The following is a 72,089-nucleotide window of genomic DNA, read 5'->3' as shown; positions in this document are numbered from 1 at the left end:
GGTTTTTAGTTTGATCTGTGAGTAGATCTATCTGTGTGCATTGTTACTGAACTGTGTTGTTGAGTTATTTACCTCGCAAAACTTCTTCAAGGTGCTGCTGGTTTGTTGCTGGGGTAGGGACGTGGCGATGGCCGCCTGCCGAGAGCTTCAGCCAGACTGGACACAACTGTGACGCGCTATTGGCAAGTGATGAGACCAACTGACCGTAGCTAGCTACTTGTCATGCAAACTTCAGTGGAAGCAAACAAGCGGTGGAACTAGAAGGAAACCGTTGGTGTTGCTCTCCACAAATCGAGTCAGCTTTTTGCAGGTAAATGAATGACGGTTGCAGTTGCGACATAGCCTTACCAACTGCTATCTGTCGGATACTGTCGAGCATATGTCCGGAAGCAACAAGGTACAGTATGTACAAAGCTTCTGACATAAAATCAAAGACACTAATGACACCAATTGATAGCAGTAGATGATGGTGGTGGTGGTATGTCACCTCATGTCTGGAGAAAGGGCCACCAACTGAGACGCTGCAGATCAGCAGAGGTTCAACTCCTTTACCTACACCAAGCTGGGTTTACCAAACAGACTCAATGGTTTGTTTTGTTTACTTTTACTGCCAACTAAAATATAATTGCTCTCTTCATTTAATCCGCCTTATGATGAATAAGATCATTTATTATTGCTCGAGACCAAAATCTAACACAACTACCCTGGGTTCCAATGTTTTCAGTCATAGTAATCAGACTTGACATGCTGACTTGACATAAGTGGACTGGTGCGGGTTCGCACTAAGATGATGATTTTGTGTGTGTTGCCAGAGCGATTGAGAGCCATTAGGCGCCTGTTGTACATGGCCTCCTGTTCTCTTCACTACTTCCACTCAAATAAGAAAGGGAAAGAAATACCACCACTGGTGGCAGAGGCCACTGTAGGTGCTGCTCAGCAAAAGTTACATAGTCTTGCTTAAACTATCTTAATTGTGTTTTTATTCATGCATTATTTGTTTATTAAGCGGTTGGAAATGTCTACCAGAGGTTGCCCTGACACATGTAGCGCTGAGCGTAGTTCACATTTTGTGGGACCTGAAGGTCTGTAAAGGTGTCAGTGGCTCTGTTCTATGAAATGTACTGTACAAATAATTATTAAAATAATTTTTCAGACCACATCGTTTGTGATTGCAACACATTGGTGATGCCCAGAGCTTCAGAGGTGTCCATGCACACAAGCCATCTAACCCTAACTTTAGCCATCTGCTCATGGATTTACATTGACATCATCATCTCAGCAGAAATGGTCACGTCAACTTATCACAAAATCGGGAACATGGACCACAACCACAATTGACAGTTTTCAGTAAAGCAAACAGTAAAGATTATTAACTTCTTGTAAGCTTCATAGAGTCAGGGCTGGTCCTGCAGAAACAGATCTGCCAGTGATTCGTTGTTCTTCCCTTTGTTGTTGTAAAACCAAAACTCTTAATTTAGCTCCGTGCAGTTGGATGGAAGCTGGTAAGGTTGCAGAAGTGTGTGTGTGTGTGTGTGTGTGTGTGTGTGTGTGTGCATTTTGCAGGGGGTTGGTGGAACAATGAAATCAGCAGTTCTTCAAAGAAATAATTTCAGATCGTGAAACTCAATTTCTAAATGGAGCATATTTGAATAGCGCTTTTCTAGTCTTATTGACCAGTCAAAGCGCTGCTATGTACCGCACTGTTTTTTTTACAATTTAAATAAACCTAGAATTCAATATTATGGTCATAATATGCTTCCACACCAACGGTAGTCAAATATTCAACCATAAGTTTGACAGCTTTATGGATGTAAACCTGATACTTCAGCACAGCCACTGCTGTGTTTGGATCTTTTCCAAAAAGAGCACTGCCATCTACAATTGTTTCTGTATATTCCCTTCTAACATTTTTAGGACAGTGTTATATTAAATATCGTCAAATGTAGGCCAAATCAAAGTCTTTATGCACAAAAAAAAATAACATTCAGACAGGGCGGTGATTTTGGTTTTACTGAGAAGTGCCTGCACAGTCTGTGCACAGCCCAAAAAGCTCTATCAATTAGCTGGTCAAAGTCTGAAAGTCAAAAGCCCAGGGCAATTTAATTCCATGTAACACTTGAACAGCAACTCAGAACTTCTCTCGAATGGATTTTGGTCGCTGGCCTGTAAGATGATGTTATTTAGAACAACTGATGTGTGACTGAAACTGTGCAATGTATTCAATACGATTATTGGAGAAGCCAGTATCTAAATTGACATGAGTAATGTGATTACTATAACCATTTATTCCTTTGGTATGGGAATATTTGGGACAGGATGGTCCACGTGGGTTAAGTTTTAGCAGCAGGAGGCCTGTCACCTACACTGATTGACAAACTGTCATTACACCACTTAAATATAAATTTATAATTTATGACATCCAGGAATGGAAAGAGAGAGAGTAGAAAGAAAAAATAAGGAGAGTTTAAAGGCCTTCGCTGGTGGCGTTGGCTTGAGATTTGAGCGTTTAAAATTGCATGTGGTGGATTTTTTTTCTTCTCTTTTTTGTGCAATTGACCAACATGACATGCCTAACTGTATAAATGGGCTGCTTTATGATGATAAGATCACTGGCTAATAAGATATTTATGTGACACGCTGACGGATCCATCTCCTCCCTTCCCCGTCCTTCCATCTTCACGCCTCGCCGAACCGGTGAGGATCAAACGCAAATTCTCCAAATGGGGTCGTTAAATGGAGAGGAAATTTAATAAATTAATACTCTTCTTTTTCTTGGAGACGGAGCCAAAAAAGAAAGGAAGAGAGAGAAAAGAGAGAGAGAGAGAGAGAGAGAGAGAGAGAGAGAGACAGGGAGGGAAATAAGTTTAAGTGTTTATTTCCCCTTTTTTTCTCTCTCTTTTTATTAACTTTGTCATCCATTTTGCCTTTTGTCTTACCCTTAGCTCCCTTCCTCAAGTCCTCACTGGGTATTTACACGTGGTATTCACTTGGGAAAGGTGCCACATGCATCATTTTGAAGCTCAAATGAGGATCTCGTATAGTTTTTATCATTTTAACAAGGAGCAGAAAGAATATCATCAAAAGGGATTTTTGAAAGCTGAAAATCATACAAGAGAATCATTCATGGCCACCGGTCCTATACGCTGATTGCTCAGTGACCTGGTATATGTCTGATAATGTGATCAAACGACACATTCGTCAGCTCATGCTCTAATTTTGTCACTGGAAATGTTGTTGGTTGAAGCCGCTGGGAGGTTTTCCCGTGGCAAATGATGTCACAGGCAACAGTTGTATAGTATAAAGTGAAGTGAATTCATGGTACTGAACTGCAAACTCTAGGTCGGCTCATAAAGAGAAAGGTCCTCGAGCAGGTTTTTTGAATACAGTGTACACAATGGTCTGTTAATGCTCCCAATCGCTGCCACACATCACCGTATACGCTCGCATACAAACATCCACTGGAGTGGAGATATCCAGAGGGCCCAATTAGCCAGTGACATGGAGAGTGAGTGAGAGAGAGAGAGAGAGAAATGAGAGAGAAAGAGAGAGAGAGAGAGAGAGAGAGAGAGAGAGAGAGAGAGAGAGGAAGCGTGTACCACTGTGACAGACTGTGTTCTTTGTCAACTGCCAGCCTCCATGTTTGAGTACAGGCCGCCTGTCAGCTCCTGCATGGCATCCGGAACAACTCATGTGACATACAGTAGACATGAGCAAACACACACACACACACACACACACACGTGCCTGTGCGCGCGCACAGTCACACTCTGAGTCAACATGGCCATGCTAATTAGCCTAATGCTGCTAATGAAGAGGCCTGACATGCTCGCGTCTGCCGAGTGATGGTTCGCGAGCAGTGTAAACACAAGTGTGACCCCTTCCACACGCACGCACGCACACACACACACACACACACACATTCAAGACACACGTCTTGCCAGAATTTAGACAAGCAATCCCCATTCCCCCCAATCCAACACACTAATACCCCCACACACTATCGCTCCCTGTTTATCGGCCTGGCATTTAGAACATCTGTCCGAATGGCCAACCAAAGGGATTCAAACGCTTGCAGATACTGTACGTGCATCTCTGCACAAATCAAGGCTCTACAGTGAAATGCACGTTCTTGAGTAGTGGTACACATTAAAAGCAATTACCGTGGTGTGTTTTAACTGCGAATTTGCTAATATTTGAGCTTTTTTTGGGGGGTGGGGGGGTGGGGGTGTTATCCAGGTGTGAACCAATAAGCCCATACTCAATACCACTGATGCCAGGTGGTGGAAGGTCGACCAGACTTGTCGGATTGAAAACAGTTGGTCCTTCTCAATTACATCAATCACATGATTGCTGCCACATCATTTTGAATCGCTCTGGTTCGTAATCGAAAAATATCTTCCCACACCAGCTAATCTCTATAATCAAACCTTTCCCCTCTCTTCACTCTTTGTTATGAGGACCGGGCAGAGTAGAAAGCCTGTCAGGTAGCCTGAGTCTGATTTGCAGCCCCCGCTGACCATTATGTTTGCGGTTGACATGATTATATCAGCTACAGCTAATTGCATTAATTATGCAACAGCTAAAATGCCACACTTGATGTAGTCCGAGCTCTGCGAGCAAAAATGGTATGAATATCCTCACCATACAGGCGTCAGCTGCCTTTCCACTCCTCCTCCCCTGAGCCACAGTTCTCTCATCACAGGTCAGTCTATACGCCGACTGAGGATGCACTGTTGGGCAGAGCTTTGCTCAGGGTCACTCCAGCCTTTTGATATGGGTCAGCTGCCCCTGTCTTCAGTAAGTGGCTCTCTCTCCACCGCTGCTTCTCCATAGGCCGTGCTCTCGAAGGAAAATGACTGATCAAGGAACCTCCACGAAGAAAGACCCCAAGGAAAAAATTTCAAAAAATGTCAACATGTTAGTTTACACCAGACTTGACCTAGACAGGAAGAGACGGCGCCAATAACCAGGTTGTTGTCACGCACGCTGACCGTCAAATTTTACACGTGAAGGTTTCATGGAATCCGAACGTGAAGTTGTTCAAGAGCAGAGGAAGGTAGTTCATCAGGGCAAAGGCACCTGTTCCAGTTTTTTTCTCCGCAGCACACATGTACAAGCGCACTCAAACAAACACACACGCGCGCACGCGCGCACTCCTTCACACACCCTCTCTTTAAATCTCGGAGGAGCTGCCTGTGTACTCTATATTTATTATCCAGGGTGGCACTGTTGATAGATGAGATACCTACTCAATTACAAGGGCACAACATTGCCTTTCCAAGCTGATAGGGTGAAAGTCTGGCTCCTTTCTTCCCCCCCCCCCCCACTTCATCCAGAAGGGTGATGTACAACAATGTTGGGGGGGGATACATCACCAACACACTGAAGTGCCCTGCACCCTGAGAGCCATTCACCATACAAAGGGACAGACGTGAACGGGTCAAACGGGTGAAGCAGGGACTTCCTTCTCCGCTGTATCCATGGCTGGTGGGCTCTCCCGCTGCCTCATACCTCCCTGCGGCATGGTATAAGAACAAACACGGGATACACACATGCACACGCACACACAGAGACAAGGATGGACAGAGTGCTGCTGCAGCCAGAGGGTCCACGGGGGCATCAATCTCCATCCAGCTGAGATTTGTGAAGCCGCGAGATTGAGAGGAGGCAGATGATGCCGGCTGTTTCGAGGCGGACATCATGGACGCGTGATGTTGAGCTATGTTCCTGCAGCCGGCCGGGGTTGGTGGGGGTGGGTGGGCATCGACATATAAAATGGTTGTAAATTTGCATTAGGCTCAATCCATCATGGGTGAGCAGGGAGGGGTGGGGGGGTGTTGGGCAGACTGGGACAGAGGCAAAGAGAGAGCCCGTGGAGAAAGCAGGAGGAGAAGGAAGGAGGAGGAGGAGGAGGGCATGGCAGCTGCGGGGCGGCTGTTGAGGAGGTGGTGCAACAGTGAGCGGGCTGCCCTGCTGTACGCTGAGATGAGGCCGGCCTGCTCCTCCTCTCTGACAGATTCCTATTTAAGTGACTGTGAATGCAACAATTCCACAAATAATTTGTCAAGCCCTGCGCAGCTGAACTGGCTCTGAACCCGACTCTCTCTCTCTCTCTCTCTCCCTTTCCTCCTACACTCTTGCTCGCTATTCAGCTAAACACACACACACACACACACACACACACACACACACACACACACACAAGAAAAGATCTATATAAAACTTACATAGCTGCATATGAAAATAAAGAACTTTGTCCCTAATTGTCTCTTTCCTCTGTTCAAATGTGGTTATTTTTTACTGGTCTAATGTAATACGAGTAATGCAATTATTGGAATATATATTTGCCTAAATTCAAGGGGATTGGGCCACATATAATTTGTGGTTATTTTTGTTTCTTTTATTTATTTACTAGGTCACATATTAAATGAAAAATCAAGCAATAAATTAAAAAAAGATGCATGTTCTCCTATACAGTGTCAACACCTTGGCCTTCACTATCACCACATTGTAACCCAGTTGAACATCAAGACGAGCTGTGTTGGGGCCACAAAACGCGCGGTCCCGAGGGTCCATGTGACAAGAACATCATAATTTACTGCAAGTGCAACAAATGCCTAATCAAACAGCTCAATAATGTCGTGTTTACTATGAGTGAATATTGTACCTATCGACTGGATATCATACAGAGTACAAAAATCTAAATGATGGCTTCAAGTTTCATGCGGCATTTATCTACTGGGGAGTCCCCGTCACAGAGAGTGAGTTGTATTGCAAATGTTCAAATGATTGTATGTCAACAAGGGCGTGAGTTTATTAAAATGTCACCATATCTATACCAGACAACTGTGTTTTTTCAAAGACTGAACAGATACTTGTTTATCAATCCATACAAATGTGTTTATCAGCTTTCATATATAATATGATTATTACTACAACATAAAACATACTGGACTGATTTCATATGTTTAGAGGAACGGAGAAAAGCAGAGGTGAATGAGGGTAATAATATTGTTTTATTTGTACATCGAGTCTCGGCGGTGCTCTTCCGTCAGAGCTGTGATCCATCAGGAACGGGCAGCTGAAGCATGTCCGTTATCCGTTTTACCCCGTTACACCCGGGGAAGTTTTTTTTTTGCGAGGGGTCGGGATAGAGAGGCAGGGGGGTTGTCCAATGATGTCAGGCGAAATTGGTGATCAATCACCAATTCAACCCATCCCCCAATCCCCCCACTAATTACATGCATAACAACAGAGCAGGGGAAAGTAAAATAAAGATTGAAGGTGAAATTTTGGGATATAAAAGGGGAGAGAGAAGTGAAAAAAAACAAAAAACAGAGCGTGAGGGATGGTCCCGGACTTTTCTGACGATGGTCATTCAATTGATGTTTTACACTACGTGTTTTCTGGGAAAGGTGGGATATGAAGAGGAGAGAGAAAGCTGACGGGAAATGGAGGAAAAAGGCCTTAAGCAATGACTTCAGAGGGCATAGCAGAAGAAAAAGGGGGGGGGGGGCAGTGTTCATTCATCATTATTGTCATGGGCTTTGGCAAATGATAACAATTTGTCTTCATCCCTATTTTTAGACAATGAGCCACAATAGCCATTTTGGCCAGATGGGAAAGCGGGCCTCTGTGAGCAATACGCTGCATTTTGTTTGATGTCCTTCATATGGAATTTCTTTATTAGGACTCTGCCACCAGTGTCTGTCTCTGGACTATATTATATATTGATATATATATATATATATATATATATAGGGTATGCAAATTCCCCTTTTCCTTTGCAGCATGTCTATATATATTATGTGCATGCTTGATTTCTCACCTAAATCTAAATGTGGATTTTAACTTGTGCTTTGCAGGAGCAAAAAACGAAACGACTGCGCTGTGAGCAGATGCATCAGTGTTGAATGAATTAGTGAGTAAATTAATGGATAGGAACAATTGTTCGAATGACAGTTACAGCAGTACACACACAAAAAAATAAAAACTATGAATGCCTATAGTAATTGAGTCCCTGGAGCAAACTGATTTCCCAAAAGCATAAAGCATACCTATAAACAAACAGCTATGACAGACAGGAGAAAAATGTTGACATGGGACATGTAAGCATTATTAAAAGTCAGGAAGTGTGTTTTGTGTGGGTGTGTGCGTGTGTGTATGTGTGTGTGTTTGTGTGTGTGTTACATGAAAGCCTGATGTGTTTGTCCCTGCTGGGCCTGTAGGGAGGTCACTGTGTGAACTAGGAGGAATGAAGATGAATAGGTGTAGTGCAGGACATATGGAGGAGTTATAATTGACATCTAACATGCATGGTGACCCTGTGACTTGCAGGTTACTGCCAGGCCACAGCACACACACACACACACACACACACGCATGCACACACAAACACATTAGTTGACCCAACTATGAATGCTTTGTCAACACAGCAATTAAATCACAAATTTCTCACGACTGCTGGTATAGCACCATTATAAGGAATCCATGTTCCACTGATAAAAAATGCGTCATTTTAAAATGCAGGGTTAATACATAAACAATAATGATAAAGTGAACACATATGTGTATGTTGTTTGTATATTGTCTTTGTATAAAATTTGCATTATTACAACATGAAAAAATAGCATTGGGGAACAGAGAATATACTGAGACAGAATTGTAAAATTCTGCAAAATTTTAACAAGACATAAAAAAAGCACAAATCAACAGATGCCAAATTGTAACTAAATTGAAAGATAAAGAACAAAACACTTAAAGATTTAAAAACTAATTTGAATATGGTAATCTAAGTGGTAAAACCTACAGTGTACATTCTACAATCAGTGTAGGCGGTTTATCCCAGATGGCGGTGACGGAGAAATATTAACAATTCTTATTTTTGGTGACCTAAAACTCATGAGTCTACTGGCGTTTTTCACGAGAAGACAGATCATATTGGCTCTTCACAAGAAGAGAAGGGACCCCGGCCAGTTCAGACAAACATTCATTGTAAGAGGTTGGGTTGAGGTCCTCTCGAGACCATCCTCCACCAAAGGAGCGTATTACGACGTCTGTGGTAATAGACCGCAGACCTGTAGTGGTAGTAATGTACACGGCTGCTAGAGGTCAGTGGTGGACCTGTAAGTCCGTCAAATTTGTATTTTAATGAACTTATATTATGTAAAGTAATCTTGCTGATTCTCTGCCATGTCACCCTAACCCTAAACTTTAAAAGCTCATTAACCATGCGTTGGTAAAGCAAATAAGGCCATACAACGCTCTGAGGTGAAAAAAAATACCCTCTGTCACCAGTAGAGGCGCTATTTCCACATGACGTAGTTCGTCATCTGAGTTCGAGGTCTTGTTGGTCTTCTTGCACTGCTTATAGAGCAGAGTGGTTTGAGCGTGTTTTCCCTTGATAAAGCATAACATTGCATGAGAGCATTTCGTTTTCAGTTTGTCTGTGTTCAATCTTTATCTCGGTCTTAAGTCTTGGGCCTTTTCAGATTAAGTCCAGCTGTTCCTGGCGTCCTTTTTGGATTCTGAATCTTTTATTTTAACATCAATTTAGGCCCAATGGGTTCAGGTTTTCCATGAGTGATTCCAAGATTTTGAATGGGGTCCACTATTGTGGACCTTAAAGAGATCAAGGAATCGAGCAAAGGCGGTGGCGCTTTCTGTCCAACAGAATAAATGAAATAAACTGTTTACGGACTGTTTGCCTGCGCAGCTTAGCAAAAATATGCAGTTTTCAAGTGAGCAGAGATGTGAACTTAGAGGTGAACCTCCTGTGTAGTCACAGCGATGAGTTCAGAAGCTGTCACCTGCATATTATGATGTGGAGCATGCATGTCAATCACAAACCCATAGTCCAGCATAGACAAGATTGCTGACAGTTCATCACTGTCAACACTCATTTCAAAAAGTGTTGTGTTTTTTTTTGTTCTAAACTGGAAAAATAATATAGATCAACAATACACAATACAATTTCTCTCTACTCCTCAACAGTGGTTAATTCCTCATGCTAGAATTGAAACACCAAGGCCAATCGTTCCCCACTGAAGACAAATCCATCCTCCCTCCACGCAACAGGAGTGACATATCCTCTGCATCCCTCCCCTCTCTCTGCCTCTCTCTGTCTCTGTCCATTTCTCTCTCCTCCAACATTATCCTATCGGCTGTATCGCTCCGATCAGTAATTTATAACACCTCCACTGTAGTCCCACATTCCAGGGATGTACCAAGGGCTCTTAAGACGCTATTGATTTTTATTTGATTAAATGTCTTGCTGGTTTGCAGCAAATTAGCAAGAGTTTAATCAAATCACAATCAATATCTACTTAATAATCCCCCAACACACACCTCACACAAACTAAGGTAAAATTCACGAGTGAATAATAGGGACAAAAGAGTCACGATGAAATGGTCGTGTTTGCATGGATTTAAGATGTTTGCATGTTAAATAGTGGAGCCTTGTGCAGATCTATGTTTGATTAAATCACAGTTTTTGCTATTGATTCATAACAATAATAATAAAAATGAGTACACATCAGCTCATGTTTATTTTTAGGGTCAGGAATCATTTCCTTTTAACAGCAGAAATGAAATCAAGATCAACCAAAAATCTATATATAGGTTAAAGATATACATTTTAAAGAGGGACAATTCCTTTCATCACTTGTGATAACATATAGGGAGACTAATAGGGGCAAAGCCACCCTATAACCTACTATATTAATCCCCAAATTTAACTAATAATACAAGCGCTGACAGTTTTGCCAAACCTAATTAAATTGCATTTGTCATCATTTGGAAAAAAGAATACCTGACATTGTTATTGAATCTCATAACAATACAATAAATATTGTACTAACTTTTGGTAAATAAGAACTCCTTGTATGATCTGCCATTGATGTGATCAAGTTATTAAATTTTTTCGGGGTTCCTATTGTGGTTTTTGCTCAGGCACACTTGACTCAATCTCTGGGTAAATAAAATGTCAGTAAAATGTAAAAAAAAAAAAAAAGAAGCTATATCACAGATAGAGTCCAAGGTCTTGCCGTCAGATGTCTTGTTTTATCCAACTTTCAATCGAAAACCCAAAGATATTCATATATACAATAATAAAAAGATTAATAAAACAGCCCACATTCATACTGAAGGAGTTGGAAAGAGAACACTGATATTCTTTATTTGAATAATACTGAAACTAAATTAGCAGTTAACGGAGTTCCATCCATCCATTATCAATACCGCTTTATCCATCAAGGGTCGCGGGGGAGCTGGAGCCAATCCCAGCTGGCGAGAGGCGGGGTTCCCCCTGGACAGGTCGCCAGCGTATCACAGTTCCAACATAGAGAGACACAACACCATTCACTCTCACATTCACAACTACAGTCAATCTAGACTTTCAAAATCAAACTAACATCAATTTGCATGTCTTTGCGCTGTGGGAGGAAGCCGGAGTATACGGAGAGAACCCGCACATACACGGGAGGGACATGCAACATGAGAACCTTCTTGCTGTGAGGCGACAGCGCTAACCGCTACACCACCGTGCAGCCCCAGTTAACAGAATGGTTGAAGATACATTTCCTATCGTTCCAATTATCGATTAATCAACCCCTCTTTTTAGGTCTCGATACAATAGTTCTCGGAAGTGTTACTGTATCGCTATGAGATACGATGCAAAAATTTATTTTTCAACTTATACACTTAAACACCTTTAAGACACCTCACATGTCCTCCTGATAGAAGTCATACGTGGAAACCATACACATACACAAACAAACCCCAGAGCAGAACCCTCTGGAAACGTAGATGTGTATTACCCCCACCCCAACCCCCACCATGAAACCCCTGCTAGGCATCAATCATTTTTATTGGCTATCTGTGAGAAGACCTTTTTCGAAACAGTGAAGTATCACTTTCGACATCACTACCAAAATAGTACAGGGTGAGAGGCAGTGACTGATGTTTGGGTGTCGGCTGATATGTGCCAATGCTCTCTACAAAAGCCATGTAGTCTTGTATTCTTTCACTGTAGCAAATACCAAATGTTACAAATGTTATCAACCCTCGACTGTACATACAAGGTGAGATGTGCCTTTCTCTCTACTGCAAGGTGAAATACTGACAGTGGAATATTCCACACGACCTGTCAGCAGGAGTTCAGTAACTTGACTACGCTGTTGGTAACATAACCTACTTTGGAGGTAGGTGATAACCTACTTTATAAAATCCAAGTAGAACTGAACACCAACCCTCTGTGTGTGTGCGTGTGTGTGTGTGTGTGTTTGTGAGTGTGTGTGTGTGTGTGTGTGTGTGTCGGAGTGTGGGAAAGTCCAAGATCTCGGAAACTTGAGATTGTGTTGATGCCCACAATCCAGAAAGGGGACTTTCATGTAACAGAACAACAGTATTCAAGGGCACGAGCATTAGGAAATGCATTTTCAGGCTTAAGAAATTACATTGCTGTCTTTATATAATAATTATATGTGCTTCTTTATTATTCTTACAATACCATTATCACTTTCCTTTTAAACACTCAGCATCAGAGAACTTTTATTTTCTGCCTTTTTCCTTCCGCCCTCACACCAGTTCATTGGCCCATCTTTGTCTATTGTAGCTTGTAAACACCATTTATCATAATCCCTGAGAATTCAACAAAGGCTGTCTTCAAGGTAATGAAGGTTCAATGTAGTTAATTAAACATGTTTTGCCCATCCCAGGCGCTCTAACTGGAAATATAGAATATTGATATTGCGATCGACAGATATAATAATGCGTTTGAAATTTGATTTCAGCCCTTGTTTTTTGTAATTACGGTGCAATCATGTGGTATAATGTGCATTATTGGCTCCTATTAGCCACATTTGTAGGCCTGATACTTCACCCCTCACCCCAACTCCTTGTCCCTGAATGTGAATCCCAATTTCGATGGGAATGTTTGTCAAGTGCAAGCTACAAATGCACAGAGATTGGTGATGAAGCGGAGACAAAACGTTAATCTACTTGAAATGTCTTTGCAGAAGTTCACAGTTTAAGAGTTTTAAAATGAAGAGTTCCATGACATGCATAAAGAAATGTTGTCTGCAATATATTAATTTGAAGGGATAATATTTCTTTTCCATTCTTTTGGGTGGATATAAAACAGCTCATGTGTTGTATATAAATGTTACTTTTTTAAAAGAACATTTACACATTTAAACTTTGGTCAAAAATCCAACCCTGTCTCCTGGGAATTGAGCTTAATCTGATTTATTTTCAACACAGGTGACACAGAGTCATGTCCGGGGTGGATGATGGGCGTACAAAGTGATTCACCTTGACACCAGAGTCCTGCATCTATTTGGAATTAGAAACAAAGGTGTTTTGTCTAAAGTTAGGGAAAGATTGTAATTTTGTTGTAAAAAATGTTAACATTTAGTGTCTCATGATAGAAGTCACCGTTTTAGTGTCTTGGTTGGTCTTTCACTAACCTTTACCGAGAGCTGCGGGTGCCTAAACATGCATACAAAAGTTGAACAAAGCAGTAGTTGCTGCCAGCAGATATTGTATTGCGAAATCTGACATTCTGGCAGAAAAGAAATGAAACTACACTGTCAGTGATAAATTGAGTATGAATGTTGACCACACAGGCATGACACACATACTGAATAACCTGAGAGACTTACATTGTTTGATGTCCATTGTGGATAAACGTGCATAAATCACAGAAGAAACGATGTGGTTACATCTTATATTGTAAGATCTTTCCTGATAATCAGCAGGTTTGAAAGTTTTCTTCAGATTTAAAGTAATCCAGTGATAGTTACTCTACATACAGTAACTAACAAAATGGCACTTCACAAAAATATTTTTTCTGTCCTTAAATAACATTACAACATTATTTACTTTCACCTTCTTCTTATTGAAGTAAGATATATGGCGTGCCTTGCTGAGACATTTAATGACGCTTTTCACGTCAAATATTTTTAATTATCACTCTTGTACAGATGTGTGTTTACTGGCAATAACTCAACACAATCTGGTGTAATTTTCTAACTAGAACCACCTGAACAAAATCAATTGTACAAGTCCATTTGTGTCTTGATGAAGTACATTTGGTCATGCATGGAAATAATCACAATATATACTATAAATATGTCTCAAAACTATACCAACTGTTCCCTTCTTCTCTCACATCAGGCTAACAGTCAGCCTTAAGAGCAAACACAAAGTAAGATAAAGAAGAAAGTGTCAGAAGGAAAGTGAAAGATTTTCTTGGCTATATTTCGCCTCTCTCATTTTTTCCTTCCTCGCCAACAGAAAAAAGCCAACCTCAATTTGTGTCAAGTGCCGTTTTAAGACCTTGGGATTAAAGCTATAAAGTGGCGTCTGTCAGGGTCTTTGACGCCCTGGGGCCCCCCGGTAACATCTGAGAGCCAACGTGCCGTTGTTCAGTATCATCTCCCATCACATTATGTCAGTGGTGAGGAGACGGGCCTATAAGACAGGCAGCCGTCACAGGAGCTGACAGGGCTGATTCACGTCAAGAGCGCTTCATCCACAGCTGGGGCCAATCGAAGCTGACTTCACGCCTCTCTCAGTCAAAAGTGGATATCCCTCCGTATGTGCATCACACAAGCGTTGTGGGAGGCAGCGAGACCGCCGCTTGGCTGTTTATGATGGAGACGGGATGATGTTGCAGAGTCTCAGTGATGGGGATGAGATGAGAAGTGAAATGGGAAAGGAAAAACTAGAAAGGAAGAGGTTCACTACCAATCTGATCTGGTAAGGCCAGGCTATGGGCTGAAATTCCAGACACTTAATGGTAAAGCGTGTAGGACATAACATATCAACCCCTTGTTGTCAAAGTGCATATAGTGGAAAGATCCATGTGAGGTGACATCAAGAAGCAGCTTTGGATGACCACAGACGTCAACTTAAAATAAGCAACTAAACGATGCTGTTTAAGCATTAGTTAATTTACTTAATATTCACACAAAGACAAACTAATCATTATTGTATTCTTTATTTTTGCTCTGTCACCACTTCTTTTTTAAGATTCCAAAGGCATTGGCCAGGTTTATGGGCTTATCACAGTGAATTGATGATCATTATCATGAGTTCATCTAACTCTCTTCTCAATGCAGTCTAGTTTCAGGCTAGAACGACGGTCATTGGCTATATAATTACTGACAAAACAATGCAGAGGACCGTGTCTATGTTCCCTCAGCCCTATGTTCCCTCAACCCTGGGTTCCCTCAGCCCTATGTTCCCTCAGCCCTATGTTCCCTCAGCCCTATGTTCCCTCAACCCTGGGTTCCCTCAGCCCTGTGTTCCCTCAGCCCTATGTTCCCTCAGCCCTATGTTTCCTCAACCCTGGGTTCCCTCAGCCCTATGTTCCCTCACCCTAACCCTAACATAGGGCCTTATATGGTTCGGGTAAAATTTCATAGAAATGAGGGAACATAGGGCTAATGCAGTTGCTCTCTAACTGTGGAGTGACACGTCAAATTTAAGTTCAGTGACTATAGTAGAAGATCAATGGTGATGTTTATGAAGCATGGAGTGCTTGTCACAGGGGAATCAAAGGTTTTATTTTCCTATGAGCCTTGCTAAGGCTGGACCATGTGGCAACCCACCATGACATCACCCGTTAGTTTGTGAACTGCCATTTTGAAAGCGCCCGGTTGATTTTTTTGCAACCAGATGGAAAATTTGGGGTGGATTTGACTCAGAGCTTGTCGACTGCGCGCTCACTTACACCTGCAACCATGCAAGATTGTACAGACCAGCTGTCAATCGTGCTGGATCCACACTTCGGTGATTTACCATCTATTTTACCAGACATGAGACCACAATTGACTAAATGAACATCATGTTGTATTGAAGAAGACTGGAAAATTAGCGATTGAGCCCATAAACTCCTCAGGGAAAGCTTACTGACTTCATAAATCAAGTGAGTAGTAGAGTCCTTTTCTCATAGACTTCAATAGAAACAGACGTGTTTTTGCAACCAGTGAGTTGCCCTCTCTGCTAGTGATGCCAGAGAATACAGGCTTCAGGCACTTCCGCATCATTATCCGGACCCCACGACTACATCTATTTTATATACAGTCTATTGGCTGGAGTGAAGAACGGGATGGAGTCCCAAAATGAAACAATCAAGAATTAGCAGGATTTTTGAGGCTGAATTGTGAGTCTTTAATTTGGAAGAGGATGGAAGCTAAAAGACGACAGATGTTACATGAAATTACCACTATAATGTTTTTGTATCACATCATTCACGTAAATTTGACAGATGAACTGTTTGGGTAGCCTGTGTTTACCAGAATGTACCTCTTATACAGAAAATATATTAGCTGCAGCTAACTAGCCACATGCATGCCAACTGTGTGCATGAGCATGTGGAGTGCTTCTGAACTGTAAAAGGATGTTGAATCAGGAGCAACTGGACTTGGTTGTAGTTTCTTGAAGACGTCTCACCTCTTATCCAAGAGGTTTACCAAGAGGATTCTTCAGAATCTATAACCAAGTCCATTTGCTCCTGATTCAACAGGCTTTTGACAACTATGACTAGGATACATGATAATCTCCACAGACTTCTGAGATGTACTTGTCCAACATCTCAGCCTCTGACTGATCTCAAAGCTTATCAGGAAATTTAGTCATTTTAAAAATTTCATAGTTATTACCCCACATTTTAAAACATTTTCAACTCACACTTCATCTCTTGATCATGTGAAGCCCAGTCTAAATTTCCATGCTTTTGCTTTAGGTCATTTGTGCACATCAACATTTTATGTAATCACACCACCTCGTAAGATTGCTTTGCCTTCAATCTGGACGCAGCTGAATAGCCCCCAAGACCTACACAAGTGTTACTTTGGTTGATTAGACCTCTAGTGCCCCTTGGACTAACACAATGTCACAAAACTCTAGGGGCCAATAGGAATGATAACAGGCCCTAACAGATGCAATACATCTACCAAGAAAATAGGGATGCAGTCAGTCAAATCCAGTTTATAGGCTATGCATGTGCATGTGAGGCTTTAAAGGCTCTTGTGAATGGAGCCTTGGTTGGACAGAGGGAAAGACTGACATGTGACAACAGCCACTACGGCGGCAGTCGCCACATCACTTCCTCCTCCTGATCCCCCTCCACTCCTATCTCCTGTCTTTTCTCTCAGCATGTCAGTTGCCCTGCCTCTCCTTATCACTCGAGGGTCTGCTAATTTCACCAGCAAGGTTGCACTGATAAGCCTCCCTCCCTCTTTTCTCTGTATCTCTCTTTCTGGAGATGGGCAGGTCCCAGTGTCCCCTAACATGTGTCTGTCTGGATGTGACGGTGACACGGGGACCTGAGGGCGACAGCCCAGCTTGGCCTTGAATTAAGGAGCATTACAGATACGCTGATAAAGTGACACTGTCGGTGGAGAAGGGGAAATGAATAAAAGAGGAGAGACATGGGCTGGGGAAGTGGGCAGCCTGTTGGAGGAGGGAAAGGAAGCGAGGTACATCAATGGAAGAAAAAAAAAAAAGGGAAACAATTCAATACTGATCTGCCGCATAGGCTACATGGAGTATGCTCAATCAAAGTTCTTTCTCTGACATATCCCCAATATTTTCCTCTTTTCTAGAAAGCTGAGTAAAGGACCAACTGCAGAGGGTTCTGTGTGTGTTTTACTGTGTGGGCTTGCAAGAGAGCGAGCCTCCATGTGTTTGTAGATGCCTGGGAGCATGTCTGTGTCTGTGACAACAGCCCCGGGCATTTTGTGTGTATTGTCTTGGAAATGGTTAGTGAGTGTGCGTGTGTGAATGGTAAGAAACTCCTCATGAATAGCACAGGTCTTCTCTGCTCTGTTTCCTTTCTGCTTCCTTCATTTAGCCAGAGTGAGGAAATCTGTCTCAAGGTCGCTGCCCTCTGTTACCCAGGAGCTACTGAATACAATAACAGAAGGTCCATAACATGCTGGAAGTCCATTAGGAAAAAAAAGAAAAGAAATGAAAGTAAAGAAAATTAAAAGGGCTGCACCACATGATGTGACTACTAAATGCCCCCCTACTTTTAGTAAAAGTCAATACATTTTCAGAAGCAGTGAGTGAAGTAACCGAACCTTTCCTCAAATCTGTGAAAAGACACAAAGATACTGAAACTTACCGAAATTACCTGCCACACTCAATGAGTCATTTCCTCTAACGTAACTGACTTAATACAATGGGAAAACACACCGGACAACAGCGCAACTATGAAAACAGAAACTACATCCATCAACAATTTATGTACGGCAAGTCGAGCGACAACGAAAAAAACCACACGAGGGAAATACATTAGATGGAGAGGTGGGGACAATTTTTAACAACAACAACTTTTGCTGTGGTGTGGCTTTGCAATGAATATTGGACCATAGACTACACCCCCATTCATGGCAAAGCATTTCATATAGTGCGTCATGTACAGCGTTGACATGTCTAAACAGAGGACAGCCTTGCTGCTGCCTGTCAGATCAGTGTCAGCTTGGTGCAGTAATGTTCTGACCTCACAACCTGAGCTCATCTGCAGTTTAAAACGTCTTCCAGGGGTGTTTTGCCTTATCTCAATCCCCTGCTATAACGTCAGGCATTATTGTTGCCATCATGTTGAATCACTGTTAGACATGCAGGTAGCCTAAATGGTGAGTTTGTGTGTGCAAGGGGGTTATTTCCCAAACAGGTTAGGAAAACAGCAGAGGAGGTAATGCTCACTGACGTGGTTAGGCCTGGGCAAGCGATGCTACAGCCAATAGTGTTTTATGATGTTTTATTTAATGTTAATGTTTTTTTAATTCTCATCATGAGAATGATAACAAACAAATAGCGCCAGATCCATTCATTTGTTAATTTAAACATGAATCATTTATCAAAAAAAATGTTTAAGTTGAGGGTGCTCTGAGTGACAGCGTTGTCTTGATAATTCATAATTCACTATGACATGACTTTAAGGCTGCAGATATAAGATGCTTTTTCAAAACAAAACAAAAAAAAATTTACGGTATCGAGGCACAAAGGAGTAAAGGCTCATTCGTGCCCAACATTAGATACGTACTGTTAAAGGCAGTCAGACATAGCCTCATGTCTGCACTCATGCAGTCATTTTGTCTGTATTTGTGCATGTCTTCTGGAAGCTTAAGGATAGGACAAAAAATTGCCGTGCCATCGGAAATCGTGGGTGGCACTGTTGCTGCTAGATCGAGGTAAGACGACCACGAAAATCTTCCGCCAACACAACACAGTGGCCATGTTAGTTGTTGTCAGAAACTCTTGACTCTTCGCTACCCTCTAGTGGAGTTTTGCTAAACAACTGTGCCAACGTGAAGGACACAGAAGTGTGTGGGCAGTGATGGTACTTTGCCTGAAATGGATGTACCGCTTTTTATATGAAAAGGCGTCATAAATGAGCCTCAAGGGTTACCCTCTGTTGCCATGTCAGCAGATGAGTAAGGGCATGAGAACAAGCGGAAGGGGGCTCTCCGGCTAGCTAGTCGAGCTCAGTGGTGCATTCAAGAAAACAAGCCTTACAAAGGAACACCTTCACATATATGAGTATAGCTTTATATGTCATCTTCATGAATAAGGCAAAGTAGTGCGCAACAGATTTGGATAGTTTGCGGCAGTACACAACGGAACCAGAAGCTATGAGATCAATTTACAAATCTGAACAATAATGAATGTACCATTTTTCACATGACTACATCTTACACTAATTTTACTGTGAAATAACTTGAAAATGTTGCATATATCGTGAAGGATTTCTCTGCTGCCCCCAGCATTTCAAAATCCTAACAACACCTCTGTTAACACTGTTCATGCTGCTCTACAACTTCTTAGTACTAAACCTCAATTTGAGCCCAGGAGTCAATGGAAATAGACTGCATGTAGACAGTATTACACTGAAGGCTTCCACAGGCCAAATCATGAGTGTGGCATGAATGTGAGGTGGTGCATGAGCGCAGAGGAGGTTAATCTGAACAAATTAAGTTTCAAAAAGTCTCTACGATGCACACCAATTGTGCTAGTAATTCACAAACACAGATCCTTTGCAAAGCAGGCAAGATGTTTTGCGCACTAAAAAGATGTACACGAGGGCAGCAACCTTTCCTACGGCCATAACTCACATGTCTGGCTGGAGCAATAAGATCACCATTCTCATGCAAAGGTAACATTTGCCTTTACAATGGATTTCTGCCTTTCCCTTATTTTATTGGGAAACTGAGGCTCCTCTCATCATTGTGCAGATATATAGGTTAACGTCATTGTGGCATTTTAGTAAAAGGCCACCCTGAGTACCCCCCTGCGGTATGAATAACTGATATTAAACCTCAAGACGCTGCACAGCAGAATATCAGGTTCTTATATAGGACATACATTTTTTTTTCAGATTGGCTACATACAGTATGTTAAGTTGTGGAAAATTATTGAATCACAAGTGGTGACAGATATTGGGTTCATAGTGGCAAATAAGATGGTAAATTTCAATGTCTGAACATAGCAAAATAGCTAATCAAGTTAACAGTTGAAATTAAAAGTCAGGGTTTAAACATGACATGTTACATATTTAAGACATTGTTTCAGAGCTGTATCTGATGTTAATTCAGTGTTAATTCAATGTTTGTAAGTTCAAAGACAAAACTTTACCATTATTCTGAAACATCTTATATTTGTTGGACATCAGCAGAAATGCTTAAAGAAGAAAGGGAGAAATGGTCCCCAAACAAATACCACATGGTCTAAACAATTCTACAAATCAATGCATCACAACATGTACAGCATTTGTTTTTGAGCAGCGTCTGTGTGCATGAATATCTCAAAGTTATAGTGTATAATATTTAGAATAACTTATTAACAGAAAATTGCATATATTGTCCATGACTATGTGTTCCTATATGTATAAACACCGGCAAACAAAAAACATTTTTTTCCGTCAACTTTGAATGAGTTAAATGTTGTTTCCTCAGGTGGGCCCGACTTCCGCGTAAGTCTCCATATTTGCTACGTTGTGATATATATTATTCGCGTTGAATTTTTAGCGCTGCCGGAAATGGAATCAGCGGTGCGCCACCATGAAGTATCCCTGTCGGTTGCTCAGTTTGCAACTTTACCACCAGATGCCACCAGAAAATTTCAAAAATTACACACAGGGGCTTTAACATTGGTACACAAATGATGCTTTATATAATGTGTAGATATACAGAAGCTCTATTTGTTCCCCTTCCTTTAGGATTTTTTTTTGAATGCAATTTGTTTTTCCTTTTAATTTCAAAAATGTTAATATTTCCTTTTATTATGCATCACATTTTATCCAACTGTCACCACCTTATGTCAGACAGTGACAGTGTAGTGCAATATTAAGCTGGCTTTGTGGCCATTTCTCCATTTCCACTCGCAGCACTTTCACTGATGTCCCTACTTGTCCTCAATGACACTTCAAAAACGAAGGAGAATCGCTGGCTCTGCAGTCGCTGTCTATTTTGCCCATCTGATTGTTGCATTAGCCTTAATCCCCCTCAGCCTTTCTGCCGTAGGAGCTCAGCTGGATGGTTCTACTTCTGCGGTCAGCCTATTCCCATCTCCTCGCCTGACTGTTTCCCTGTTGTCGTCTTCCGCCACCTTTGATGAAGCTTGCTGGCCCCTTTAAGTCCCTCTGCATTTGACAGTAATGTGACACAGTAATATCCAATGATGGGCTTTCCCTCCATCCACATCCAAACATGATAAATAATACATACAAGCCACCTCATAAACATAATACATTAGTTAGAGGAACTGGATGTGTGTTTTTCCATGGCGGGTTGCGTGTGCGGATTAATTAAACATGAATATATGCACATTTCTACGATTCTGACTGACACTAAAGGTAAAAATAAATAGGCTATCAATGAATAATGGACTGGAGGATGGAAACGTTCATGTCTCAGTCGGCCCTCTCTGCTCGGTGGGAGTGAAGTGTCCGGTAGGTCGTCTCGCTTTGTCTCCGGCGGCCGTGCTGTGCAGATTAAGGGCGAGGGGGCAGGGGGTGGGGAGGTATTACGCAAAGTGCTAATAGGCTAAGCAGTGTTTTTCCAGGCAGAAAACTAGATGGAGGAGCCCTCCAACGCACAAACTCCCACACCCACACCCCTGGGTGACAGCAAGTGTGCAGAGGACTCCACACTCTGTGCTGACTGGCACTTTGAATCAGCCTCAAATACACTCAAGCTTCACGTCACATTTTTAGGGTTGGTTTCAGTCCCAATATGGCCTTGTCCAAAGCGTCCACACGGATAGACACACACACACACACACACACACACACACACACACACAGCGTTTACTAATACACTCAAACACCCACGGCGGTGGGAATTCATCCCGCAGTGTGTGACCGCAGTAAAGAGGCTGCCACTCATTTGTTGAGAAGCTCGTGAATCCACAGGAAGCAGGAAGTAAAAGGAGCCAATTACTTTTAGATCCCTGGTCCTCTAATCAGCCTAGTGAGTCACATAAACTTTCACCTTCTAAGACCTCCATCAGTTTTTACTGGGACACCTTTTGTATGTGCAAGCAACCCAGAGTGTGAATTCGTGCGTGGCAGTGGTGGTCTGGCTGATGAAAGTGTGTGTTGTCTGCTTTGTCTGCTCGTCGTGTGTTTTCTTTCGTGCATTTGCCTGTGTATGATCTATTTTGCATCAACATGTGTCTGGGCATCTGCGGGTGACTATAATATGTTTTATGTGCGGGTTTGTGTGTGTGTGTGTGTGTGTGTGTGTATTAGGAGTCAGACCAGTAGAGCAAAGGTGAATGAGGGAGAAAGCAGTGTGTTTTACTGCAAAGTCAATGGCCAAATGAAGGCGGTAGAAGAAATTGTCCTGTCAGTCAGAATCAGTGTGTGTGTGTGTGTGTGTGTGTGTGTGTGTGAGCAGATAGGAAGACCATGGCCCCACTACAGAAGCTTGATCATGACCTTGATGTCCACTTAACTTACTAAACAACTTCAGGACTTCTGGGCCCACACTGACATGCCCTTTACATCCAGTAGATCTAGTCTTCCTGATAGATGCTGCAGCACCATGAAGCTGTTGTTAGTTGTCCGGCTTATATTTTCTCTGAGTGTCACTCTCATCCTTTGAGAAAAACCTATTTGAACCTGCATTAAAAAGTCAAAGGACCCACTGTGAAGGTTTTGTACAGTTTCAGTAAGTTGCAGGTGTGTGTATGTGGACACCTCATATTTTGTGCTGTGAAGTGTTTTTTTTTTAATCAGCAAATATGAGAAACTCAAATGTATCCCCTCTCCTGCCTCAAGCATTGTGGAACCACTGCACCAGTACATCACTGGAAAACATGAGGTATTATGCATATATCAAATGGCAAAGGGAATCATGAAACAAAACATGTCTGTTTTTGCAGTGACATTTTTTACTAATCGATTAAAAGAGCTGCAGGCAGTCCACACACACACACGTTGTCTTTCTTTGTAGCGGACAGGGAACAGCAGCTGATCGTGGACGTCACACAGTTTCATTGCTGAGCTTTCTTTCAACAAAGGTTCACCTTTTCCACGATGTTAGCGCTGCGTTGATGCTGTTTCCTACATTCGTTTCCAGGGACATTCAAATAAGTCAAACCTGGCTCCACTTTGCTGCAACCCAATGCGTTGTATTCTGTTTCGGTGAATCCAATGCACTTACTGCTGATACACTGCTTTGCATCGTGGATAAGGGTATTGTGCTGTTGTCCAATCACGGGGGAGGATAATTAAAACTGTGCCTCACACTGTAAGAAAATATCGTGCAGTGTTATGCCGTCTGATAATCCATCAGACTCATGTATCACTAATGCATATCTATAGTGTACAATTAAAAGAAGTACAGCTAATATTTAAGAGTTCATTTGACTGTATTGATAAAACTGTTACTAGACTTGCAATGCAACGGAAATGGTCTTCATCCATATTCATCCAACCTCAGCTCTCTGGCAAAGCTTTAGTGAGTAAGAAAATGACAACAAGACTGAAAACAAATAGAACACCAACAACGACTTTGACAGCGACACGTCACACAGTGAAATGGGCCCACAAGCTCCTGGCCACGTGCGCCGTCTCCTCACCCAAACCCCTGGCCCAGCTCACTGAGTTCAAAAGAGAGAGTGGCGGGGACGAAATCTGAGTGCTTTTGACGCGCAGCCCATCCATATCCCTGCTCTGTCACTGCCTTTCCACTCCTATTCTCATTAGGGTAATGTGATTTTACAAAGTGGCAGTAAGGAGGGGAGATGAGGCGACAAACCGTGTGGCTGCTTGACGTCTCGCCGCGTCGCGACAACCGGCGCCGGATCCCTGATTGGCGGTCCCACTGAACGCTACTGAGTCGTGAGGAAACGTGTCATCTCCGAAACATCATCTCTTGCAGTGATGGTGACTCTGTCACCCAAGCGCACGCAAAAACACACGCACGCACGCACGCACACACGCTCCCACACACACACACACACACACACACACACACGCACACACACAATGAATGCTTGCAAGCAAAGCAGAAGTCAGCAACGGGAAAAGAATGGTCAACATGTGAGCAGCGGCTGCACTGAGACGCATTTCAAATTTGAAATTGAGTGAAGCGGCTTCAGCGAGAAGGCGTTGACATCGTAAGGGCAAGGTAGAGAGCAAAGACTTAACACACTCTAGAGGGCTTGTTTAACCTTTGCCCTTTGCGACCCCTCTGGAGGAAATGAATGCATGTAGGACTTGTAGCCCAGCCGAGACATCTCTGCCTTGCCATCCGCTCACCTGCAGGGCTGTCAGAGTGTCGAGTACCATTTGCCGGGAAAAACTTTAGAAGCTTTCTTACGTCACCCGACCGGTTACCCCCTGGATTTCACCACAGTCGTTACATATATTTCTTTCTGGAATCAGAGAAACTCTCAGGAGCCAATGTGCTACAACATTATTCATGAAAATATTTATTTTCATACATATGTGTCACTGCACAGAAATGTTAGCTCACACTGTCTTTTTAAGCAGGTACAGCATACGTATTCAGGATCTCCAGGATGATTCCTATGGATTTGGGTGGCTCCTTCATCTGTTGCTTTAAATTCATTTTTGGTCAAAATTTTCAACTTATGTACCGTATTAATCTCATAATTGAACTGGCAGATTTCTTTCTCCAGTCGGACCTTTGCCAGACTTAGCCAAGCTAGTGCTGCAGCTTCATTGTGCTATTTAAATCTTAATCATATTGCTCCTACTATTACAAGGTTTTCTCATCAAGAAAAAAAGGAAATGCTAGATTACAAACTCTTATTGAATTTATAGTGCAACAGTAAATAATTAGGTATCGCTTTGAACTCACAGAGTAGACAAGTGAGCGGACTAACTTATTGTCTCAACAAAATAAACAATAACGCTACAAAAATTGCCAGCTGCAACTATAAGTAACCAGACAGCAGTTTCATACACTCTTAATCATGACAGGCAGGACTGAGCGCACAGAGCTCCGACAGCAGTGCCCACTAATTGACAACGACATTAAAGAAAGGATATACTAATGCAGCTTGTATATGTCCACCATTCTCTTGGGTGCAGTGTGTGTGTGTGTGTGTGCTATGTGCTGACGTATAGATGCATTCTGTCAGCGCTGCAGCCATGAAACAAAAACACACATGCACACAAACACACACGCACACACACACACATATAAACACGTGGACAAGCATCAAAATGTGTTGTCTCCAACCACGGCTGACAGCCAATGTTCAAATCGCTGCAAGCGTTTCTACATCACTTTGTGTGCATGGCGGCTCCAATCTGTGCACGCTGTTGGTTTAACTTTTAATGCTTTGCCCATCAGTGAGCACCCACATCCCGCCCATGCCCCAGCCCAGCCCCCTCCCACTGCGTCCGCCGCCTCCTTCAAATTAATTAGGGGAGACGTTTCACAAATTAACTTCATCCATATTGTCTGTTCACGGAATAAAATAATATAAAAAAAAAGACCCCGTGTACTTTTATAGCCCATACTGTTAGTGCTAACAATGGCTGTCACAAAGCTGATTTTCTTTTCTTTTTTTTCTTTTTTTAATACATACACACGCATACTCACACTCCACCCCTCCGTTTTCCAAGCGGGGAAGTAAGTGGTGGTGCTGAGGCTGGAGCTTGGCTTTGCTAATCGTCAGACGACAGCTTAACAGCTTGTGCAACTGTAATTAACGCTGCTTGAAATAAACGTGACAGTTTGCGGAGTACACGTGTGTGTGTGTGTGTGTGTGTGTGTGTGTGTGTGTGTGTGTGTGTGTGTGTGTGTGTGTGTGTGTGTGTGTGATGGGGCTGAGGAGGGGAAAGAGCGTGTGGATGGGGTGGGTATTAAATAAGTAGGAAAAAAAAACAAGGTGGCAGTTGTAAGAAGTTGAGGAGAATCAAATAAATAATTCAGACGACATCGCCATCTCAGGTGCAAGGCCCACCTGACTAGCGCCGCGCTCCTCTCCCTCTTTGGCTGAATAATTCACGTAACCAAAGAGGCAAACAGTGACTTATAAAAGCCATTATTATGTTTAATGATGACTAATAGATGTCCAAAGCAGGGACTGTGAGCGGAGGGGGGTCGTGTTTGTCAAGGCTGGGAGGCCTCTCAGGCTGAGCCGAATGGACTGATGAGCGTCGGAAACGAGCTTTCCGTTTCAGCGTACAGTATAGAGCCAGGCCTATGCATATTCATCGGCTGCCTCAACATTTCACATTTCTGTGCGACGCTCCACTTTGGGAAGGTGATTCAAAGCAAAGGACCCTGGGTGGAAACATGTCATTGTTTGGAGTGGCACATTTATTTGATGCATTCGGGAGAAGTTTAAAGAAGAAAGTGCAGATACAAGACATGTGCTAGACATTGTCAAGGCAGAATTATCTCTATCTGAAACCAGTGTTTGAGGATTGTCCAGGAAGGGTTTAAATGAGCTATTATTATGATTATTCAATGTATTTTTAGTGCTTGCCCTCGAAAATGAAAGGCCCCAAATGAATGAAGTAGACCGTGTCTTTGCAACTAGGCCCATAAATAAACCTGGTATCAATATAAAGGTAACACTTTTTGGCAGAGGTTTAAGCAGGTGTAAAGATGTTACTGGGTCAGAGTAAATGAAGACTGAACACATCATAAATGAAAGATTTTGATGAAAGTCAAACCTTTTTCGCAGTAGAAATGTGACCCTGGAAGGAAAAATGAACGGAAACAGTCAGGAATCACCATTAGCCGAGTTATGGACTAAAACAGGATGTGTTGTGACAAAAATGGCCGGCTGTGGCTCAGGGGGTAGAGACGGTTGTAAAGTGTTAGCCGCATCCCTAATAAAGTTCATGAAGTCTGAACTGTGAACACTGAACTCCTCAAGAAGTGAATTTGACGTTGAAATATTAGATGTTGAACTTGGCGCAGTAATACATGGCCGAAGTAGTAGTGCAAACTTAAATTGCTTCAAAATCACTGAGCTATCCCTTTAAGGCAACATCTTCCAAGTCCTGCGAAAAGTTCTAAACTCATGAGCATTCTTTATTCTTTCTCTCTCTTTTTTTTCAGAATATTACCCTGAATAAAGTATATATATATATATACACTATTTAATCTGCAATGGCCTTAAAACACGGTCATAGTAGTGTTACCTCTTTAGGCCTCTAAGAATATGACAAATAGACGTAGACATCTAAAGCACCCCTGGACAAGGATCATATTGAAATAGCTTTGTATGAATGGGTCACAAGATAAAAACATTTAAAAAAAGGTTGTAAACTAACACTGTAGTCAACAAATACCCAGTGACAGCAACGATCATCTTGAGTGTACTGCGATTGCTGTGCCTGCAGTTTATTTATTTTTTGGGGCGAAGGTCCAGGGAATGTTTCATGTATTAAAGTTAAGCTCCTCAATTTCACATCACCCTGCTGAGTGCGGCATAATAAATAACATGATGTTTTGACAGTGGTTCTTGGAAAATACATATTTTTGCCTTTTCGAATGACTGTGGAAGCGATAGACTTGCAGCCTCTCAGGTCTACCCCACGCTCGGCACCAGGATTAATTGCGTACACGAGCTTTTTTTGTTCTGGTGAGGCTCTAACAGCCAACATGACCCAACACACACACACACACACACACACACACACACAACGCTGTTCACATATGCATGCTGTAACTCTTCTAACTTAGAAAGAAAGAAAGAAAGATGATCGAAGGCAGATACAATGTGCCTTAGCATATAAATAAACCAATTCATCAAAAGATTTTTCTACAAGAATAAATACTAATTTTCCTGACAGTGACCCTGACAAATGGCTGCAGCAGACTAAAGTTACAGTGCGGTCATTCCAGCGCTGCCACACTGCTCAGCCGACCAGTCGAATGGTAAGCGCGACCCCCCCACCCCCCTATTCCATTGCTTTCTCTCTCTCTCTCTCTCTCTTTCTTTGCTCTAAACATCGCTCCGCAGAGCTAATAAACGGCCGGTGTCAAAAGTGCTGTCAGTCCATTCTTTGCTTGTTTGGGTTCATCTGGACTAGCCGGGGGGGGGGGGGGGGGGGGGGGGGGGGGGGGGGGGGGGGGGGTTGGAGAGGAGGAAAGGCTACATGGGGGGTGGTGACAGAGAGAGAGGCGGCGAGAGAAAAGCAAGTGATAGGGCGATGGAAGTAGAAGAGGAGGAGATAGAGGAGGAGGATTATGGGTGCAGCTCAGCTCCGCTCGGCAGCCCGTCTCTCCGGGATGGACTGGCGGGACCCGTCGGCCCATCGCTGGCACTTTATTGATTTCCACCCAGTGTGCTCTTTGTCAAAAATCAGATACAGTGCGGGCCCTCTGGACCTCCTCACCTTTTAAAAGCACACAGAGAGCCATTTATGTGCAGAACCGAGGCGCTTGTGCGCATGTAATGGTGTGCGATTGTGTGTTGTGCTCTTTGTCTGGGGGTCAGAGGCTTCCATGATGGACCACGAGCAAGAGAGATGAGAGGGAGCCTTGCCTGCCGCGCTTGTTATTGCACTGTGAGCAGATTTGTTATCCAGACAAATATGTTTTGATGTCCTTTCATAGCTAGATGTGTGGTGTAATTGTTTCACTTTGGTTGAATACAGCGTATTATCAGATGTATGTTTCGGAGCGAAGAGAGACTCAAATCATTTTGTCGAAGCTAAGCGGTGCTCACAAATCAGAGTTCAGGTCAACAAGTCATCAATCAAACGGAACGCAAACTAGAGTTACTACGGATTGATACCGATTAAGTCATTTAGACGAGAAGACAATCTAGTAAAAGTCATAAGTGAACATTGAAAGTGTATTAAATATGACAACATTTCTACTCAGAGAAATTTATCTTCAACTATCAATGGCATGGCACTAATGGTCTGGTAATTGCTCCTCGTGTCTCTGGACGCTGAAGATTAAAAGTTGGATAGGAAAGAAAGGAAGGGGGTCAAATCAGTGAGAGGTAAACTGGAGTGTTGAAGTCAACTGCCCAACAACAACTCAATCCCCACCCCCCTACTGCCCCTCCACCCTCAACACATACACACATATATATATATATATATATATATATATTATGCAGCAGCCCAGCTCCCACTGAATCCCAGTGATTCATTGCCCAATTTTAAACTGCCAAGCTGTTAAATTGCATCAGGTCTGCCAAAATTCATTCCAGGACTACGGAGGAGATATGAAAAATTAAATGTCATCTCAGCTACAGTGGAAAACTTTTACCTCTCCTCCTAGTGGGGGCAAGAATATGCTAGATTCTGTTATGATCGATGGCCACGCGGGACTACACTTAACCTGCTTAGTGATGTCATGTTAGGCTGCAGCGCCTGTTTACTTCCAGCAACATGACAGGAAGGCATAAACTTTTTTTTATTGGCTTTTTGTTCATTTTGAAAAAGAACTGCTAACATTCATTAAAAAAAAAAAAACTTCCCCCTTCTCCCTTGATAACACAACATTCTTCGTAAAAAGGAAAACTTCATTAACATGACATTGAATAAAATGAGTAGGTGACAGGGGGGGGGGGGTAGAAGAAGAAAAAAATTAGAATAAATAAAATAAGAATAAATTCATAGATTGAAGAAAATACTTAAATATATTGATTCAATTATACATGTAAAAAGGCTAATCAGTGAAAAAGATAATTATATGTGGTCATCATCTTATTTAGTCTCCAGAATTACAACCATAGCTCCTGTGACTGTGTAATAGTATGATTTACAAGCCATCTAGGAATAGTGATGGTGGTGGCACCAGTCTATGAAGGTAAATATGTTGTTGTGGACTTGTAGAATTGTAGAATACAATGTGAGAACTTGTTTGGTAACCGGTTGATTTAGGTGAACCCAGATCAAAATGTTACCTGGACGTTGACAATCTATCAATATGTGACGGACACTGTGTTGCTGAGGAGCTGGCATGGCTCACGGTGAGAATTGGGGAAATTCAAATTCAAGACTTAGTGAGATTGAATCCAACTCCATCGAGTATAATATTTTCTGAAATTTATTTTTTCGTGGGTGGCTGTGAATCAGTGCATACTTTTACAATCATATTCGCCGCAGTAGATATGAGATGAGACATGGAAATTTCCAGTAATATGTTTGTGATATCCACCAGTGCAAAACACATTTACTGCAAGAAGTGTTGCCAAAGTCAGGTCATTGTGAAGTTGCAGAAAAATGGTCCCAAGTTAAAAAAAATTTATATGGGTAAATGTTGGATTGCAAGTTTGCCGACACCATTGTATTCATGTAAACATCAATTTGCACAATTGTGAATATTTTTCCTACAAGCTCTCAAGTGTTTTTGTTTCTTGTTCTTTTGGTTACTTCAAATTCAGGTTCAATATTCATGTGCATGAATATTTTTTTACTTGGGAAAATGTTAAGGCACAAATTCAGATTTTTGTTCTACAAGTTCTCATATTGTATTGTACAAGTTCGCACTTTAAGTCTACAAGCGCTTGATTTTTGCATCATACTGTATTTACGTTCAACCAGTCCTTTCCAGACCCCAGGCATTGGCACATTTGGGTTGTTCAAAAAATGTAGTGGAAGGAATCCATATCAGGTAAAACTTAGTCTATTGTCTACAATTAGGGTCTTTAAATATCCTTGTATCTCCAAGCAATTAAACATTTTAAGAAATTAGTTTCCGTTTCATTAAAAATGCCAGAAAAATAAATAAATAATAACAAAACATATTTGGGCTGTTCATAAAATGTAGTGGAAGGAATCCATATCATGTAAAACTTAGTCTATTGTCTACAATTAGGGTCTTTAAATATCCTTGTATCTCCAAGCAATTAAACATTTGGAAGAAATTAGTTTCCATTTCATTAAAAATGCCAGAAAAATAAATAAGTAATAACAACACATATTTTAGCGTCAACGGGAATGGTTTTCTCCCTCAATTAATCAGCTCAAGAACCTCTCCCCAGAATATCTGACGATTTTTGACATCCCTACGTACAATGAAAAAAGGGCACCAAAGCACTTAATGCAATTGTGAGTAATATCAGGATTAAAATCGTGTAATTTAACAGGTGTAATATATAAGTCCTGAGCAACCATTTATACTGTAACACTTTCCATCTGACATTTATAGTTTGGGTTTGGGCCAGACGACATGCCTTTCCCCAGTCCTCTACAGAAATGTCTATGACTATTTTTCTTCCATGCAGATAAATATGGAAGGGAGTTTTCTTTGGAACCTGCTTATAATCTATCATAAGACATGGACAACTGACTTTCATATAAATGGTTTACTGTGATTTTTTGAATGGTATAGAGAGCAAGGGTGTCCAAGAAGTTTAAATTTGGCAAGTTGTTAAAAAAAGTGATTCCAGGGGAAGGTTGTATTTACAGTACCCGTTTCATTGATGGAATGACATTTCTTTTTTTTTGCCTGGTCCTTCTCTGCATTGAGAATCCCATATCACGTCTCCTTGATCCGAAAATATAATTTCCCCAAAAAGATATGAAACATGAAAGTTTAGGAGTTCCATTTCAAAAGGTGCTGGCCTCATGCCAGACTAATATAGGGGAGTCAATTGTGTGCATGTTTTGTAAATATTCTGGGAATAATGGTACAGTGGAAGTTCTGGTGTATTTTTTCCTATTGCTATCCAAGCTGAAAAACTCAGCTTGGTAAGAAAATATTACGTGGCAGCATGAAGTTTCCCTACACAGCAATATATCATGTATCATGTCATGCAAAAACTTACATCATAGATTTAGGCATTGAGCTTGATGTAATAATTTGATCCATTTAGGATTTTAGTTTCCAAATCCAAAACATTTTAGTGCATCAAAATGAAAAACCTCACGTCTCTCTTCCTCTCTCCTTATTCGCCACCCCAATTCTCCTCGACTAGTAAATCTCCTTTGATGCCATTAATTGCTTCCAGCATCGACAGATTGTTTGGCGAATGCTCGCTAGCATTAGCTTAGTCCAAATCTCCGTGAGCATCATTCCTGGACTTGTGACGAGTGATGTATTTGTCGTCCAGGAGATTATTGATGACACAGTTTCTAACTTAAATACAACGTGGCACAATATATATTTTTAAATTTCTGTTCCTCTTTTCTCCGAACGTTTTGTTCCATAACCAGAAGTCCACAAGCATAAACTTCAGCCACTGACATCGACCAACAAAGCAATTAATGGCTTCTGTCTCTCCAATTCCTCTCTTTGCTTTGTCCCGATCTTTTTTGTTGATCTGTAGACGCATGATAGTTAAAACATGGTTAAAGAAGGGATTACTTTTGTACAGAAAGAAAGAGAGACTAACATCAACTAAATATCTGAAATAGAGAGAAATTACATAAGCAGCTATTTGTATATAGAGGCCCGCTATTGTCAACCGTCAATGGTAATCCCCCTGTGTCTCATACAATCTTTGACTATGACTGGTTTATTCAAGCCCATCAGGTGTCGTCATCGTACAGCACAGCTTTTTGTCATTTTTTTATTCTTGAATTATTAATTTGTGCATTTAAGTCAAAAGTTACATGTTTGTTTTGCCTTCTCTTGCCAACAGCATCCACACTTTTAGCAACAGGCTTAGAGGCTTTGTTTGACTTCAGTATTTCAAATTGATATTGTTAGGGTAGTGAAATGTAGTGAATCAAGTGTACCAATGCCTGTAACTACCAAAGGGTTGCTTGTTTCCATTTGTTTATTTAAATATGTTGCCGCACTCTTGTTTCTTCTCCATCTTCGTCTTTTTTTGCACTACAAAGTGCTGTGCAAAACCTCCAAAGCCCACTTTCCAACAAAGTACACTGTAAATTTGTATCAATTCCACAAGGAAATGTCATCAGATGACAATAAATGTTGTTGTTTTTTTGTTAAAAGATAGCTACTCTGATTTTTTTTTCATTTTGATCTTTTTTTTTTCTGAAATGCTACTTGACGCCACACAATGAACACAGGAACTGTCGTTCCCACTCTCTCAGTCTCTCTCTTCCTGCTCCTGTGCCAACAGCGAGGCGGCGATATTTATTATTACGAATATCATTTGTATTAATCATCAGGATAAATGACTGGTTTGGCTATCTGAATGCCTCATTTAGAGAAACGCGGCTCCCATGTCACGGTTATAAATTGCAGGCAGGCCTGTGTTTCACCTGAGGCTCCCTCTCCTCCCTCTCTTCTCCTCGTCAGTCTTCAGCATGTACACACTCAGTGGCTGCTGCTGCATCTCACATGTCGGATACACGGACATCGACGCTGTCATCCGGACGCAGGTGACATCGGTTCAAGGGACAGTGGTGTGTGCACAGAGGTGCACCATGTCCAAGCATACAGGCACTCGATTTTTGCTATGTTTTATTTTGTATGCTCTTAATCCTGATGTTACACCCTGAATTGAATATAGTTCAAGACAAGAGGCCCAGGTCCATATGGCAATCCACCTTATTAATTTATTGTCTTCTAAATGTTCTTGCAGACCTGAAAAACTTGAATATATATATATATATATATATATATATATATATATATATATATATATATATATATATATATATATATATATATATATATATATATATATATATATATGTATGTATATATATATATATATACACAAGTGATAGACAGTTTGCAGAAATTAACTGTTTTTAGAAATGTCACTTTCTTAAAACCTTTAAAATGATGCTGTGCCTGAGGAAACAATACTGAAGGGAAAAATATTTTACCAGTCAGATATTTTTGGGGCAGCTATCGTAGTAGCAGCACAACAAGTATATGAATGCACCATACAATGGGCTATATTGAAAGATATCAATAGGTTCTGAAAATATCTTTTATCTGTTTTGGGAAACAAATCATACATGACAATAAAACGTGTTGGGAGACTGGGAAACTGCTGGTAATACATATTCTATGAAGTTATATTTTATGTCATAACTCAGGCTGTGTTAAATGAGTAATTGGGAAATGCTTGTTCTGGGGATCCAGGGTATGGAGGCATGTTTTAGAGTTAAATGGGCATAATGAGGATATGCTATTGAATTACATATTTGGCAAGTTACAAATAGTTTGATACTGAACATATCAGTTAGCAGCATTATTAAATTGTTTTATGGATATGTTTTGGCACTTGCTGCAGTTGGTTAAGGTTTGTCGAAGATTGTGGTCTGGTTGAATCCAGAAAAAAAAAAGTTCAGGTGTGACTTCAGGACTGTGTTTGCGAAAAGTGGACTCTGGTATGACCGTTGTGTGCTTTGTATACCCAGCAGTTTAGTTATGTATAGATATAATGTAAATATATACTGTATAGTAAATTTGATCAGATAAATTAGACGCAAATCCAAACCAGCAAATATAGGCCAGGGAGAGAACTCAACCAAATCAATATTAGTAAGTATTGTGAAAGAAAGTTTGAAAATGTTTTGATGATATTACAAAGGTTTCCAAAACTCATTTCATGAAAGAGCATCGTCAGTGTTTGCGCCAAGCAAATCTGGTCCGGTAGAAAACACACACACACACACACACACACACACACACAAACACACACACACACAGACAGAGCGAAAGAGAGAGAAAACGAGAGAGAGACATTTAACATATTTGTAGGAGGGAAGGAGAGGTTGTTGTTTCTTTTAAGATGTGTACACCACACCCCCCACATTCCATATATGTGATTAAATTATTCAGTGGTACAAACTACAATTACGCTTTATTAAAAATTATTAAAAATTCTCGCCAGGCTGTGCAGATGTGAAAGAATTTATTGCCTGCTTATTTTTCAAATTTGCATCATTGATTCTGGTGGTGTTTGAAAAGCAATGATGCTCCCTATGAGTACTCTCTCTCTCTCTCTCTCTCTCTCTCTCTGAGAGGGAAGACGTGTGTTAGTTCATGGGGAGGGGGCGGTGAGGGGGCAGGATGATGGCCGTTTTCCTCCACTGATAGATGTGCGGGCGCCTGACTCGTCGTGGGAATGTGTTGTTGAGTAATTTCTATGCATGTTTTTGACTTTTTGTAACGTATTGTTCATTTATCTAACCACAAAGTAGTAAAGGAGACATATACGCCACACTGCCAACACCATAATGACAAAACCCTTAAATTTATGGACGCACACTGAAATAAGGGATCAAACTCTTTTCTGCCATTTTGCTTAAAGATGGTATTTCCATGCATTAAATATAGATGTGGAATTTACACTTCAAAGTTAGGCCCATTACGTGAGCCATTCGTTATTCTTGTAACCGCGGATCCCTATGGCCAGGTTATAAATGATTAAACAGTGACTTAGTGTAAACTTGATTAAATTTTCTTTCAAAGCAGCAATCTCTCCCCTTGCATTTTGGAAGGGGCCAGCGGGAGGGGTGCTGGTGTGAGAGACAGACCGACTGTTAAGAGGATAAAATAGGGAAAGGATGACACCAAAAAAAAAGAGTTAGAGAGACAGTGAGGAGAGACGGACAGAGAGAAAGTGTACTGCTCCTCTCCCTCTCATTGCTCCCTGAATCCTGAGCAATGACTGGCTACTTTAGCAATTAAAATCCGGGGCAAAGACACAGCAGCTTGCTTTGGCCCAGAGACTGGCCCATTCATCATCCCAACTGCCATAAAATAGCACTAGATGGATTCTTTGATTTTAGCTTTGGAAGAACATAAATCAAAATCTAAACCATGGCCTGTCACAAGCATCACCAGAATTATCCATTTGAGAGAGAGAGAGAGCGAGAGAGAGAGAGAGAGAGAGAGAGAGAGCAGGACCTAGTCTCATTGTTTCTCCTCCTCGCAGACAAACCCTCACACCCACTACCTATCCCCCAGTGTGACACCCTGGGTAATCTATAAGTGTCTCGTAATGAGGCTTTTTCTGCAGTTCAAACCTAATCTCGAGTGCTTTGTCTTCTTCTCTTTTTTCTGAGGGGAGGGGTTAATATAGAACCTGGATGAGACGAATCATGAATGCCCATTATTAAAGAGATGATGCGTATCACCAAAACAAAGCTGCATGTTCCGGAATCCTACCCAATATTGCAAATGTGTTTTTGCTCCATGTGTGTCCAGTGTGTAGTTTCAGTTACAGCTTTTCGTTAAAATATTAAAAACAAGCATATCTCAAAAAAGCTGCAGCAAATATCAACCAAACTAAATCACCACTCTTAACTAAAATAAACAGCGCATTATCAAATAATCTATATCTATCTATTTATCTATCTATCTATCTCTGTATCAATTTATCCATCTATCTATCAAAGTTACAGAGGCAAGTAAAGGTTAGATTTAGGCAACAAAACACATTGTTACACACTTTAAACTCACAGCATATTCACTGGAGTATTGCATGAAATTAGAAAGTGTGGTGTTATCCAAAATCAAACACGGCCATTGTACCTTCCACCAAATGATCTACTGCTTTACTTACTTGACATAAAAATTTGTGTTTGATTTTTTCTGTTTGTTCTGTATGTCATGTGGCATCTGCATGAACGATGTATCCTATCTTCTTGGCTGCCATTTTGCCAAGATTAAAAATACTTAGGTCGCTTCATTTACTTAGAGAACTGTTACCTGTGAAAATCAATCCAGGTCAGCAAACTGACCTCCACCAGTCTGGATTAAAGGCAGGGCACTGACAAGGCCCTCCTAGCTGTCACAGAGGAACTTTGCACAGCTCGAGCAGCCTCCCTCAACAGAGGTGTTGTCATCCTGCTTGACCTCTCAGCAGCTTTTGACACAGTGAACCACCGCATCCTCATCTCCACCCTCCAAGAACTGGGAGTGTCAGGCTCGGCACTCTCCCTGTTTGCGTCCTCCCTCAAGGACCGCACTTACAGGCTTACTTGGAGAGGATCTGTATCTGAACCATGTAACCTCACTACTGGGGCCCCTCAGGGCTCTGTGCTGGGCCCCACCCTCTTCTTTCTATACATCCGGTCATTAGGCTCTGTCATTCACCCGCATGGTTTTTCCTATCATAGCTACGCAGATGACACCCAACCCATGTGGCCCTTCCCACAATCTGAAACCCAGGTAGCAGCACAAATGTCTGGCTGAAATTTCTCAGTGGATGTCAATGCACCACCTGAAGATCAATCTGGACAAGACCGAGATGCTTTTCAGACGTCATCCATCAATGACCTCTCCATCACCATTGAGAACTATTTGGGGACTCCAGTTCAAAGTACAAGGAACCTGGGTGTGACACTGGATGACCAGCTGTCATTGGCTGCCAACATCGCAGTGACGACCTGCTTCTGCAGATTCATCTTCCACAACATAAGGAGGATACGTCCATTCCTCACAGAGAAGGCAACGCAAGTTTTGGTGCAGGCTCTAGTTATCTCACCTCTGGGCTACTGCAACTCCCTCCTAGCTGGTCGGCCGGCATGTGCCGTCCCACCTCTGCAACTGACCCAGGATCCAGCAGCCGGGTTGATCTTCAACCTACCAAAATTCTCCCACACTACACTGCTCCTTCGCACCCTGCACTAGCTTCTGGTAGTGGCTCTAATCCGATTCAAGGCACTGGTACTTGCCTACTGTGCTGCGAATGGTTAAGGCCCTTCCTACTTGCAGAACATGGTCAAACCTTACACCCCAGCCAGTGTACTGCACTGTTCTACTGCCGAACGGCTTGCTACTCCATCACTGCCCATAAAAATTATTCTAAAATGAGCAGTTGAAGCTGTTTTTGCCTGTTTGATAAATGTTTAATGTACTCTCTTGATTGTTGCACTTTTGGGTAATATCGTCATAGTTAAATGCACGTAGTGTAAGTCGCTTTGGGCAAAAGTGTCTGTGAATGAATGTATTGTAATGTAACTTCTCACCATAGCATGGGGGGTAGATGGGAGACAGGATTGGTTGGGTTAACGTCTGCATACAAATCAAATTTTTTTTTCAGGTTGATAAAAAGATGAAACTGAAGTTGAAGTTAACATTGATACCGCAATATTACATTGTAGGAGAGAGATTATCTTTTCAACAGCATTTGAGAGCCTTAACCAAAAGAACTGAACTGCTCTGGAGTCATGAGGTGGAACAAAACCTTACCATAACTGTAAGTTCAACCATCTGTATCTTAAGGTTTGTTTACATTCTCCTTGAATGTCTTTCACACTAGCGACACTTTGAATTTAAGTGAATCCAAATCTGTCTGCAGCTATTCATTCTACCAAATTAAAGGTATCATGGATTTCTAACAACGGTTGTCAGTGTCCAAATTTATCGGTAGAGGTTCTGAAAGCCTCTCTGATCTGGAGCTGCTGGAAGTGTGACCAAAATAGATCAAATCATGGGGATGTTAGGAAGCGGTCTGATGTGATTCTCTTAGGAATGTAGGTCGCTCCATCAAGTGATATTGTAAGTGAAATCAAAGAGGGAGACATTCTGACATAAGGTTCCAAAATGATCTCAGATTTCCAGTAAATTAAAGACGACAATAACTGGTAAATATTACTATAAAGACAAAATTCTCAAGAGTCTTGCATCTGATTCCCTCAGGCTCCATTGGTGTCCACCTACTGTGCCACCCAAAGCATCAGCTCATGTGATATTGTAGAGTGAAGCCAAGGTGTGGAAGAGAATGGCTGGATGAAGGAGACATTTTTCATTTTTTATTAACTGTCTTACCAGATATGTTAAGTATTCCTTCTTCCTTTTAGTTTACTCTATGTTTACTGTAAATTGAACTTTGACGTCACTCGAGTTGCTGAGTCTTTGTCAATGCCTGATAGGTCAGTGGAGCATACATTTTGTTGAATGCAAGTGTATAATTGTTTACCTCAAAAAACCTAAAGAAAAATGAATCCCTATACCGACGTTGCAAAGACAGACAACCAGGATTTGGTAGTAAGGGATTAAATGTAACCTGGATTACGTAATCAGAGTACAAAAAAATATATAACTATGATCAAACCAGATTACAAATTTGAAAAATGTGTAATTAGGTTATAATTACATTGTTGAGGATTACTTGATTACATTTGATTGTGTCTTTAAAATAAGGCCTTTTTAAAATCATGATTAAAAAAAAGATATAATATCCAATGCTATTGACTCATGATAAGGCGTGAAATACATTCGGAGGGAATCCAAGCAGCTCTGTAAACCCACAATCACTACTCATTTTCCTGTGGAAGTTCATAACACTGAAATCACTTGCATTTGCACTACTGCATATGGTCTTGGTTAAATATCAAAAAGGGGAAGAGTGGCATGAGACAGTAAATGTTAATGTCTACACTTTTTAACCAAGGCCAAGACCTTTTCCCTGAACCTTCACTGACGTGATTCAGTGTCATGAATTGAACTGCACATATTGCAGGGCATGCTCGGTCTCAGGTGCAAGCATTGCGCTTTGCTGAATTGACTGAGTGTGGCCTTAACCTCACACTCCTCGCACAAAAAAGTCAAATGTAAACCAGAAGGTGTGAAGGGTGTCCTGAGCCGTGAGGCTGGATCACTATTATGGATTATTTCAGTTCTCATTGTGACACCGTGTTTCCCATTTGTTTGCTCATCAGCGACCACTCCGCACTCTGCCCATGTGAGCAAATGCCGATTCGTTTAATATCTGATCCCCAAGTGCTCGGTATTGATACAGTTTATCAAAGTCGAAAGATCCATCCGCTTCCATCAGTCCGCGGCCCTGCCAATTGTGTCTGCATGCCTGCCGGGGCCCCAGGATTAATCTTGGAGGGATTTGTTTGATTTGTGGTCCTGATTTGTATGTCTGTCTGTGAGCAAATGGAGGACAGCTGTCAATGCAGAGGCATTTGTCTCTGTCACCTCCTCCCCTCCTCCAACCCCGGGCCTCTCTCGCACCTCCATTCGTCTCTTTCTCTCTCCCTCTCCCCTCGTTTTCTCTCTCCCTCTCTGTCCCTTTTTCAATTCTCAGTCGGCGAGCACTCCACGACGCATCGAGGGGGGGAAAAAAAAGATAATTCTACTGTCTCAACCACTTAAGAGCAGATTCAATCAAAAATAAAGCAACACATAAAATGACCTATTTTAATTCCCCCAATGCGATGGGGACATTCAATTATGTCCTCGGAAAGGTGCGTTTTTCATGGTGGCGACAATTAAAGTCTTATTTAATGTTGAAAGCATATTACTTTCCTTTATTACAGATCTCATAACAAAGTCAGCAGCCATCAAGGTGCAAAAAAAAAGGCCCCCCTTTCCTTTTGTTTTGCATTTTATTGCAAAAGCTCATCAAAGTGGGAGACAAAGGGAGCTGTGTGAGGGACTGGGTGAGTTGTGTGTGTGTGTGTGTGTGTGTGCGCGTGTGTGTCAGAGAGAGAGAACAAGCAGTTATTGGTTACTATGAAATCTTTCTCGTTCTCTATCTCCTAGTCTCTATTCTTTTTTTCAAGCATCTTTTTAAGTGTCTCATTTGATTCAAATGACTTTGGCTATGTATTATTTGTGTGTTATACAGACATAGTTATGTGGCATGTAAGATTATTAAAAAATGCGTGGAAGCCAAAGTCTTCCAGTCACTTTCTTTTACGTTACATCTGTTTGCACGATTACAACAGAGTAAAAAGACATATGGTGAACGTAGGACTTTAAATAATAAATACAAGAAATTCAACTTTACGCATCTTTGATTATTGATAAACATACCAATATCTACATAGATTTATGGAAAATAAATGTAATTGAGAGTGATTGTGTATTTAAATAATATGCTGGTTATAATGCATGAAGTCTTACAAAAAACTAAGGTGAAAAATAGCAACTGTTGTATTGTGTACAGTGAAACTTTGAAAACATCATCTGGTCAGATTTAATCGAATATTAAATCAATATAAATCTACATGTTCCACAAACAATGAAATGAATGAAACCAAAGAGCAGTCAGAGCAGGGAATATAAACAGACTCCCGAGCAAAGAGCCAACGCTGAGATTGGATGAGAAAAATAATCCTGCAATTAAATACCCCTTTGTGTTGTGACTATTATGCTCCGTCGATGTTATTTCTGCATGAGGCAGGTGTTGAACAACACCGACTTCATCACACACAGCAATGTCAACACAAGCATCAATTTCACTATGTGAAACAACGGATCCATACGGAAGCCACAGTGTGTAGCAACAACAACACAAAAACACTGCCATTACCATGGTTATAGCTGATTACTAAAAAATACCTAATTTGATAAAAATAATATGTCAAAAAGTTTAGAATATTAAAACTACAATAGAAAAAAAGGATGAATGATTGTTTTTTGCTTTTCTTTGTTGCTGTTTAGTTTTTTTTGATAAAACTAAACAGTGATGGGCAGAAAAAATCTGATCAGATTAAAACCAGCCCAAGCTTCCAAAGTGGGAATATACCGATACCGCAAGAAAACGCAACTAAAAAAACATCAGAATCAATTACTGTGAGTAAAAATAGTGTAAAAGTAAATAGTGCAATACTCAGCACATAAAGAATGCTGATGGAAACAATTTTTGTACATTGTCGAATTGGGAAGAAAAGAAAAAGGTCAGAGCCCACTGGATGTCCGGAGCTGCGCTGCCATTAGATTCGGTTTACAGTCCCATTGTCCAACATGGCCTGAAACTTTCACGACTCGTCGTTCCCTCCACAGATGTGAAACTGGAGCATTTCAACAAAACACGGAGCACGTTTGCCTTTGAGCAGAAACCACGTCCTCCCTCTGCCCTGAGGGCGAAGCCGTGGCCAGGCCACTGTGGCCGGCGAGCACCACTCACTTCATTGGCCCAATGAAATACAGTGTTCATTAGGCCATTGATCAACTAGTCTCATCCTGTCACAAGATTACAGCTGGCCAGCGCACCCACCTACACACACACGCTCACACGCTCACACTCACACCCACCCACCCACCCACCCACACACACACACACACACACACACACACACACACACACACACACACACACACACCTCTGCGGTGAGACACAGGGCTGGTAAGTGGGGTCAGAGGTGGCTTGTAGTAATCCATCTAACCAGCGTGACAGCGGCAGCTAATAAATCACTTATTCATCGTTTAATCCATCGTCTGTCGCCGGCCAAACTCTCAGAAAACAAAGCCTTTACGAAAAAGCACTGCAATGCAACCCCACATCCACACAGACAGGTGCCCCCGCAGCTCCGACACTGCATATAGCATCGGAGAGAGGTGGCACGTACGGAGCAGGCCCGAAAGCACCTTATTTATTTATGCTGTTGTCTTTCTAAATCAATCACATCAACGACCTGAATCGAATCTCCTAATGCTCACGAAGCTAACATGACATGAATTAATGCTGATGTGTAATGAAGTGATTTTTCAGTAGCGCACTGTCTTCAAAGGGCCATAAATCTGCATTGTGTTTAAGTCGTCGGAAGCCAAATACCAGTTGAGAGCAGCATTCAAATCTGTTCACTGTGGATCTTCACGCTGAACGTGAGCAAGACTCTGCTCGTTTGCGGCGGTGTTGAGGATTTCTGCCATCTGCTAAATGCTCTCTAGGATGTTATGGATAATCGCAAGCAGATGCTTTTTTTCCTCTTTTTCTTCGTCTTGAAATTACGACAATAAATCCCGACCGAGACGGGGACAAGCCCAAACCGAAATGCAGTCGGCGCTCTCAAGAGGCAGAGGTTTCCATGGAGGAACACAACAGGGCAGCTTTTACAAGGGAAATGGTGCAGCGCGAAAGTGCGCAGCGGGTTTTTTGTGCAGTCGGTGTGCACATATTCAGCACCTGATTCAACAAAACTGCAGCTCAGTGCGTCGGCAGCTCCTGGACCTAACCTGGGACGGACCTAATTACTAAAAAGGAACGTTTTACTAATATACATGCAGTCCTCAAAATTAGATGAACACGTACACCACATTATCAGAACAGTCATTGTGGAAATTGGAATATAGTGAGAAAGTGCAAGCAATAAAAAACAAACCCCAAGATTAGGACATATAAACGGAACCAGAGCGAGAGAGAGAGAGAGAGAGAGAGAGAGAGAGAGAGAGAGAGAACGAGTCCAGCAGGTGGAGGTGAAGGCGGATGGATAGATGTCTCTCACAGTGGAGGAAGTTAACTAAGTACATTGGTTCAGGAACTGTTATTAAGTACAATCCTGCAATACTTGCGCTCAGAGTATTCCTATGGGAATAAAACAATCTGTGAACATACAGCACTTCTCTACAACCTCTCTGGCTTCCGATGTCTCAAAGGCCGACGCGTGTAGTCGGGGGGGCTCGCACGTGGGACGTCTGTGAGACGTTAAGAGCGCCAAAGAACTTCTCACACGGTATTAATTTCAAAGATATGTTTCCTTACTACGACCCCTTGGATTTATCTGGTTACCTAATTCATAAAACTGCTCATGAATCTGTTGTTCAACAGTAGCATGCTGCTTAAACACTGAGGCTTTAGTTTTAATAATATCATGACGTCATACATTTCGAATTATATAAGTCAGAGGGACCAAACCGGTAGCAATCCTTTACTTATCACTAATTGTTACCTGCACATGCTGCTGCTAATATGCATGTGCTTCTGCTTGAGTTCCACTTCAAACACAGGTTTCATGAACACGCACCACAAGCACCACCTGCCAACTGGGCTGTAATGTGTTCATTAATAAGGATAAGAATAAAAATAACAGCTTTCTAATGCATAAACTGACCTAAATTTGTATTTGTTTCTTTCTTTTTAGGTCATTAATTCAGAGAAGATTATCTCTGAACACGCTACTGTATCCATTTTCTAGAACAAATGTTGAATCACTTTCTTTTCTCTCTCTACATATTTCTTGTGGCTCATGCCACTTTAAAAAAAAAACAACAACACACAAATTGGAAGTTGTGCATGCACCGAGTCGATACAGTGTAATTAACTTGTCTCCACTTATTATCTGGGTAACACCTACTTAAGGGCACCGAGGAGAGAGACGAATCTCTCAAACGCGCGCTCACATAACACACAAACTGCAACTCTTTGAGGAGACAATGTGACACATCTGTGACCGGGAAAAAAGAAAGTCTGGATCAACGTGTTGCGGTACTGGTGAAGTTAACAGGAGTTATGTTCAATCAAGTGTGACTTCACTTGAAGTTACTTCCCACACAATTCACTCATATATATGCATATATATATATATATATATATATATATATATATATATATATATATATATATATATATATATATATATATATATATAAAATCTTTGAGTCCAGTCTTTTGAATTAAGGCTGCACTCAAGAGCCGGCGCTCTGCCCCGACTCTTAAAAAGCCCCCTCGTTCCAGCAGCCTTAATTTGGTCCTCCTTTCGTCGTCTCTGCCCATCGCTCCCCTTAATTCAGGCTTTTCCAAAGCGTGTTGTCTCACCTGACAAGGGAGAGAAAGGGGAGAACGGGAAGAAAAAAAAAACCAAGTGGCGGGCGCGCCGAAAGGGAGAAAGGAAAGAGAGAGGGAGGAGGAAAAGAGCGAAAGGAAGGGGTCTGATCGTACAGTTTAATTACCGGCTCAGACTTGTAAGTGCTCTGGTGGGGAACTACACGACCCGGCTACAAGAGACAGCTCCGCTTCATCCCATTAGAGTGGGAACAGAAGGGTACGTCGCCGCCTGTTTCCTCCAGGCTGTCCTACAGTCCCTCACTCCTCTCGGGCCTCCCTTCTCCGCTTTCTCGGCAATTTTCTCGGAAAACAGGCGCCTCCCTTCCCTCCCCGTTGCCCCCTCGCCACTCCCATTTCCTATCTCTTACCTTTGTTTAATAGGCAGAGCGGAGTACATAAAATAATTGTTTGCGGGATAAGGTCCCTCGGTGGCAACCCCGCGTCTTCATGATTGAAAGTGGCTGGGTTAAGAACATGAGTAAGAGGTTAACGGTAATAAAAATAGCTATTAAGCATATATTCTCTTCCGATGTGTCACTCCAAGGAAGGGAGAGAGCGAGGGGAGGAGAGAGAGAAGGAGGGAGGGATACTGGCAGCTAATTACAAGGAGCGCACTTGGCTGCTTTTATCAGTAATTGGACTATATAGCCCTTCATTATAATTTACTTTCTCCCCCAAACTGTGATAATGCAGACAAGCAGAACTGAGTGGGCCTGTTAGTGGCCCAGAAACTGACACCAGTTAATGGTTAATTATAATGACTAAATTAAAGGAGTGACGGTGAGAGGGCACTGGATAAAGCCCAGGCACTTAATTTAACAGGATCACTATCAGAGAAAACTCGTGAGTTCAAGATTGGAAACAGCAGAGGTGAAGTTAAGATAATATAAAATGGGAAAACAACAGAGAATTTATTTTTGGAGTTTTGTTTTTTCTTTGTGGTTTTTTTCTTCCCCCTTCTTCTTTTCCTTGGCCTTATTGTTGTGGCAGGGAGCTGCAGACGTGAATGGGTGTGCGGGGATTAAGTGACCATTAACTGTCCGATTGTGATTGAAAACAGGGCGAAAACAGATTCTCATTTAGGCGTCCGTCCGACAGAATGCATCTTGCTTTAAGCAATTACTGCTCGGGACAATGTAGCGCGCAGCCAGACAAAGAGATGCATATGTGGCGGTGGCAGCCGACCAACTCCAAACTGTTCGCCGTCTGCTTTAACACCTCCGAGGCTTTTTATGTTCCCGCACAGGTTTTAGTAGAAGCCGCAGCATTTTGGAGTTGTTGGGGGACTACATCATCAAATTCGACGGTAGAAGAAGAAACCCTGCATTAAAAGGAACAAATGACTAAATGCAGGGCCAAAGACGCTGCCAAGCGCATGACAGCGATGAACGCATGTGGTCCGGTTTTTTAAGACGCCAGATATGGACATAATGCCGTTGTTTTACTTTATTGGCTAATGACTTCCATAGTGGACCAGAGATCGAGACGCTCCTCTTAGTAAACTTTCGTCCGATTTGTGTTTTGTATTTCGCTTCCACAGCCGCCGAGGAGTCGGCGCGGTGACGACGAGACGAGGCCGCGGAGGGAGCAACGTGATAGAAGGGTCAAAGTCTTTTACAAGTACATAACGTGGTGCATTGCCACGGTCGGACATCCGTTCTCTGTCCGGTGTGGGCCGCTGGAGGGGAACGCGCCTGCACAAAGGAAGCTCCTGCTGAATGAGCTGCCGGCTGTTTGTCTGCACTGCAAACATGGACGTTCAAAACGCCGGTCACCAGGATTGCTTTGGATCCTGGAGAGAAAATATTTCATCTGAATGATCATGACAAATTAAGAAACCCGTCATGATTGTGAGGGAAGGCTTTTTCCTTCCTGTGATTTCTAAGCAGACGCATGCGCATCGATCCCTCGACGAAAGCAGAGAACCTTGCTGGAAAAAGGAGACAATGCTGGTCCACGCAGTTGTTTGTGTCACGTCTCTGCTTCTGTGTGACTCGGCTGGAAATCGCAACAGTTTGACTCAGAGTCATTTTGCGCAGCATCAACGCAGGGAGCAACAGTTCGCCGGATGAAATGCTTCCTTTAAATGGAGGCAAAGTTGCTCCTGACTACTGCTGCGTGCAAGTCTGCTCTCGGAGCCGCGTGCTCGTGCACGGGCAAACTCTTCCGTATCTCCGGGAGTCAATAGGAATTGGAACTGACAGGATTTTTACCGACGACCTCGCCGCTGATAGCGCCGCACTCAAACACGACTCACTGTCACGAGCAGAATATCAACTAAGATGACACTTGATGTGTATTATCATAATCGTGCGATTACATGTGTATTTCAGATTTTCCCGCTTCAAATGTGAAGCGTGTGCGAGTGTGTGACACCGTCAAGCTACTGCACACTCTCACTCCCTTGCACACACACACACGCGCACACACACACACACGGAGTAAATCCGTAGCTTTGTGTCGCCGTCTCCTTTGGTCCCTCTGGCTTTGCCGTGGCAGAGTGGCTGCCCCGCTGATCCCTCGGCATCGCACATCTTCAGCACACTCTGCGCACTAAGGTAATCATCATCATCATCTTCAGCACCATCATCTTCATCATTAAGCTGGATCAGAATCATCATCTTACCCCCCTCGGAAAAAAAGCAGCCCTCCTGGTGGCATCCACCCACACAGACACACACATCCGCACAGACACACACACACACACACTCCTGTTCACACACACACACACACAGTGGCAGATCATCGCTGCAGCTCTGTGGCTCCTCTCTAAAATCCCCTGCACCATCAAAGGCAAAGGCCTGTCTGTCCGTCATGTGGGTGATTACGGGACTGAGTGACAGTGGACGACTGACACTAAGCAGCCGGGTTGAATGCACCTCAGTCAGGACTGGCAGGTTCGGGTGACACCGGGGGCTGGGCCGCGTCCCTCACGCACGGGGATTAGCCTCGCCAGCTGCCATCTCAGCGCCACTCTGCGCTCACTCACATTAAGTGGCAAATACACACACACACACACACACACACACACACTGGCAACACATGAGGTGAAGAGTGTACATACAGTACAAAAAGGCGGACATGCTTTTGTGTATGGACACACACAGGTACACACATGTTACACACAGAGACACACACACACACACACACACACAACATGAAGCAGTACGAACACGTGAAATATCGCTCCATCTCTCAGCCCAAAATATTCTCAAGTGTCAAACTCTGTTCCCGGTCCTGTCTTCTGCTCATAATCCTTTACATGCAACAGAAGCACATTCCTCTCACTTTATGCCCGTATCTAAAGCAGTGCTCATCTTTAGTGGGCCTCAACACCAGCATGTACTGTACACATGCTTCAGTGCAACCGACGCAAAAGCGCACCTGGACACATGAGCGACACACGCACTCCACGCACGAGCAATTTCTAAGGGTCAGACAAACGGGATATGCGTAAATGCACCACGGGGGCAACCCAGCGGGGGTATCCACAGGGTGTGCACACAACGGCAAAACACACTCACACGCACCTGTACTTTGAATGTGGCACTGTCAACGAAGAAAAGAACATGCCCCGAGGGTCTCAAATTCACACACTGACTTCACTGCAGGCTAACTTTGTTCAGGGGTTTGAAATTCAGACGCGCCAACTGTCGTGCAGCTTGCCGACATGTAGATAGCACTAAATGAATAGGACTGTAAATCTGTGCGTGTGTGTGTGTGTGTGCGTCCCAACTGTATGTGTGAGCAGGTTTTTGCTTCCATGGACCGGTGAGCACACGTCAGGCTAACGAGTAAATGCACAATAGATAAAAGATTGCAAAGAGAGAGAGAAAAAAAATGGAAGGTTTTATGCCTCGGCTGAAATAAAGGTGTCAAAACCAAGAAGCTGCGATAAAAAAATGATGGAAACAGATTTTGTTAATACCTCCTGCTCCTTCCGCTGCAGATGTGCTACCACATCTGTCGCCGGGCCAGAGGGTCTGGATTTCCCCGAGTAGACAAGAGCAGGGGTGTCAAGGGAAGTTGCGCTGCCGCAGTGTCCCCCATGGTCCCGGGTCCAGATGGGCTTCTTTTTTTTCTTGTGGCACCCTCTTTCGTGTCGCCACGGCGGCCGATGGTAAACATCGCGCCGCACAGGCGCAATCAGGAAGGACAAAATCCCTTCACAGAGAAGCAACAGACGCCATCTCGGGTTGCGTTTGTGGGAACGCATCGCGTTAATCGTGGTCATTTCTGTGAGGTCCCGCTGAACAGCTTTGCGAATCGGAAATATTTTCCTTCCGCTTCATTCAAATTTCAGTGATAATGCGTTCCCACTAATGAAGTTAACAAACCATTCCCTTGTTAAAATGGAGGTGGCCGCAGTTGTTTCTCCTCTGGGTCGCGCTCGACGCCCGCCGGAGGGGTTGCAAGAGACATTTTCTTTTAATGTGACATTATCCTCTCTGGCGACATTTGGACGCCACTCAAAGGGAAACTGAGAGAGTCCTTGAGTTTCGTTAATGGAGTCGATGAAGGTTTTTTTTTTGCTTTTTTCCCCCGCCCTCTTTTTTCCTGCCTTCTCTGTCCTGTTCCACCGCGACAGGGACGACGCCTTCCGACACCGAGCCATCAGCAAGCCTCATTTCACCTCTCAATGAGACGGGCCGTAATGAGCAAGGCTGAAACCCAGATCACTCATCCCCTCCCCTGCGCCTCTCTCCTCCTCGGGCCCCCCTTCCCCGAGTGCCCGCTCGCCTTACCCGCCGTACACCTCACTTCCCTCATTAACACTCACCGCCGTGCACAGCCCTCTCTCCTCCCTCCTCCCCGCCCATCCGTGACCTCTCTAACCTGGCAGGCTGCACACCTTGGGCTTATTCAGCAGAGTCAAATGCCACCCTCTTTCTCCGCGGCAGCCACTCTTCTGCTCCCGTGCGCTCACATTCACGCCTCGCCTGCCTCTTGGAAATGGGATTGTCTGGGAATCCAACTCTGCCCCCCCCCCCCCAGGATAATTGAAAACGGGGACTGCAAAGGCAAATATAAAAAAGGGAGGTAAGAGAAGCCACTACCTTACTCACACTCAGCCTGTTGATATATAACTGAGACCCAGCCGCGGGGTTTCAGGGAGTTGGACTTATTTACTCTGAATAATCTGAATAAACAAGCACATCTCGCCTGAACAAGGTGGAACCATGTTAATGTAAATGCAATCGGAACACATAACTAATCTGATCCGTGAAAACACCATATTCTCCAACTACCTTCCAGACTTTTGCCTTCATGGAAACGCGTTCGAATTTCTTCTGCACTCAAGCAACCGCGCGCCACGTTTTCAAAACGGCAACGGCTCACTGTGGAGCTTTTGCTCCACACTAACAGTCCCACAGAGGGTTATTCCCTGACTCTGCACTTCGTCTGCGCCGGGTTCCCGCCGCAGCAGCCGGATGGTCTCGGTGGAGAAGCTCTGAAAACCCTCGTACGCCACCTGCCCCGCCAAAGTAAGAGGCCAGCCTGAGGAGAGCGTTTGGCGGCTACAGAGCCAGATTTTTTTTTCTTACTTTACAGACCAAAATATTGGACTTTCATCTGGTGGTCGGAAACACAACTTAAAAAAACAACAACTTTGCCACGTAAGCTAAAATGTTTATACGTAATACAGCATAAAAAAAAAACATGTTGCTGTGCCGCCAAAGATCTGTCTCAAGCTGCTTATTGACAAATGTTTGAGCTACAACTACATTTGGATATGGAGATGTCATCATAATGCAAACAGGCGTAAGTCAACAAAACAAAGGCTTATGACACCAGGTGTAAATACAAGGGTCCAGGATCAGACGTCTTCATCTGCATACGAGATCCATACTGCAGATTTGTTATCGCCAGGTGTAAATGGAGTTCAACTGGCTTGTTTTTAGTTTTTTTCCCGATGTGAATATGCAGATTGAGGGGAAGGACGGGGAGCAAAAATTAGCAAATATTTCAATTTGTTCATTGCCGGGCCCGCTTTTGATTTATATCAATTTCATGCCTCCCATCAGGTGCCGTATCATAGACGAAGGTAATAACCCAGAAATAACCTCGTTATGGAGACAGCACTGCGGTCTGGGCACAATGAACTCAGAGCTGAGGAATTAGTGACCTGGAAAGTGGCAGGGGGAGTTAATGGCATTAGCTACATCAGACACAGCGAGAGAGAGGGGGGGGGAGGGGGGGGGGGGGGGGAGGGACCAGGAATCATTGCCGCCGCAGCAGAGGAAGGACGCATAAAAATTAAAATGAAAATAAAAGGAAGGATCCTCTGATGGCTCATTGTCCCCCCCCCCCCCCCCCAACATGGCGCCCTTTTGATATAAGGAACACAGCATTGTTACCATCAGCATTATTATTATGATGTCTGTTTGAAATAGAAAATGCAGCTATTCTTATTGTCTTGGAGTCTAATTAGTGGGAAATGGGAGAGAGAGAAAAAAAAAGAGAAAGAAAAAGTAAAGTAGGCCGTTAATGAATTATTTCCTTTCATGTATCTTATAGTGCATATTTCGCTGTTGGTGGATTTGAGGCTCACGCACAGCCTCTGGTACCTGCCGACGAGCCGCGCTCGCTGTGTGAAATGTGTGTGTGTGTGTGTGTGTCAGTCCACAGCGTGCTGTACAACTAAGTGACAAGAAACAAACGTTTGTTTGCCTGTCTGTCTGCAGGTCCCTCGCACATTCACGGGGGCCCGCAAGTTTCTCCCGCTAATGTGCGAGCGTGCGTTTCAACATGAAAAGACAAAACTGGAATATATATAAAAACCCATACAACAACAATCTGGGGGGGGGGGGGGGATGGATTATCTGCTGCTGGTCCTGAAACAAAACTAAACAAAACAAGACAAAAGAAGAAGAAGAAGAAAAAAAAAACGTCCGCTGTGTAATCACTCCCGAAATGCTTTTGGACCAGGGCGAGGACAATTACCAGCTAAAAATTCTGGATGTTACCGAGTAATCACCTCTTTGATATCCAACATCAATACAACTTTGGACACTTTGATATATGAGGCTGCCTTGATGAGCCCAGTGAATACATTAAAAATATGTTTAATTAGCATTTCAAATCAGCGGCACTCAACTAAAAAAGAATATACAATAAAGGAGAAATATGGCTGTGGAGTGTTTTGTGTGCGTGTGTGTGTGTGTGTGTGTGTGTGTGTGTGTGTGTGGAGGTGGTGGGAGGGGGGGGGGTGAACAAATTAGTCGTGGGTTTGATGAACAAAGGGACTGGCCTCAGAACAAAGCACTTGTTTTAGCCTTGTGCCTTTCACCTTCTCTATTTATTTTGAGGCCAGCTGAATCAAAATGATCCTCCGGGCTTCCCTTTCTTTTTTTCTCCCCCTTTCTTGATTTCTTCATCACACTCATGCAAAAAAAAAAATACTCTGTCTCTAATTAATATGACCTTATGAATTTTTTATGGCGCTACATCTCAGCTTTTGAAAGTGCAGTAGGGGAGCCTTGAAGTACACGTGTCAGTATTTGCACTTAGCGACGAGGAAGAAATGGGGGAAATTTTGACTTTGGTTGAACTAGTTTGTGATGAATAACTGATGTACATTTTAACCTATTTACTTCATTTTGATTTTCCTCACTCAGCGCACTCGGTGCATCCTCAGATCGCCGGAGATGATTGACAGATCAAGACTGCCGTGGTTAAATTGATTGCTATGCCCTTATTTATTTATTCTCATTTTTTTTTTTCGGAGATGTGATGCCCCGCCAAAAAGCAAGTTAAGATTTCAACCTGTTCAAAGTGAATTTCAGATGAGGCGTAATTCAATGGAAAATATGAAATGTCAGTCTCGATTTCCGCACTGTGAGAAGAGAGGGGTTCTCAACGCTGCGCTGGCACACACTCGCATTCCAGCTCAGGCTGCGCTGAGGCATCACTCGCTTCTTTTCCTGTTCGTTTTTTTTCCCCCCGTGTGGCTCAGGTCGGTGGGGGCTGATTACATACACTTATTGCTGTACTGCTGAGCACACTCTCAATGCCGTCCCAGTCCGCCCGTCCCGCAGGAGAAATCCGCGGTTATTAAAACTACCGACGATTCTCGGCTGTGGCTCAGGAGGTAGAGTCGGTCGTCCTCTGACCCGAAGGTTGACGGTTCGATCCCAGCTTCCCCTAGCCTGCATGACGATGTGTCCTTGGGCAAGACTCTTAACCCTGAATTGCCTCTGGCGGCTCTTCCGACAGTGTATGAATGTGACATAAAAAGCGCGATAGACAGCAGCGCTGTATCAATGTGGATTCGGGTGGTCAATAAGACTAGAAAAGCACTATAAAAAATACAGTCCATTTACCCTATACTCAGTGCTCACTCTTCCTAGCAGACAATCTGCACAAATATGAATTAGCATAAGGGGCCAGGGAGAGCAGAGCCGGCCCTAGGCATAGGCTGTATAGGCAAATGCCAAGGGCACCGTCACCGTGGTTAAACACTCGGACAGTTTCTTCTCTGACTTTGTTTAGACTTTGTACATCTTGTATGTCGTACAATGTTTCATTTCTTGCATTGCAAATGGTAATTAGTGTTGGACAAATAATGGGGTGGCGAGGGGGTTGTCATGTAGGCTACTGTAAACACCTTTGGGGTGGGGGCGCTGATCAAAAATCTCGCCTCGGGCGCCAACATTGCCAGGGCCGGCACTGAGGAAGAGACAGTGAAAGACATGAGCAGAGTCAATGTTCAAAATAAAATAAACAGAACAGAAACAAGACTTGCACGTGACTTGTTTATTTCTTCAGGCAAAGCCTCGGTGTACCGACTTCAAATGCTCTGTCGCCCTTTTTTTTTCAGCCTGGTCTCTATAGCAGGCCTCTGGCCAAGGATCTTAAGGTACAAGCTGGGGAGAAGTGCACTAAATGGTCAGGTGTAAAAGATGGACACCGGCCTCGAGGAGCCTTAAAAGTAATCAGTCAAATCATAAAATCAATTCTGTAACATCCTGGGAGCCGGTATATACAAAAACACACAAAAAAAAAACATTCACCATAGTGTCAGTGCCCTACTGGCTAAAACTAGTCAACGCTATGGACTAACCCAGTGCACACACGCTCTGTCAAAAAGGGGTTTGTACAAAGCTTGCTATTTATCACTAGCTAATTCATCGGCCTTGCCAAGCCCGCCTGGACGGGTACTGTCTCATCATACAGAAGTAAAACAGAGGCCACACGTGATCACATGTCCGTGGTTAGAGGTCTGCCCGACTAACACAGGGAACACAAAGGCGGCACCTGGCAACGTTGCTTCTCACACATCTAGGTAGCACGTTCTGTCCGAAGAGCATTGCGTGAACGTGGCGCGTCATGGCGTGCTCACCCCCCTGAGGTCCCTAGTGAACGCCCAGAAGCTGGGTCTAGGTTTTCTCCTTTTATCTACACCAATTTCGAGCGAGGCCTCTCTGGAATCTAACTGATGGAAATCCATCTGGGCGACGAAGAACTTTCGGTTCCTGCAGTGTTTTGTGATCTGGCGACCTCATCGGCAGGACGCCCACACTTGTTTGTGAAGTTCAAGCACTAAACCAAAAGGTAAAGGTGGTGGTTTGAGAGTTACTTAAGTTAAGGTTAGGGAAACATTGTGGTTCGGGTCAAAATGCCTTCTCTGCTATAAGGTTTGGGGAGTTTTGCTATCATGGTGACAATAATATATGTTGTTTGCCCGTACTCACCGATACAATCGTGGCAGATTACAGTGATATCAATCGTTCGATAATAAACATGCGGGTAAGGTTATGGGTCATGGTTTGGTGAGGTTTGGTCACAAAAACGTCTTGGTCGTGTAGAGGAAAAATCGTGGTTTCGGATTAAAATAAATTCTTCGTTAAGGTTCGATGGACCTTTGTTGTCACAGTTACAATAATACGCGGGAAACAACCTATGAGGCAAACAAGATGTGGCACTAAAATCTGTGCGACATCATAACATTCCCATCAACCTCCACTGATTTTGTGTTCTGTGCTAATTAGCTAATTTTGCATGCTCTCATTCGAAAGGGGAAGATTGTAAAAAATAAATAAATAAATAAATACTGTACCTGCTTAACATTAACATGTTGGCATTTCCATTGTAAGCCTGTTGGTTTGGGGATATAGTGTTAGGGTGACCAAGTACAATATAGCTAGCTATAGAACTCAAGTTCAAGTTTTTCACTTGGGAGCTGTTTGTTGATTTATTTATAATTTCACATACTGAGCTACACAAAAACATGCACACACAAGCACTGTCTCAGCCTTTACATTCATCATTAGGTGTAATTATTTGGTAGCCCACGTGGTTCCATAACACATTCACACCTTTAATTGGCTTGTCCAGAGGAAGACTTTTAGTATGCAGTAGTATTAGTAGCAGTGTGTGTGCGTGTGTGTGTGGACTGTCACACTACCTGCCACATACTGTAAAACTGAACTGCCAAACTGTATTACTGTATATGCAACTTAAACTAAATAAACTTTTCAAAAAATGAATCTATTTTTTTGTTCCATCAGAAACGTGTGGGGTCTCCGTCTCTATTCATAGTTGTTTTTCGCACCACCAAATATGTTCATGGGAGGTGAATATATCTGGGTGGCTACATGAATCAATGTGAGAGATATCCAACGGCAGCATTACAACTTTTGTTTTTGAAAGCGGAAAAAAAGAAGAAGTTTAGAGTGTCTGTTATTAGAAAGCTTTTAAAAAATGCACTCTCTCTTTTTCTTGCCCACTATTTTTCTTTGCAAGTTGACACTAATGGGCTCCTACGGCAGCAGAGAGTGTGTGGGGAGACGCGAGCTTTGGAGAGTCTGTTAAGACAGCTGTCTTTTAAAAAGCGAAACAACATTCGTAATAGCTACTAAAACTCTGCTATTAATCTGCAGCCGGCTCCACTGTGGCTGCCTCGGCTAATGAACGTCGTGCTCGGGCCTTATCTGTCTGTCTCTCTACCAGCCCTGTCAGGAAGGGGCCAGAGGTCAAATGGCTTAATGCTGCATGTGTGGGAGGTGTGTACGGGGGCATCCGTCTGAACAGCCGGTCAGGGAGGGAGGGTGAACAAAGATGGAGAGCTTACAGCAATTTACAGCAGCTAGTTGTTCTTCAGTTCTAAATTTTATATATATATATATATATATATATATATATATATATATATATATATATATATATATATATACACACATCAGAAGACAAAACAGAATCATTTGTTCACTTAACATGCCACTGAGTGATTCATGGAACATGCCTTTGTCATGTGCATTTTCAGTTATAGATGCTGGACTAATGGATTGCAATTAGCACACTTTTTCTAATGTAGTTGGGCCCGTTTTGGTCTAATCCAAAATTATAGATTAAAGATGTGTTTCCTGTCGGGGCCCACCTTTAGGACAGGGACGAGAAGCTCGGACACCTGGAGGAACCTTAAGAACAGCTCCCGGCTGTTCGTCGATGAAAGCAGTCGCTCAGAACTGGCAGAGCAACTGTACACTGAAATAGTATTTGACTGATTTGAAAAAGAAAAACGAAAGTCCACATCCTATGGTCAGCGCTGATAATATGGTGGTGATGGTCACAAAGAAATGAAGGAATCACTGAGAAGTGTTAAAAAATATTTTCCATTCATTATGAAACTGTAGCAGGCCAGTGGCAGTCCTTCGATGTAGCCATCTCCGACCACCTCGGAATGATCGGATCTCAAATGTGCCTCAATGCATCTTGGGTTTGTTCGGAGCTGACCACCTGAACTCGGATCACCAGAGACAGAAGCTTATACCCGGTTTGAACCAGGCCTAATATTTACCTTTAAGGCACTGTGCAATATTGGATGTTATAATTGTGTCCTTATTTTCCAGTTTGCATCTGTTTTTTTCAACTTAAAGGGATAGTTCAGTGATTTTGAAGTGGGGTTGTATGGATACTTTTGCATAGTTAATATGTTACCTTATGGAGATGGTGATCAGCGATGTCATTTTACGAAGGAGAAGTGGAAGTAGCGCAAATCGAGGCCCCACTGTTGCAGAGGGGACCACCGAAAAACGTCTTCTCCAACAAGTGAGATCACCATCTCAACAAGGTAACATATTATCTATGCATAAGCAACTCATAGAACCCCACTTCAAAATCACTGAACTATCCCTTTAATTCATAATCTCTGGATGTGGAACCAGTACAGTATAATCCATCTTCATCAAAAAATTAGATCAAACGTACCCTGACCCAGAAAATAGTTTGTACCCTCGTGCTTTGGACTCTTCCGCTTCCCTACAGTTTATCTTCTGTTACCAAAGGAAAACGTCAGTGAGATCTACAGCATGTGACCCCCCCCCCCGCCATACACACACACACACACACCCACGCCTCTGGAGCTACAACAGCCATCATGACACATCAGAGCGTTTTGTTGCGAAAGCGGGTACAAAAGACAAGACAGCTTGGCACAGCTGGAATGGCACACCCACCCGCACAGCCATCATCACCCACGCTCCCCACTCTGGCGCTCTCTCCGAGGGCTGGTAATTGATTTAGGGGGCAGGCGATAATGATCGATGTCGGTCCGCCTCAGCTGCGACACCAAGAGAGTCGCGGTGGCATTATGTGACGGAAGACACCAGCCTATTACGGGTGCGCAATCAAATATTTGTAAGATCAGGACGCACTCGTTATTTATTCATGCTAATACAAGTATATTAAAGAAGCTAAACAGGGTTAGTGCTCCATCACTCACAGGGGGAATCAGCCAAAGCATTTATCAGGACCTCGGGTACGACTCCCCTCGGCCAAGTCTCCCGTCATGTACGGCATGCTAACTGACAGACTGAGGTGGATAATGGGGGCCCTGATTTGTATGCATGGGGCTGCCATTGTCATTTCTTTATGGTTGGTTTGCAAATAATGCATGATTGGAGCGTCGAGAGGAGACCTCGCCTGCATGCACTGTAGGCCGCCAGCTTGCACGCACAAAAGGGTGCACCACACATGTGCACACTTACATGAACGCAACTGTACTGGAATTGTGCTGCGGGTTTTTGTCCTTCAGCGATGACACCCGGGAGAGAGACAGAAAGAGACAGAAGGAGAGACAGAGAGAGAGAGAGAGAGAGAGAGAGAGAGAGAGAGAGAGAGCGTCTTCATTAGGCAAACACTGATGCTGATGTGCCTGATGGATATTTGTAACTGTGAGTGTGTGAACAGGAGCAGCCGCCATTCCTCAACTGTTTTACACCATTAACAGCGCCTCCCCACCCTTTGTCAGCCCATAAAACCAAGACTTCAGATATATTATGTTTTAATACCCGCTTATAAAGGAAAGCATAAAAATGCAAAATGCAATATCCAGGAGCTGTCACTTTGATAAACAAAGCTGAATATTGATCTGTCTCTAAATTGGAGGGCGGGGGGGAAAAACAATAATGTTAGATTTCCAGTAACATGAAATTACATGCTGAAACAGAGTGTGTTCTGCTTTGGCCTGTCACCATCCAGCTGCACGGCGGTTTCTCAAACGGAGTAAACCAGAGTCTCACACAGCCAAAAGGAAGCTGCGGAATGACTTACGCCGGAGCAACAGACAGTAGCTTTCCCCGGAACAATCACAAAATGAAGGAGATAAAAGTGTGTAGTACGCTGGTTGAAGAAAAAAAAATGTAACGCAGATGTGCACGCCCAATCAATCAGTTCATTAAAACTGATTCATTTCCTCATTTCTAATCAGCAAAGATAGCAGCATTTGAAAATGTCTGGTATCGAAAATAGGTTGTAGACAAGGGAAGCAGCAATACTTTAAGTTTTGAGAACAACACCCATTTTTCGAGACGTTCTCAGGACATATTGATGTGGTTTTGAAATGATCTTTTTAGTCTACCACATTTTGGAGGCACCATTTCCTCCTCCAGCAACCCATATCCATTATGTGACTGTCACAACAGGAATTTGATTAGTCTAAAATTGCATGACCATAAAATGGCAGACACCACGTGGACTCGCGAATATTACTTCTGTGAGAGATAGTTTCACATTTCTCCTTTAGATCAAAGTGTGGGCATGAAAATGTGGCTACCTGGCCTGACTCACACTCAAAGTGCATTTCAAGTTCATCTCAGAGGTGTCGGACGAGGTTCAAATCAGTCATGTTCTTCCTCACCAAAAGCCTTTTTTTTGTATTTTAGTTAGAAAAAAGGAAGTGTACTTGTCTTGCATTGTAGCTAATGGAGACACCAGTTTTAATAAAGGATGCAAGAATGCATGGAATAATACAATACCTATGGTTTTGCTGCGTGTTTAATTATTGTATTACCTTTGTGAATAGGGTACTTATATGAGTACCTGCATGGAACTTGGATTTAGTAGAGCAGAGGACAATTTTGGTTCCACTGATGTGTTCGGAGATCAGTGTTAAACTAAATATTAAGCCGTGATCAAGACTACATGTGATGTTACTGGCTTGAGTTCCAAAGAAAGTGTTGCTGGAGCTTTGAGATTTCAAGATGTTTGAAAACAAAAGAAGCAAAAAGCAAGTTGGCTACTAGATTGGTCAGTTTCAAATACGGGCTTGTGAATAATACCCTTAAATGTGCAGCATATTTACTTATTTATTTCCATGAAACTGAAAATCCAATTTTCCATTTTGTTGAGATTGGCTCATGTGATGATCCTTGGATTCTGCACAAACGGAGCAGACTGCTGTGTTGTGTGAATGAACACAGACTTCACAATATCAGAAGTCTTTTGCAGTGCTGACAGATTCAATTGGCCTCATGCAAGAACATGTTCATATTCTTCTTCTAAATTTCTCCTACATTTGTTCGTACGAACTGGCCTCGTCGGATTCATCCGACGCTTCTGTCTTCAGAAAAAATTGTAATTTACGCGCGTGAACAGGATGAATGTAACCAATGCGTATCTTAACGAGCGTGCCCGCGGATTGCAAATTGTTATCTGCCCACAACAGGTCTCGTTAATTCTGCGCGTCTTTGAAGAAATCTCATAATACGAAAAAAAAATGGTGAATGCGGGAAGTTCTCCTAAATCCCAATTTGTGCGTACGAACGGTTCTTGCATGAGGCCCATTGTCCTTGTACATATGCCATAAAAAGATGGCATGGGGCTGACAGAAAGGCCTTCAACAATGTGTAGAATGACAGAAAATATATACCTTTCTTTTGTGATTTTAACTTCACATGGGCCATACAGAGATACATATGTTTTCAGTTCGTTAGCCAAAAACTCCTTCACTGGCCAAGATGAGATCACGTGATCAAATGTTTTGTGAGACCCCACAGGTCGACCTCCCTCTTAATCACGTAAGCGTTTCTCATAAAATGAGGAAAGTATGAAGCTGATAAAAACAACAATAGGAGCATTTTTGTGTTGCTACACAGAGCTCTGGGTTTCCAGGACGGCAACAAGAAAATCAAGACGACAATTAATCATCAGTCATTTACAACTGTATTTTACACACGCTGATAGGTTTGCAATCGTTTCCAGTTTCACTGGGACAATTCATCATCTTTTCATCAATCAGTTACACCGATGGTTTGATGCTTTTATGTTAATTTGCCAGACACCCGTTTTGAAAATGTCTTGTTCTGCCAGACCGTCTGATGGCTGTCTGAGTTGATTTGTCAGGAACATGAAGCGATAACCAACTACATGCTAACTCCCATATCCCCAAATGCCTACATTCTCCATCCGCCCGCTCCCCTGAATGAGAGAAAAGCCTCCTCTCTCTCTCTCTCTCTCTCTCTCTCTAACAAGGCGTGCAGGCCCTTACCTAGAGAGTTAGCGCTTCACGTCTTCGACAAATGGACTTACACCTCTCCCTAGCAGAGCTCAAGGAAGGCAGGCACCCGTCTACTTCCCTCCGACTCTCTCTATATTAAATCGACCAATCAGGGGGTGTCAGTCATGCATCCCAGCTCGCGGCTGACAAGTTGGCAGTTGCGATGCAAGAGCGGTTCATTCATTCCGATGACACTCTGCCAATATCTGTACGGTGGAAGCCGCACGTCTCTGCCTTTTTACGCTCCCAGTCAGTGGAAACAGATTCAGAGGCGGCCGGGGCGGGAGAGAGAGGGGCATCGAACCAAGCAGAATTAAAAGCTTTGACTGTACGTTTTCAGATCGGGGGTTGTCTGACTTGCCAGTTTGAAGTGTGACTGATAGCGCAGGAGGAAAGTTTACAGAGGAAACAGCTCGTCTTCCTGCCAGCAGAGCTCCATCTTTAATGTCTGTGGTTGCCGGTCTTATTGATGGCAAAGAGTAATAGCGTTCTCCTGCGCTTGGGCCTGGCGTAGAAACTTGGGGGTATATTGATGTAGCCAGGAGGGTGCTGAGCCAGAGCGAGGGCTGCTCGCTGGGCTTGAACTGTTACCAAAGGGGGTCCTCTGCAGCCTCCGAGCATCACCAATAACCACAAACACAACCACCACGACATCAACTCAAAGTATTTTGAATTCAAGGATAGAAAGCCACGCTCCGCTCTGTTCCGCTTGCTCGCAACCATTTTACCATCACATTTATTGACGTATGAAAATTCCAGCAAAAATTGTCTAAAAGATGGATTTAAATGATTTTAAAACACAGGCTTATATGGGGCATTCTTTAGAAGAATAGTTCAAATTATAACACCTTCGCTATTGTATAGAAACATCATAAATGACATTCCTCTGCCCACGCCCGTGAAGCAGGAAGTAAAGTCTAAAAGTTGAAAGCCAGTGTCACAACCAGTGAGTGTTTTCTTTTAAATTGTTCAATAAAAAAATAAAAGCCAAACAACACCTATTCTTAAACGTAAGCTTCTAAATAGTGATAATTGTGTTTTTCGGCACAGAACGTGTTTTTTTTTCTTCTTTTTAAATCCACGATGAGTTCAGATGCTTTGCCCCTAATGAGAGACCTGTCCCAAGTGGGTCAAAGCATTCTGGGTAAAACAGCTAATTAAGTGGCAATTAACCAGTGCTGTCTGCCAGAACACTAAACATAGTCTAGGCAATTTTGTTGGAACGTGCCCAAATGGCTGCTTGTTAGTCCAACTACAACAGCATTGGGTGTGTGGGGGGGGGGAGGAAACAGGAGAAAATCAAACACTGAGATTCTTTTATTTTATCGTGAAACAAGATTAGAGAATTACAAACAACATTGATCTGTGACTTCACGCCTCTGAAATGATAAACGATTATGAATCAGGTCAAATGAGGATGAGGGAGAAAGGGAGGGCGAGGAAGAGAGGGATTGGATGCGGAGAAGGCAATGCATGAGATGCATGTTTTGTCTTAAGTGGGATACATATGGGCCTTAACACTGGGTGACAGTGTGTGTGATGTTTTCCTATCTTTCATTATCAGGCGGCCAGCCGGGCTGCCAGGCATTACCTGTTGATGACGGAGTGGACCGGCGACCTGATGGACAGATGGATGGGATCGTTGATGAATGTCTGGCAGGTGCTTTGTCAGTCTGGAAGGCAATCTAAAACGCAGAGAGAGGGGAGAAACCATTTAGACTCCAGGGACACCTCTAACGTCTTACACACCTCAAAATCCCACCTAACAGCCCCCCCCCCCCCCCCCCCCAACCCAGCCAAAACACCCACTTGCAATCAAATTACAGCATTACACTTGGTATTAACGAGGCTGCTTTGCAATGCTTTTGTCACCTATAATGGCGGGCTACGTCGCTCCAATATCAGCCGGGTCTAATTTAGAAAAATGCCCATAGAGGAGGTCAATCTCCTCTCTCATACACGATGACTGATAGATCCAATACCTCTGGAATCAGATAAAACTTTGACAAATGGCCCCGTGCCGGCCTGAGCGGTGCCGGGGAGGACGGAAGGGAGCCGGCGAGCTGCCGTGTCCACGACCAGCCCTGTCCTTCTATCCCATCACAGCAGCACTGGCTTTGATCAATGGGGCCACAGTTCAGACACACACACACACACACACACACACACACACACACACATACTGGGACAGGTCCTAGGTCCGTCATTACATGATTAAAAGGCCTAGAGGATATTGCTTTCCCACCATTCATCCTACCAAAAAGAAAGAGAAGAAGAAAAAAAACTTGATAAAACCAACAGCATCTTCCCTTCACTTTTCCCTCTCTTCTTGTTTCTCTCCTTTCCCTCTCTGCTTGTATATTTCGATCAATTAGAAAGTTACACTAAGTAATGTGAGCTACTTTCCACCTTCCTCGTACTCATCCTCATCCCCTCCTACGGCGCAAACGGGAGAAGAATCCCTCTCTTCTACTTGTGATTGCCGGTTTCCAGCCACAGGACACCCGTCGCCCAAACCTTGCATTAATCACAATCCAGCTCATAAATCGACCGGCCGATTAGCATGATAGATAGCCCAAAATGTAAACACCGCTGCACTTAATTGGCCTCCTCTACCTGGAGTCACATCTGTAGTTGCTCTTTCGGCGTGCAGGATAACTTTGGCCTGGCGGGCACGGCTCTCGATCATTAAGGAGATGTAGAGTTATCATCTGTTTGTGAATCTCTCTCCTTGTACGATTCCTCTTTCGATTTTTTCCTCCCGCTCCCTGTCCCCCTGTGTATGCTGATTTATACGTTGCGTTTCTGGGGAAAGAAAGCGTAGATATGTTAACAGGGATACATACACACACACACACACACACACAACACACACCTGCACGCTGTCCGTTATAACAGATGGTATGGAAGGTAGTTAAGGGGCTAAAATGCTATTGATCAGCCAGGGAAATCAATTGACAACGCATAAACCACAAAACCACAGAGCAGCATGTGAGTACACACTGCATTCATAAAACACACACACACACACACACACACACACACACACACACTTCAATAAGGTGTGTGGCTGTGTCTGCATGTTTGATTTTGGAGCTGCATTGGAAACGGTGTGTGTGTGTGTATGTGTGTGTGTGTGTGTGTGTGTGTGTTTGTGTGTGTGTTAGAGGGTATATGAGAGGATCAAGTGTCTCTGGTTTCATTTCCTCTCCCCCATATTTGCTCTGCCAAAGAAAACAACGCTTCATAAAGTCACTCTGAGCTCAGCGAAAGGAAATCTCTCGCTCTGTTTTGGCAGTACACAAGTTATGAAGTTCACAACCTTTTGGTGCCCCATAGAAAAGTTGAAGTCCCTGCTTTGAGCCTCTGAGGTGGGTGAAAATGAAATAGAGGAAATAAATCTGCGATAAATCAAACCAGTGAAGATTTTCCTGATGCGTTGACTGTCAACATATTTAACAACTTGCCAAATACTTCAATTAACAACATATCGTTATTGGGTGAATAGAAAACATAATTTGGTCACAACTGGGGCCTTACTTGTGTATAAAATGTAATTTCTAGGAGACAAGAAAAAAACATTGAAAGAAACAGAACCATTGTGTAATAATGGAATATCATCAGCATGCAAACAAAAAAAGTACGGTAGCCAGGATGTGCCAATCCAGGGAGCAAATGGGATAGACTCGTGGCTTTTTTGGAGAGTCAACACGGGATGTCTGCTCGTCTTCCAGCTACAGGGGCAGTTCAATTCTCCATGTGTTCCCGCCTGGTGAGGAAGCTCTCGTCTGTGACCACTGTATGCAAAACGTGGCATTAGTCACCAGCTAGCCTCCACTGACATGCCTGCAGTGTGAGGGAGATTAATGCCTACCACAGACACTTTATTATTCTCTCTCTACATTTCCCTTTTTTTTTTCTCCATGACTCTCTCTCTCCCACTGTCTCTCAGTCTTTATGCCTCTCCACCCGGCCCCACAATTAATTGTCTGCTGCGTGCCTCCCTTCTCCCCTTCCATTGCCCTGTCCCTCCCTCCCTCTTGCCTTGCCAGAGTGACGGATGTGGAGAGGTACATGATATGGAGGGGTGGCGAGTGTGTGTCCAAGTGTGTGTCTGTGGAGGTGGGTGTGTGCGTGTGGGCGGAGCAGTGCAGGAACCCATGCTTTTGGCCTTGACAAGCACCTCCCATCTTTGGCCTACCCTTTCCTGCCAACACACACACACACACACACACACACACACAGACACCAGCTAAAGCCGAGGCAGTAATATACAGTTAAAATGGGTCCCCTAAAGGCCTACTATTGGCAGATGTGTGGACATGCAAAATTAGCCCTGCCTCTATCTCCACCTATTGTAAGCTACGATATGGCAAGTCGGAAAATTAGAGTAATTCAGACAAACACATTCAATCCAGAGCAACAGCTCTCAAGATGAAGAAAAAGACGAGAGGAGACAAGTACTGTACAAGTCAATGTATTGGAATGGTGATGTGTTGCTCTTTGCGGCGTGAAAATACTAATAGTAATAGATGAAGCAGACTATTACAGCCTATGTGGTCGTTTTAAAGACCGCAGATCTCTACTGGTAATTATTTACACGGCCGCTAGAAGTCAGCGGTGGACCTGGTAAGTCCGTCAAGTTTGTGTATTTAAATGGATTTGCTTATATTCTGTTAAGTAATAGTGCTGATTCTCTGCCATGTCATCCGGACCACTACCTTTCCCTTACAAGCTCATCAACCATGCTTTGGAAAAGGCAGATTGGAAACTAGGGGACAAACTTATTTCGGCAAGAAATTATGATTGAGGGACCAAGTGAACACACCATTTTGCCACATTTCATATAATTCAACCATGATTGTTTGTTAAGTGTTTGTTTCAACATAGTATCTCCCAAAGTTGTAGCTAGCAGGCAAACTCCCCTGGGTTTGTTTGTGTGTTTCATTATCTTAGGTTACAATTCACATACCATGTTCATTACATAAAAACATTCAAGTAAAGCAAATTTTAGTTAGTGTGTATTGGTTTGGTTTTTCATATTTTAATCTATCCTTTTTTGGTACTCACCTTTCCCACCATGTGTTCCAAAAGGTGGAGGTGCTTGAACACTGCTGATGTCACCAAGATGATGGGGAAACCATTTGTGAGGGGAGGTGTAGTGGGTTTTGAAAGTATAATTTGCTATATTTTGCATTAATTTTGCCAAGCAAACTGTTTATTGTATGCTTTGTGGCGAGTGGTACGATATGCTTTTTTTTAAATTTAGTGCAAATTGGTAACATCCATGTCCCTGCCTCCAGAAGAGGCGTGGTCAGCAGGGATGGTACAGTCTGGGTTGGCTGCTGATGAAGGGACTATTTAAGCAGTTGCCTTTGTAACTTTCAGGGGAGAGGACATCAGTATTTAGCCATTTACATGCGATTGTAATTTGAGTTGTCTTATTGTGCGATAAGTTATTTGTTGTTATTTTTTTTAAGATAAGCTGAGATAACATATATTTAGTTTCTCTATGATTTGTACTTGTTTTTAGTTACAAGTGTAACACATGGGACCACTTTTTTGTCAAATAAACACTCTTGTGACAACTGGACACAGCTTCTGAGTCTGCCTCCTACAAGTTTTTTAAAGGCCACTACGGTCGGGGTTCGGACAGACTAATATCTATTCTTTTGAAACCTTTTTCAAATGTTTGCATTGGTGTCACATTAGGGATGATATGGTTGGCACATTGGTCGGTCAGTTTGGTGATCTCTGTTTTCCTTTATTATCATCGTGTCGACATCAGGCCGACATTTTGGTTTTCTAGTAAACTGTCTTTATGGCTATTGAATAAAGTGACAAGAAACTGATACAGACATTCAGGGCATTATTGGATGGACCATAATGGCTTTGGTCACCCAATGACTTTCCATCTAGTCCCAACAGAAGGTCACAATTTCCTGTTAAAATGTCTCACCATCTAACTGACGGATTGATACAGAATGATGATGTTATTCCCTGACTTCTCAGTTTACATCATTAGTAAATGGAAACTTTGGGGTTATTTATCCCCTCAGGATAAATCGTAATGAAGGTATTATGCACCTGAAGGTGCACATAAAAAATGCAGATAGCTTCATGGACAGTTTGTTCAAGTAAGTTTGTGGGGACATGAGCATAGGCCCAATCCCATTTCTCATTTTTACCCCTACACCTTGCCCCTTTCCCTTGAAATGGAGTACCAAGGGGAAGCGATTTTTTTGTGTGGCTTTTATGAAGAAAACCTCCATAATACATTGAAACGAAGAACAAAGGTTGTCACTAAAAACATGTGAGTTTCTTAGGTCGCTTTGGACATTTTTTCAGCCAACTTGCCGGTGATTCGCAAGGGCATATCTCACAGCCCTCCGTTTGGAGTGTGGGTCTGCAAAAAATCTCAGTTTGAAGGGCAATCTAGCCCTCTGCCTTAGCCTTCCCCCTCGATGCCAGAGGGAATTGAGACACCCCTATACGTGAACGCGCAAAACTGAGGGGTAGGGCTAAGGGGTAGGGGCAAGGGGTGAAATGGGATTGAGCCTTGGTCTATTGAGAAGGCAACAAAGGCCCAGTGTGTTTAATTCTTTATGTAAGAAAAGGAAGGGTGACAAGACTTTAAATATAAAACATTACTACATTTAATACTTGAACACTAAAGATTAGATGTTACTACAGCAATTTCACGGTGCACCTATTAAATCCCGTATTGACTCGGCCCTTCATAACCGAGTAACTTACTATCTCTCTGATCTTGTTCATATTGACTCACCTTCTCGTACTCTAACATCCTGTTCTTCTGTCCAACTCACCACACCATCTGCCCACTTTACTACAATGGGGTCGTGAGCGTTTTGCCCTTTTCCTCTCTCACATTCAGGATTATAATTTTATCTCCCCCTCAACTCTCATCCCAAGGCACGCCTTTTAAACTTGTACATTCCGTCCAATTGTCTCTGTTGGTTGTGGTATGATTTCATACATGCTGATTGTATTTTTCTTTTAGGGTTAGGGTTATTTTTAAAGACAGGTGTACTCTAAGTCGCTACTTTTTTTTTGCTTGATCATTTTTTTTTTCTGGGTTTAAATGAACTGAAGGTTAAGGAAGTATTTACGTTATGTCCATGTATGGACTACTTTTGAGTAACGGAGGCAATTTTAATGTTGTTTTTTCTTTATGAATGACATAAACCGGTTGGCTGGTTGCCATTTGTATAGTTTGTGTCTCCTGTCTTGGAAGGTTTACATAGTCCTCTGATGTAGATGTTAAGGACGGGATATCAGTGGTGTTTGCCGTCATTTGTTAACCCCACACACACTTAGCATACTTACGTCTGTGGAGCACATCATTTATGTCAAGTGGTTTGCTGCAGAGACAAGTCTAATAGAAGGGCGGAAAGAAAAAGGGAGGTGGGGTTTTAAAAAGTAGCAATGGAGAAGCTGACAGGACACAACACAAACTGCTAGTTATGAAATACTCTAAATGACTCTGTGTTTTCACTGGGAGATGTTGAACAGATGTTGGTCAACTCTACACCTACACACACCGCTCAGAAAACTTGACAAATTTTTTTTGGCCACAGGGAAGAAAAGAGAGACAGAGAGAGAGCAAACATCCTTTAAAAGTTGACATTAGGTATTCAGACGCCAGAGAGCAAAGTGCGGGCAATTAAACCAATCAATCTTGTTGTTGCTCTGGAGCCAACATCTGGTCCATGGTCCTTGTGGAGCACAGTCTAGTGGTGGGGTGTCGGGGTGAGGGGGTTTGGGGTGGACAGACACTTTGAGCTGTCCTTGTGCGTCACACACACTCACACAAACAACACAAGCATACATACACACCCCTCACAAATAGGGTTGTGTTAGAAAAAATGCTCATACACAGTCTCACATCCCAAGTCCATACGGGCCTGATGTCAGCTGGTTTCTGCTGTGTTGTTTCCTTTGTTATAAATAACAACAGACCACCTGGACTCCTCCGGCCCTTTACCACAGCCCTGGTGTGTGTGTGTGTGTGTGTGCGCGCGACAAGGCTTTAATGATCCCCCAGGCAAGCCAGGCTGAGCTGAGACTCCTCATCCCGGGCTAATGGCACAATGGAGGATTGCATGTGTGTGTGTAATATGTGTGTTTGCATGAGTGTGCATGGAAGTATGTGTATGAATAGGGCGTGTTTTGCTTGTGTGCACATAAACATGTGTGATATACTTGCGTGTGTGTGTGTGTGCGTGTGTGTGTGTGTGTGTGTGTGTGTGTGTGTGCGCGCGCGTTAATGGGACGGTGGAGGATTGGTTGGAGAACTGACTGGTGGCAGAGACGGATGGCCCGGGACAGAGACTGTGCTGACAACCAGTGAATACGGGGCAACGTTGCAGAAAGGTCAACGCCACACACATACACACACACACACGCACACACACGTACACACACTCACACGCACACATGCATACACACTCAAAATAATGTCAGTGGAGGAAAAATAGGGGAGGTGAGAAAAGTATGTGTCTCCTCCCTGCTTGTGTGACTTTCAAAGTTGTGTTGGTGTGTGTTTAAGTCTGAGTGTGTTTGGTGCATGTTTCATCCAGCTTCAACCAACAACAATTCACCTTTGTGGGAAACTGATGAACAGAGGGAAGAAGTTTAATGAAAAACCTGAAAAGAAATTGGTAGAGAAGCCGAGAAATGCAAATGTAGGAGATGTCGGTGGATGACGCAGGAAGCTCATTACTACCCACAGTTCCATTTTGGACGATGTCAGATGACCTCGAGCCGCTGACGGGAGCAAGACCAGAAGTCGGTCAAAAAGTTACAATTCAATAAAACACACGACTCTCACAAAAAACAAACAAATGAAAATTGATAATCAGTGAAAAGAAATTAAGTCCATGACACGTATGTTTATTATTGTAACGACGACGAAAACGATCTTTTTTGTGTCTAAAGGTTATTATTGATACCATGACAATAAAAGGTCCAGTTGCCAGTTGCCCCAACTGGTCTTTACTGGCCTCAAGTGATAAGACCGTCTTTGTTAACACCAGTCTTCAGAATGGACTTAACGTCGATTGCACCAACGGAACTCACGTCTAGTCTAAACTAAGCCTGGTCTTAGCGATGCGCACAACTTTTTGTGCTAAGTGCTTAGATTAATTTAGGACCCAGAATGCAGACACCGGATTTCAGGGAGTGAGAATGTGGGGATGAGGGGTTGAAATGCTGAGCAGGCGGGCTGAAGACAAGTGAGACACATTGATGTGAATCAAGCTAAATAACAGGTGTCGCGAAAAAAGCTGCTGTGAAAAAAAAAAAAAAAGGAAAACTGTCCGGGTGCACAGACAGTGTGAGAGAGGGAGAGATCACTGCAGGCCATAATCAGCTGTTTTAAACGCCTCCCCTCGCTCCGTGGGAGAGCCAGCGAGCGAGGGAGAGACGAGTTGTGCTCAGCACTTTTGCTGGCTTAGATGTTGACTTCACGCCTGCTCCTGACCAGGTGTGATGTTCATGACTGGTCTTAGCGCAGCGAAGGCTTAAGCCTCGATGGTGCATCAGGCGTCACTTTGCATCTGGATTTAGAAAACGCCAAGTTACAACCGACTTAGCTCAAGGCCAGGCGTAAGACCAGTTGGTGCGACTGGCCCCAGGACACCAACAGTGCTGCTAGTGTGCTCTTCTGGCTCGTACATGAGGATAAGGGCAAGCAAACTTGTTTAGAACGGAGGACTATTTGGTTTGGAGTTGTGACTGGCTCCTCCACAGCTGTGGGGCAAGTAAGGCCCAATCGTTTTCATGTGGGAGAAAAGCACAGACATATCACACTTAGTGCTGTTACTCTGATGATCATCCTCTTGCCAATCCCCAACCTCCACTTTCCTCAGTATCTTGTATGGAAGATTTGACTAAGATATGTGTTCAGGTATGTTTTTGTTAGAAAAGGATTGGCAGTCACAGCAGTATCCTCATCAGGCCTCGATTCCTTGAGAAATCGCACAAACAGAAGAGCATTTTCTGCCGAATCGAGCTGTCGAACTCTTACCGTTTACCAGAAATGTTGTAACACATCTTCAGTATCCGAAAGACCTGAAAAAACTGTGCCAATGTAAATCAGAGGACCGTTTTCAAAATCACATGTATTTTTTCAAGGCTACAGAATGAAAACAATGATCTAATGTGTGAGCAAAGTGGCCCTAATGCTCACTTATCTTCAGTTTTGTTTTACTATTTACCCTCTCTCTACACCTTACAGTCCATCTTCAACATTACATTTAAAGGTGACATATTATGGAAAAAATCACACTTTCAGTGTTTGTGCACATACATGTTTGCATGTGTGGTGCCTGCCAGCCCACAGACTGTGGAAAAAGACCACCCTTTGTGGCGTGGCTCTGAACAACTGGTTCAGATTTCTCCCCCACTCTGATGTCACAGACGGATTATTTTGGGGTAACCCCGCCTGCAATCTGAGAATCTCCATTTTTCTGGTGAAGGGGCCTGACCTTTCCTACACGTTTTGAAAGTGGTTGACCAATCACGATAGACTGGGCTAGCTGGCCAATCAGGGCAGACTGCCCTTTATCGGGAGGAGGGCCTAAAAGAAATTCAGGCGTTTTAGACAGAGGGTGAAAAGAGGAGCTTCAGGAATGGGCAGTATGAGAACAGTGATGCCTTTTCTGATCATAAGAGCATGTAAACCTTTCCAAGTGGTAACCTGATTAAAAACTATGAAACTTAACATGAGCATAATAAGTCACCTTTAAAATTAATACTACAACTTTTAAAGATTCACAAATCAAAGGGTTATGTAATTTTCTACTGGATCATGTTGGGTGATTTTCACGTTGGATTTCTGACAACATTGTTACCAGCTTAGTTGAATTAAGTTTCTGTTTCTAGCTCTTTAGCAACTATTTTTGGAAAGTAGCTGGTGTGTCATCTAGAATTTAAACACCAACACTCTTTTCTTCTTGGTGGGAGAATGATGATTCAGTGCATGTGATAATCCTGACACCATGTGACAACATGTTCCAGTTATCCAACCTCACACGTTCACGAGACAATGGCACCAGTTTGGGAACATGAAGGCCTCAGCCTTGAGGGAAGGCTGATCCTTGTAATTTCTTTTCTTCTTTTTTTTTGTATTTGCAATGGTGTGAGTGCCAAGGGGAAGTCCCTGTGGTCTGTAACATATGCCTGGCCACACTAAAGTCACAGGGTTAAGTAGGATTCAGACCAGGGAATACACCGCTGCAGATCTGGCACTAATACAGCAGTGCACTACCCCATGCACGAGTGCACATAGCACCGAGGTATCAGAGGCTGTTCAGGCCATAAACGGACACATTAAGGTCATACTTATGCTCAAAACACAATATTTTTGTTCATGCGATGGTGAGTGTGAATGGCAATGAAAACTTTAGAAAAGGCTTCCCTATGTGTAATAAATTTA

This window comes from Scophthalmus maximus, chromosome 4, assembly GCF_022379125.1.
Source record: "Scophthalmus maximus strain ysfricsl-2021 chromosome 4, ASM2237912v1, whole genome shotgun sequence".
Taxonomy (NCBI): Eukaryota; Metazoa; Chordata; class Actinopteri; order Pleuronectiformes; family Scophthalmidae; genus Scophthalmus; species Scophthalmus maximus.
This window is presented reverse-complemented; position numbering follows the sequence as displayed.